At 37.6% G+C, this 72,089-nt stretch overlaps 3 protein-coding genes and 1 long non-coding RNA gene across 6 annotated transcripts; 3 read left to right on the top strand and 1 right to left on the bottom strand.

Moving 5' to 3' along the window:
- Positions 1 to 20,520: 20,520 nt before the first annotated feature.
- Positions 20,521 to 22,083, top strand: LOC110939007 (transcription factor bHLH148). The gene is made up of 2 exons (XM_022180925.2): positions 20,521 to 20,621; positions 21,349 to 22,083. Exon 2 carries the CDS (start codon positions 21,371 to 21,373, stop codon positions 21,980 to 21,982), a length of 612 nt encoding a protein of 203 aa, XP_022036617.1. The 5' UTR covers positions 20,521 to 20,621; positions 21,349 to 21,370; the 3' UTR covers positions 21,983 to 22,083.
- Positions 22,084 to 34,579: 12,496 nt separating this feature from the next.
- Positions 34,580 to 36,732, bottom strand: LOC110939006 (isoleucine N-monooxygenase 2). The gene is made up of 2 exons (XM_022180924.2): positions 35,738 to 36,732; positions 34,580 to 35,372 (listed from the first exon to the last, which is right to left on the bottom strand). The coding sequence occupies exons 1-2, from the start codon at positions 36,665 to 36,667 to the stop codon at positions 34,740 to 34,742; spliced, it is 1,563 nt and encodes a 520-aa protein (XP_022036616.1). The 5' UTR covers positions 36,668 to 36,732; the 3' UTR covers positions 34,580 to 34,739.
- A 5,562-nt stretch (positions 36,733 to 42,294) lies between these two features.
- Positions 42,295 to 44,210, top strand: LOC118492257. Its single transcript, XR_004892825.1, has 5 exons — positions 42,295 to 42,397; positions 42,516 to 42,612; positions 43,697 to 43,839; positions 43,921 to 44,038; positions 44,120 to 44,210. It is a non-coding gene; the product is annotated as an uncharacterized LOC118492257 (long non-coding RNA).
- Positions 44,211 to 44,607: 397 nt separating this feature from the next.
- LOC110940972 (beta-adaptin-like protein B) lies at positions 44,608 to 46,796 on the top strand. Of its 3 annotated transcripts, XR_004892826.1 has the most exons (7): positions 44,608 to 45,137; positions 45,243 to 45,446; positions 45,531 to 45,846; positions 45,945 to 46,029; positions 46,124 to 46,175; positions 46,352 to 46,427; positions 46,526 to 46,796. XR_004892826.1 is itself a non-coding variant. In XM_022182544.2 (6 exons), the coding sequence occupies exons 1-3, from the start codon at positions 45,009 to 45,011 to the stop codon at positions 45,777 to 45,779; spliced, it is 582 nt and encodes a 193-aa protein (XP_022038236.2). In that variant the 5' UTR covers positions 44,622 to 45,008; the 3' UTR covers positions 45,780 to 45,846; positions 45,945 to 46,029; positions 46,352 to 46,427; positions 46,526 to 46,775. The 3 variants fall into 3 exon arrangements, 2 of the variants coding, with proteins under 2 accessions (XP_022038236.2, XP_022038238.2); XM_022182544.2 differs by lacking the exon at positions 46,124 to 46,175 and having other exon boundaries at positions 44,622 to 45,137; positions 46,526 to 46,775; XM_022182546.2 differs by lacking the exon at positions 46,124 to 46,175 and having other exon boundaries at positions 44,622 to 45,137; positions 45,945 to 46,017; positions 46,526 to 46,748.
- The last annotated feature ends 25,293 nt before the right edge of the window (positions 46,797 to 72,089 follow it).

Raw genomic sequence — 72,089 nt, forward strand, 5'->3', positions numbered from 1 at the left:
CATTGCTAGAACTATCATCAGATTTCTTAACAACCCATTTCTGATTGTCAAGATTTGCTCTTCTCTTGTAAAACCGTTTTGAACATTCACCAACCTCAAATTTTGAGTTTTCGAAAACTATAAAAGGTTTGGTTGGTGGTTCATTTTCAACCATCTTTTCTTTCAGTTTAAGAGACACTTCCTGTTTTGAATGAATTGCCTTGGGACAACTCTTGGCAATATGACCAACTGTTTTGCATTGAAAACAGGTTCTCGTCTCTTTCTTCTGAACAGTTTCATTTTTCATTTCATCTTGGTTCTTTGCAAGGAATTCTCTGTTTGATTGCTTCCAGAATGAGCTTTTCTCCTCTTCTTCTGAGCTTGCTCCTAAAACAAACACTGTTTTTGCTTTATAAGTTTTCTCATTTTTTATGATTTTCTGGTGGAATAAAACCAAGACCTTTCTTTTTGAAATTACTGTTATGGTTTGGTTTCTTTCGATAACCTGAATCAGAACTGTAACCCTTTTTCTTGTTTTCTCTTTGTTGAACTCTTGAGGTGTATTTTTTAGGTTTATCAGTAAGATTTACATCTTTTATTTCAGAAATATTAATTTCTGTTAGTTTGAAAACCTTTTTTATCATTTCTGGTTTATCACCTCTTATTGGAAATTCTTCATCAGAATATAATTTGTCAGAATCATTCAAAGTATATGCCACTTTGAATGTTTTATCATTCAAATTAGATTTTGATAACAAGAATTCTTTATTGTAAACTTTTTTTCCCTGTTTGACTTTTGAACTTGACATGTCGGACTCAGACTTTGACTCTGATTTTGACTCCGACTTTGACTCCTCTGATTCATCTTTATCCAACACCTGATCGACCACTTTCTTTATTAACTCGGACTCATGATCAGTGTCAGATGATGTAAACGTGACATCAATGTTTTCTGGCAAGTTAACTGAAGGCTCAGACTCCCACTTTAAATTGGTTGCCTTTTCGACTCTTTCTGAATTTGGATTTCGTGGCGAATATCCATTTTCAAGCGAGGGTGGACACTTGTTGTAACTGACACTCTGTTTCTTACCAGAATTCTTCATTTTAGTATCCTTCTTCTTTGCAGGAATCTTTTCTTCAGATACTTTCTCTTCAGATGTTTCTTCTTCAAAAGCCTTCATGCCTTCAACGGTTGGATAAATCCTGTCAATGACATAAGAAGTACATGAGTAACTTTTTAACAATCTATTAACTCTTTCTGTTTCAATTCTTTGAGTTTCCAGTTTTTGTTCCAGAACAGCACACTTCTCAATATAGTTGTTGACGACTTTCTGCTTTGTCATGAAAGCTCCTTGAAGTGTCTTCATGGCTGTTGCTTGTTCACTACTGGATTCATTGTACTGATTCATTGCTTTATTAAGAACATCATACGATTCTTTCAATCTGTTCATGTTATGAATCAAAGTATTGTTTTGCTTTTTCACTTCTTCACAGTTCTCACGTATTACCGGAATCTTTTTTGCATCAGCGTCTGCATCAGCTTTGAAAGCTGGAACTTCTTTTATTTTTCTTTTGATCACCGGAACTTCCTCATCATCACTGCTGACTGGTGTTTTAATTTTCTTCCTTTTCTTTTTAGCTTTTTCATCATCACTGTCACTTTCTTCCATCAATCTCAAGTGTTCTTCCATTTTCCTTGCATAATAATCATCATCATTATCACTATCTTCAGCAACTCGAGCAACAAAAGCTTTGTGATCTGAAGTTTTGTTAGGATCATAGTCATCCCAACTGAAATTTTCCCAGCTAAACCCTTCTGGTAACTTTTCATCATCTTGATCTATCAGACATACTTTACCATTAGCTGAAACATATTTGTCCCAACTGAATTCTTTTGATGATTTTTTATCTTCTTGATTCACCAGACAGGCTCTCTTTGATGATTCTTCAATTTCCTTTCTGGCATGAGCAGTTTGTGGTTGTTGTTGTTGTTGAGCAACTTGACGATAAATTGTCTTTCGATAGTAGTCATTGTTGTTGAATAGATTTTGAGCTCCACTTGCTTCACGATTTGTGCACTCCCTCTTGAAATGCCCTTTTTCCCTGAGAAAACAAGTAACTTTAGATTTATCAAAACCTGAAGTAGAAACATTTGCATCACGGAAATCATCTCTTCCCGTAATTTGTTTAAACTTTTCGGCTCTCCTCAACACACTTGCCAAACACCATTTTATATCCATCAATTCCATTTCTTCAGCATCAATCTGATTGTAATCCTCTTTTGTTAACATTGGATTCCCGACCCGACTTGCCACTAAACTCCCATATGACTCCAAAACAGTTCCCAACAAAGACATGTGACTTTTTGCAACTTCTTCTGAATAATCCTGATCATTTTCAAGATTCAATACAATGTTGCATTGTAACTTCTTGCCATTCTTGGTTGCTGTCAAGTTCGGATCAAATGACGGATATGACGAAAAACTTGTTTTGCTGTTTGATCCTTTAGATGAACCTCCTGATGAACTCTTTGCATTGAATGCAGTCTCAACCTTTGGTGACATGTTGGTTTTTTCATTCAACCCTGCTTTGTAATAAAGCCCAACATCTTGTTCACCATCAAAATCTTTCATTCTTGATATCTTCCTTTGTTCCATCTCTTGAGCTTCAAGCTTTTCAATGAACTTGCTCAATGTTAACGAGTTAAACCCTTTTTTATTCCTTAACATCATAAGGTACGTGCCCCAAGTTTCATATGGCAACGCATCAGCCAATTTTTCAATCAACTCCTCATTGTCTTTTTGATGCTCAATCTTTTCATATTCATTACTAGATTGCAATATCTTTCGATGATTTGCTTAGTACTTCCAGTTCTTAAACCCCGAAATAGATCGAACTCTTTTTTCAGAAGCGATTTTTTGTTCTTAACCATCTCTTGACTTCCAACAAACTTTGATTTTAATGCTTTCCAAATTGAATATGCACTTCCATTGTGCTGCAACAAAACCAAGATATCTTCTTTAACAACTTATTGTAGTAAACTGATCATCATTTTCTCGTTTTTGTATTTCTTTTTCTCATCTACACTAAGATCTTTAATTGCAATCTCCTCTTCGTCATCATTCATCGGTCTAACATATTTCGTTTCAACGCATTCCCAAGCATCCAAGTAATTTGCTTGTACCCAATTCTCAAATCGTTCTTCCCATCCTTTATACTCCTCGATATTCATGAGCTTAGGCAGTTTTTGCATGGTGCCTGTTTCATTTTCCAACATTGTGTGTTGTGCAATGGTAATCGGAGTAGCAAAGGCGTTATAAAATTCCTCTTCCATGTTTCGGTTTTCAAAAATTTTACAAACAGTCAGTTCAAACGAAATTATCTTTCAAACGAAATCCCTTGGTGCGAAATTACCCTGTTTAAACAAAATAACAGCTTTGGAACGAAATATCCTAATTTCGTGCGAAATAACACCCTTTCAAACGAAATATGCAATTCCGTACGAAATTACCAAACAGAATTACAACTTGAAACGAAATTACTAATTTCGTGTGGACCTCTTAGACGAAATTACTATCTGGTGCGAAATTGCTAATTTCGTGCGAAATTAAACCCTAATTTCGTGCGAAATTATGATGATGTCATCATCTCGAGCTGACTTTTGTCAAATTGATCAAGTTTAAGCCAATTTTAAGTCTGAAACTTTCAAGGATTTGTTAAAACACTATTGCGCACATTATGTGTAAAATTCAAAGCATTTTATCCATGAAAACTTGTTAATTTTGAAAAAGAAGGTGTAGAAATCAGAATTTGCAGCTGAATTGGTATGAACTCTTCCTCCTGAGCTCTGATACCACTTGTAGGATCGTTTTCTGACCCAAACAAGTCAATCAGAAGAGTTTTTGCTTGATACGAAAGGCAGAAACAGACGTATCAAGTTCAATTCAGCTAGATATTCACTTTAAACTGTCTCTTGATTGATTTGACAAAGTTTTACAGCGAGTCGACACTTCGGCAGCAGTTCGGTACTTTACCCGGAAAGTTACAAATGACTTGGCACATGAGGTATATATAGGCTGGCTATTTCGCACGGAATTCCCCAAGCGAAATCAAGGTTCATGCGAAATTAGATTTCGTACGAAATTAGCCTGTGATTTCGTGCGGAATTACCAAACATGTAATTTCGTGCGAAATTACATTCCAACCCATTTTTGACAGATTTCTCGTATAACGTGCCCTGATCTATCTATATACATACAAGACTCGATACAAGACGAAGTCGACAGATGGATGCACCAACATTAGGTAAATGGCATCAACAAGACAAAAGTTGTATCTATTATGTCTCTCGTTGACCACAACGGACACGGCGGGCGGTTCCTCGTAACTCGACATTGAATAACGGTGATTGATATAGAACATTAATGTCGTTGTTTGAGCCGAGATCACCAAAGTACACATACCAAATTCGTAAAGCATTCGATGTCACCGCTTCAGGCATGACCGTCGGTTTTTTCGAGGTCCCCTCTCATAAACTGTGATCGTAAAATTGTCTGAACAAACTTCTCCAAACGATATGTCTACAGTCAACTCTACCGAGCATCCCCGGAAAGTGCTATCTAGCTTCATGTGCGGCGTACAAACATATTATGTCGTGTCTAGTCGCTAATGATGCGCAGGAGGGTTTTACAAACGTATGAGATGTTGATTCGTGCACAGGAGTCTTTCGCACTTAGTCATACGCCCGAATGTGTCTCTCATACGTTGGACCGGTGTCATACGTTGTTGGTCATTCGTACGCAAGAGTATTCATTTGTTTGAAGTAGTCATATGCTGGATTAGTCCTATGCACGAAGGAACACATCCGCTCTTGGAGTCATACACTGGTTTGCTAATACGCTGAGTGTTACTCATACGCTTGATTTGCACTCATATGCTTGATTTGGTTCAAATTTAAAAAAAATTGCTAAGTACGATGGATTTTGATTTTAATACGATGACGCATTCGCGGCCATACCAACTACTGTTGTCCAAAACATGAACTTAGACAACGAGAGTACAATAAACAAACCTCCAAAGTTGCTTTGGATGGAGGATAATTCAAATTGGGCTAGGAGATTTGAGAAGTATGTACATACTACCAATTTCGACGCTTGGATGGCGATTGAAGAAGAATATGTGATCCAAAAGAATGAAAATGGTGATAAGCTACATCTTGTTGTAATTGACGTTGTAGGTATATGTATATATATATATACATATTTGCTAGATTCACAATAATGACCATAAATATCAAACACTTCACCCTAATTCAAATTGCTCAAAAACAAGATGAAATTAAACTAACCTTTTGAACAACAGGTTGGCTTCTAACTTACCCAACCTACTGTTCATACCACATACAAAAAAAAGTTCTAGTCCAAGAATTGGGTTACAAATACCATAGCAACAACCTATAGGACATCGGCAAAGAAGAAAAGTTTGTAATTTTTTCAATGGAAAGGGCATACTGAATGTATTAGTTGATGTTAACTGGTTGACTATATGTACATGTATACCGAATTGGTATAAATTTTTACCTTGTATCTTGCAACTTCATTCGCATAAGGTTGTTGTTATCTCCAGTCTCGACACGTCGTTAATATTCTCAACTCTTCCCATGTAATATGTGAATGGTGAAATAAGGTGGTGATTTGGGGGTTTTAGATGGTGGGGGCGTAGTGCTCTAGCGGTGGTGTCGGTGTCTCAGGCGGTGCTGGTCGTCTCAGACGCACGCAGGCCCCGGTGGTGGTCTTCTCAGGGTTGTGCGATTTGGGAGGAAAGTGGGAAAAAAGGCCTAAGGGTTTTGTTGATGTTTAGGGGCGATATATCAAGATATAACACCAACCGTCGGATCGTTTTGTTGATCAAGAGCCAGAATCTCATCTAAAATGCCCAAACACGGATCAGACTTTAGCGACGACTTTTTTCATGTCGCCACTAAAGGTGTCGCCCCTAATGCTGTTATTTCTTGTAGTGCACCACCACTTCCGGCTCGACTACCACCCTGTCTATGTCAGCACTTGTATCTCATCTCACCTCATCAACCCGTCTTACCAAACATTAGTACCACCTGTCTCTCACGCCGTAGCAAACATCATTAATTTATTTTTATTATTATTATTATTATTATTATTATTATTATTATTATTATTATTATTATTATTATTATTATTATTATTATTATTATTATTATTATATTTAAAGGTAAAAAAGATTAAATATATAAATGTGTGTGTATATATATAAATGTGTATACATGTATATATAGAAACGGGATCAGGAGAAAACACCAAAAAGTGTGAGAATGGTGAGAACGTGATGTGCGTAAGTGTGATATATTTTAGATATATATTTTAAGCCCTTTTTACACTTTTTAGCCAAGTTTTAAATTTATAAAACACGATATTTACTAACACTAAACACACATATGGGCAAGTGCACCCATTGTGGACGTAGTATAGTGTTGGTAAGATACCGAGGTCGTCCAAGGACACAAGAGCTTTTAGTACCGGTTTATCCTCAACGTCTAATCAAATCAAAATGTTAAAAAAAGATTTTTAAACTAAGAAAATAAAACTAACTAAATGCTGAAAAATAAAATAAAAATAAAAACAGATAGACAAGATGAATCACTTGGATCCGACTCGTGTATTAGTATAGCCTTTGATTATTTTCGCACTTTTGCACTTGTTTAAGAGATTATCTTAGTTATTCTAGTAGGCCCCTCTTTTGAAGGCGACGTTACCCTCAACCCAGTAGTTTGAATCAGCAAGGATACAATCCTAAAGGGTCGGATTATTGAAAGATAATGAATTAAGTTATTAATGCAAATTATGGTAGGCCCCTCTTTTGGAGGTGACGTTACCCTCGACTAAGTAGTCTGAGTCAGCAGGGATACAGTCCTAAATAGCCGGGTTATATTATTAATAGTAGTTTACTTATGAGGGGGTCAAAGAGTTTGGATCCCCGCCATCCAATACCTTTGGGTATTGAAGGAGATCCTACTAAATTTGACCCAGGTCCCTTGCAGGACCTCTAAACGCTGAACAAGGGCAAGACCTTTACCAAACCGTTCCCTTAACCCCCGACCAGGTAGCCAACATACCTCCATATAGACCGTGGAGATATGAATGGTGAAAATCTTTTATTTTATATAGACAGTAAAATAATGCCAAGACACCACGGACAAACGATAAGGAAAAGTCACCTTCAACATAAGAAACTAGTTATTAAAGTCATTAATATAAAACCAAATAAAAAGTGCAAAAGATTAAAAATAAAAAGTATTATTCTAAACACTTGTCTTCACCAAGTGATGTAAGAGACTTAGGCAAACATGGCCTTGATTGTCAAGAACTCTTACGATCAATCTTGGATCCGAGATGACTCACACACTCTATGATGGACAATGGATGATGGTGGTGGATGATGGTGTTGTGATGGTGGTGGGTGGTGGATGGAGTGTGAGAGAGGTGGTGTGCCAAGGGATGAGTTGCAATGAAGCCAAGCACTCCTATTTATAGGCTGAACAGAGGCCTGGGCACGACCTCGTGTCCGCTGGGCACGGCCCCGTGCCTGTCTGACACTATCTCTCCTCATTAATTGTAATTCGCAATTACAATTAATGCGCCTGCAGTACTTTGGGCACGCCCCCGTGTTCACTGGGCACGGCCCCGTGGTGAGCAATAGAAGCTTCTACAGGTTTGTCTTTTCTGCTGCTTCTTGGGCACGGCCCCGTGCTCGCTGAGCACGGGGCGTGTTCAGTCTTCTGTCTTCTCTGTTTTGCTTGGGAGGATGCTGTTGAGGGGTCGGTCAATCCACTTTTGTTCTTTTTCTTGTATTCATGCTAGATTTAGCTGTCTTTTTGCTTCTTTTGTTAATTTGAGCTCATTTAATCCTGAAAATACAAAAGGATGACAAAAACACACTTTTTCCAACATTAGTACTTAAAAAGGGTTAGTTTTATGCCTTATTTGATGTAATTTATATGTTTTGCATTTTACACACATCAAATATCCCCACACTTGAACTTTTGCTTATCCTCAAGCAAAACTCTTTAATATGTGGCTTACACTCCCAAATGGAATGGGTAGAAGAGAAGGTTTTGGCTTGTCATAGAGTGTCAGGAATCCAAGATCTTTATTGGGTTTTATTTTTATTTATTTACAATCCTATTCGTCATGATTTATTAAAAACTTTTCATAAGGTAAATTATTTATTAAGGCATAACATACCTTTCTAAAATTCCATTTATATACAAGTTCACATACCTCACGGGAGAAATCACTCACACTCGGCCGAAGGTGTATTTTTAGTGAATCACTCGAGAGCGGCATGGAACTTATTCCTACCATAAGCTTGTCAAGCAATCAATCCTCCTCCTTTTTAACTTTATACCTTTGCAAATATCAAGAGGACTTTTTGGGTGAAAGGTTAGGCTTGGGCTAAAGGTGGGTAGTTGGGTTAGTGGTTAGTAGAAAAGGGCGAAAGTCGTAAAAAGCGTCGGTTTTTGTAAACATTTTGTTTTTGTGACTTTTTATTTTTAATGAAGTATTTCTTCAAACAAGCTTTTGTTTGATGAGCTTTGTTTGTTTATTTCTAACTTCATTGTAAATATATATATATATATATATATATATATATATATATATATATATATATATATATATAGGACAAAGATCCATTAGGAACCACCCCTTATTGCGAGAACCGCGAGAACCAGTGTGAACACAAACAGTAATTCCTAAAAAAATCTAAAAAACACCCAAAAATTTTTTTTTTATTTTTTTACTATTTTTTTTGAAAAAATCGCTATATTTTGTTAATAAAAAAAATAAAAAAAAAATTCAAAAAAAAAAAAAAAATTCGAGTAACAGTTATCCATGCACATGTGCATATGTGTCGTTTCTTTTTCAAATTCCGTAATTCATTACAAATAATAGTCAATTGCACTTTTATTTACACTACTACGTGTAATACACTATCTTTTACATTACCAATGTTAGAAATGCACATGTGCATCTATATGTATCAACAGGAAATAAGGTGTTTTGGTACACTACTTTCTCTTTCATCTATCATTCCATCCATAATACACAAGCATGCACATGTGCATTTCTGTCATTTCTTTGACAAATTCCGTAATTCATTACATATATTAGACAATTGCACTTTCATTTACACTACCATATGTAATACACTACTTTTTACATTACCAATATTAGAAATGCACATGTGCATTATATGTATCAATATGAAATAAGGTGTTTTGGTACACCACTTTGAATACACTTTCCCTTTCATCTATCATACCATCCATAATACACTACCATTACCTCCTACCATCCATAATACAATACCATTACCTCCTACCATCCATAATACAATACCATTAACAATATTTTCACTTTATTACATGTATGTAAACACCATTTATACCATCCAATCAACATATTACATAAAAAATTGACAACTATAACCAAACCATCAACCACTAGATATAACTAACCAAAAAACATGTATATGGGTCTACTTCTCCATTCAAAATCACAAACTTTTTGTACCAAAACACGTTATATCATGGTTATACCTAATTATGCACATGTGCATTTTGAATATTGGTAATGTAAAAAGTAGTGTATTACTAATGGTATTGTAAATTAAAGCAATTGTCTATTCCTGATAATGTATTACCGAATTTGTTGAAGTAATGATACATATGCACATGTGCATGGATAACTGTTACTCGAAAAAAAAAGTTTTTTTTTTTATGGAACGAAATATAGCGATTTTTTGTTAAAAAATATTAAAAAAATAAAAAAAAATTTTTGAGTGCTTTTTTGATTTTTTTTAGATTTTATTTTGTGTTCACATTGGTTCTCGCGGTTCTCGCAATAAGGGTGGTTCTCGCATGAACCTTACCCTATATATATATATATATATATATATATATATATATAGGGTAAGGTTCATGCGAGAACCACCTTTATTGCGAGAACCGCGAGAACCAATGTGAACACAAGCTAAAATAGCTAAAAAAACCTAAAAAAACCCTAAAAAAAACCTAACCCCCACCCCCCCACCCCCCAAAAACCTAAACCCCCCACCCCCCCCCCCCCAAAAAAAGACCTAACCCCCCCCCCAAAAAACCTAACCCCCCCCCCAAGCTAAATGCTAAAAACTAAAACCCTCAAAAAACCTAAAAAAAAACCTAACCCCCACCCCCCCCACCCCCCAAAACCTAAACCCCCCACCCCCCCCCCCCAAAAAAAACCTAACCCCCCCCCCCCCCCCAAAAACCTAACCCCCCCCCCCCAAGCTAAATGCTAAAAACTAAAACCCTCAAAAAACCTAAAAAAAACCTAACCCCCCCCACCCCCCCCCCACCCCCCCCCCAAAAACCTAAACCCCCCTCCCCCACCACCCAAAAACCTAAACCCCCCCCCCCACCCCCCCCCAAGCTAAAATGCTAAAAACTAAACCCCCAAAAAACCTAAAAAATCTAAAAAAATCAAAAAAAAATCTAAAAAATTTTTTTTTATTTTTTTACTATTTTTTATGTTCAAATCGCTACTTTTGTAGCCAAAAAAAAAAAAAATTTTTTTTTTTTTTAAAAAAAAAAAATTTTTTAAAAAAAAAAATTTTTTTTTTTTTTTTGGATACTAAAAGTAGCGATTTTTATATAAAAAATAGTAAAAAAATAAAAAAAAAATTTTTGGGTGTTTTTTAGATTTTTTTAGCTATTACTGTTTGTGTTCACACTGGTTCTCGCGGTTCTCGCAATAAAGGGTGGTTCCTAACGGATCTTTGTCCTATATATATATATATATATATATATATATATATATATATATATATATAGGGAGGGGCTCATGCGAGAACCACCCTTATTGTGAGAACCAATGTGAACACAACCTAAAATAGCTAAAAAAACCTAACCCCCACCCCCCCACCCCCTAAAAAACCTAACCCCCCCCCCCAAAGCTAAATGCTAAAAACTAAAACCCCCAAAAAACCTAAAAAAAACCTAAACCCCCCCCCAAAAAAAAAAAAAAAAAAAAAACTTAAACCCCCTCCCCCCAAGCTAAAATGCTAAAAACTAAACCCCCAAAAAACCTAAAAAATATTAAAAAATCAAAAAAAAATCTAAAATTTTTTTTTAAATATTTTTTATGCTCAAATCGCTACTTTTAGTGGCCAAAAAAAAAGTTTTTTTTCTTCGAAAAGTAGCGATTTTTATATCATAAATATTAAAAAAAAAATTTGTGTGATTTTTAGTTATTTTTAGGCATTTTTGGTGTGTTCACATTGGTTCTCGCGGTTCTCACAATAAGAGGTGGTTCTCGCATGATCTTCTCCCTATATATATATATATATATATATATATATATATATATATATATATATATATATATATATATATATATATATATTCAGTCACACGAAAACCGAGCTTGTTACTAAAATAAAGGGTAAAAATAAAAAGGGTTTTTGGTGGGTAAAAAGGGTTTTGGGGTTAAGAAACGAAAAGGTTTAGGCTCAAAGGGGCTAACTAGGGGGAATTTTTGGGTAGGTGAAAAGAAAAATAAAAATAATGGTTTTGAAAGAAAAAGGGTTAGTCCTAATGCCTCCATCATTTACTTACTTGGGTTTAAGTTGGTAAGGACCGGGAATGAATTGTCGTGGCAAGTTCTAGAGTCGTAAGAACCAAGCGGCTATTCACACAAGAAATGAAAAATGAGCATTTAGTTTAAAGATGTATATTTGTATGCTCAATAAAGGCTCAAAACTCACTTTTGTGGGAATGGGTTTTTATCTGATCAAGTATATATAATCAAATTTTAACTAAGCTTGACATGCCGTTTCATAATTTTCTTATGTTGGTTCTTTTTATCACGACGTTATCGGTTGTAAATTTGTAAAAATATCACCTTTTTAGAATTTTGAAATTCCCAAATTATACCAAGACAAGTGAAAAAAAATGAAAAGTTTTTGAAAAAATTTGGGGTGATTAGCGGTTCCAATAGAGTTTTGTGTAAGGCTTGTAATTAGGACTTGCAAAATTCAAGGTTTTAGCATCTCCCCCCCCCCCACACTTAAATTACACATTGTCCTCAATGTGTTCCAAAATTAAGTTTTTCGGTTGATTAAAATGTGTAAAAGTGGGTTAAAAACAAGATTTTATGTTACTGGGTAGCTGAACACGGGGTGGTGTTGGCTAAGCACGGCCCTGTGTCCAGACTGCCAGTACCAAAAGTAAACAGAAGGCTGGGCATGGGGGCGTGTTCAATGAGCACGGCCCCGTGTCCAGGTACCTGAACTGGGCATTTCTGCAGATTTTTGGGCACGGGGGCGTGTTGGGTTGAGCACGACTCCGTGCTGAACTTGCTGTAATGAAGAAAAATTGTCGAGAGGCTCTGTTTTTGTGCATGGGGTGTTGGTTCAAGCTTCCCTTAGTATCCTTCACCATCCCGAGTGTGTTTTATTCCTGCAAATTAAAACTAAACTAGAAAGCATAAAAGTTAAACTAATCTAAAACTAAGGATAGTTCCGCGGAATGCCTCCGTGGTGCGCCACGTTTATAAGGGTCCTTGGCTAGACCCTCCTTATCGAGTGGTTCTGGCTCATCTTCAATTAGGGGGTCATTATTGCCAAAAGGATATTTCATTGAGCGCTCAAGATCTATGCTCCTTTTGAATGCCCCTAATTGAAGAGGTAGATTGTTGAACTTCCGGTTTTTCAAAGCTTCATGAGTTTTTAAAAAAGGTTTTTCCAAGACTAGAGGAGCGTCATCGAGGATGACAAAGTCGGTTGGAATAACCATTTGATTTGTTTGAACCAAGACATCCTCAACTACACCGATTGATTTTATTACTTTCCGATTGGATAGAAAATTGGGTATTTGAAGTGGAGTAAAATCACTAATACTTAATTTTTCAAAAATGTAATTAGGCATTCTGTTAACACAAAGATCTTTATCAATGGTGACATTACTAATAAATGAATTTTGAAAAAAACATGGAACCGGTGTAATGTTAATTTCAAAAGGATCTTCTTTTATTAGTGAAGTTTGATCATGAGTTAACTTAACACTTACCATTTCCTCGATTTTAGTATTAGTGTTTAACTCTTTTAAAAACTTAGCATGAGTGGTTACTAAACAATGATTTTCAAAAGAAGGTGACAAGAGATTAATTTCTTCAAAATTAGAATCTTCTTGAATTTTAACGTTATCGGTCTCACCCCTTTCGTTGTTTATCTCATGAGTTGGTTTTTCCTTATTTGTTCTTCCATTTTTAACTCCTCAATTATCGTTTCTTCCTTTTTTAATTCTTCTCTTGCGCGGGACTCCTCTTCCCTTGCGCGAGATTCTTTTATGCATCTTTCGATAAATTTGAGTTTTTCTATTATCCTATCGGCTATGCCGGTGATAGAGTAAGGATCGGGATCCTCATGGCTTGAATCCGGTTGTTCGATCCTTGGTTCCTCATAGTACCCATATGAGGTAGATGGTTCACACCATTGTTCTTCATGATAAGTATATGATGGATAAGGGTCGAAATTTTGTTCTTCATAGTACTCATATGAGGTGGGTTGTTCACGCCATGGTTCCTCATAATAAGCGTATGAAGGTGGTGGCTCATATCTTGACTCTCCAAAGTATGAGTATGAAGGCTCATACCTTGGTTCATCAAAATTTGAGTATGAGGGAGGAGGTTCATACCTTGGGTCTTCATAGGATGTGTATGAAATCGATGGCTCGTACCTGGGTTCCTCATAATGGTTGTATGAAGTGGATGGTTGAAACAAGTTACAATATTGTATCGAGTGCGGGTTACCGCAATTAGTGCAATAGTTTCTCCTATAATCATCCTTCTCATAGGTGTAGTTATAGCCTCCTGAGTATTGATCCATAAGAATCACTCAACAGACCACAACTGAGTCTCGGGACCAGAAAACAAAAATAAAGATGGAAACAGAAGCTGGACACGGCCCCGTGTTCAGCGGACACGGCCCCGTGTACAGGGTCTGTATCTGGGTGTTTTAATTAAAGTTACTGGTCTCGTTGAGCACGGGGGCGTGTTCAATGAGCACGGCCCCGTGTTCAGACTCTGTATCTGGGTATCTAACTAAAGATATGCAGCACGGGGGCGTGTTCAATGGACACGGCCCCGTGTTCAGGCTACTGTAAATGTAAACTAAACTAAAATGCAGAAAAATGTGCGCGCGTTTTTTAAAAGTTTTGAAAAACTGATTAGGCCGTCGATTTTAAGCTTTCTTAAAATCCTTGTGTCCCCAGCAACGGCGCCAAAAACTTGATGTGCGTAAGTGTGATATATTTTAGATATATATTTTAAGCCCTTTTTTACACTTTTTAGCCAAGTTTTAAATTTATAAAACACGATATTTGCTAACACTAAACACACATATGGGCAAGTGCACCCATTGTGGACGTAGTATAGTGTTGGTAAGATACCAAGGTCGTCCAAGGACACAAGAGCTTTAGTACCGGTTTATCCTCAACGTCTAATCAAATCAAAATGTTAGAAAAAGATTTTTAAACTAAGAAAATATGACTAACTAAATGCTAAAAAATAAAATAAAAATAAAAACAGATAGACAAGATGAATCACTTGGATCCGACTCGTGTATTAGTATAAACTTTGATTATTTTCGCACTTTTGCACTTGTTTAAGAGATTATTTTAGTTATTGTAGTAGGCCCCTCTTTTGAAGGCGACGTTACCCTCAACCCAGTAGTTTGAATCAGCAAGGATACAATCCTAAAGGGTCGGATTATTGAAAGATAATGAATTAAGTTATTAATGCAAATTATGGTAGGCCCCTCTTTTGGAGGTGACGTTACCCTCGACTAAGTAGTCTGAGTCAGCAGGGATACAGTCCTAAATAGCCGGGTTATAGTATTAATAGTAGTTTACTTATGCGGGGGTCAAAGAGTTTGGATCCCCGCCATCCAATACCTTTGGGTATTGAAGGAGATCCTACTAAATTTGACCCAGGTCCCTTGCAGGACCTCTAAACGCTGAACAAGGGCAAGACCTTTACCAAACCGTTCCCTTAACCCCCGACCAGGTAGCCAGCATACCTCCATATAGACCGTGGAGATATGAATGGTGAAAATCTTTTATTTTATATAGACAGTAAAATAATGCCAAGACACCACGGACAAACGATAAGGAAAAGTCACCTTCAACATAAGAAACTAGCTATTAAAGTCATTAATACAAAACCAAATAAAAAGTGCAAAAGATTAAAAATAAAAAGTATTATACTAAACACTTGTCTTCACCAAGTGATGTAAGAGACTTAGGCAAACATGGCCTTGATTGTCAAGAACTCTTACGATCAATCTTGGATCCCGAGATGACTCACACACTCTATGATGGACAATGGATGATGGTGGTGGATGATGGTGTTGTGATGGTGGTGGGTGGTGGATGGAGTGTGAGAGAGGTGGTGTGCCAAGGGATGAGTTGCAATGAAGCCAAGCACTCCTATTTATAGGCTGAACAGAGGCCTGGGCACGGCCCCATGTCCGCTGGGCACGACCCCGTGCCTGTCTGACACTATCTCTCCTCATTAATTGTAATTCGCAATTACAATTAATGCGCCTGCAGTACTTTGGGCACGCCCCCCGTGTTCAGTGGGCACGGCCCCATGGTGAGCAATAGAAGCTTCTACAGGTTTGTCTTTTCTGCTGCTTCTTGGGCACGACCCCGTGCTCGTTGAGCACGGGGCGTGTTCAGTCTTCTGCCTTCTCTGTTTTGCCTGGGAGGATGCTGTTGAGGGGTAGGGCAATCCACTTTTGTTCCTTTTCTTGTATTCATGCAAGATTTAGCTGTCTTTTTGCTTCTTTTGTTAATTTGAGCTCATTTAATCCTGAAAATACAAAAGGAAGACAAGAACACACTTTTTCCAACATTAGTACTTAAAAAGGGTTAGTTTTATGCCTCATTTGATGTAATTTATATGTTGCATTTTACACACATCAGAACGCATCCTGGCCCAACACGTGGCGCGGGATATGATCAGGGGGTGAGGGGTTTTTTTTGTCTTCTCAATCTTCTTTTATTTTCCCAACGCGCTATAACATTTTCTGGCGTCTAAGATTATTTTAGCGTTAATTGTATTCATTAAACATTTTGGCGTTGATTAATTGTTTTTGTGTCATATAGATAATTTTTTGGCGTTATAGCGTTTTCTGGTCAATTTTTTGGCATTTTGTGGCGTTGTATAATAATTCACTACGAGTCATTAATATTTTCATAAGATTACAATAAGACTAAATGTTTTTATGGCGTTTAGTGAATTTTTTTGGCGTTTAATACATTTGACAAGGTGCTTTGCTAGCACCCGTTCTCACAGTTTTCATACTAGTAGCGTTTTGGTGTTTGTAGTTTTTGGCGTTTTATATAATAATGTATTTTATATGTAGAGAATTAGATAACAAAACAACAGATAATTTGATAACAAAACAATATAAAATGAAAAAGAAAAAAATTAAAAATGGTAATCTAATTTCTCTTCTGAATCTTCACTGTCATCAGCTTCTTCTTCTTGAATTTATTTTGGCGTTTTGAACCTTTGAATACCTTGGCTAGATGACAACTTTCCTACATAAACCCCGTCTATTTTTAGACGAAGCTTGTCCTGTGTTTTGGTGTGATATTCTTGTTTAGTGGCATGTCATTAAAGATCAACTCTTGCTTGAATGCTATTTATAATAATGGAGTCCAAAATAGCATTTTACACTTGTGTTGATCTCTTCATGTCATGCATATATTCATCAAGAACAAAGCTCACATGATGACATATCATTGTCATCAGTCTCTTTTTCTTGAATATTTGTCCATCTCATTCAGCAAAAGATTATAGAGATAACCCCCTCAGAGAAGAGTCGATTCAGTGAAAGCTTTGCCATCTATGGTTATTTTAACTAACCTTTTTTGGCGTTTTAAAGTGAGTGGTTTTTAAAGAACATGACGTTTGTTTTTCTGGGTGTGATCAATTCATTGTGTGTAGACCCCTCTCTTATAGGAGTTTTTTTGGTGCGTAGTTTAGGCGGGATTTTTTTATTGTGATAAATGGTAGTAATAAAGTAACCGTCTTTTCAGTTACTGTTTATATTTACTGTTTTGGTCAGCTTTTATCAGTTTCTAGGGTGATATGTAACGACCTCACAAATTTCCATTCCTAAAAGGCACATTAAAAAACCCTAATTGAAACCCAAGTGGTGCGGTGCGACCCAAAATTTTGAAAAACGGACGAAACTAGCAACCGGGCCCCCTAAAACTCATGGGGGGATTCCCTAATTGATTTTATCTCATAAAAACGGATAAAGAACATGTAATTTCAAAAGTTGACAACTCACCCAGGCTATCCCAGACACCAGGCTACCCTAGCCTAGGTGGGTCGCCGTCGCGACACGCGCCAGGGGCTAGGGTAGCTGGCGCGACACGCGGGGGAGACCCAAATCCAATATAAAACCCAGGGACTTGGCACTTGAAATGTTTGCATGTTACGACGTAAAAATCACTTCGTTACGTTGCTCAAAACTCCGTTTCTTTCAAAAATACGATCCGAGTCCCGAACCTCTCCTACGATAACAGGGTAATAACTCGATCACTCCTACGATACAATGTCCGATCGATTAAAACCGATCCGATGAATGTTTAAGTGCTGCCTGCATTGGGTTATACTTTGTCATTCGTCGTGAGGGTTTCGATCTCGTGAATTATCGTAAATGTTGAATTAAGTTACTAACCTATTTTCGTTTATTGTATATTTTACTAGGTTTACCAGCATAACCAGTAGGCAACATGTGATCGTTTAAATCTGCAATGTGAGTCATTATGTTTTTATCAAATTGTTTTGCAAAACCCAAAATGTTTTCCCGTTATACTTACAGTGATTAAGTCTTTGTTATCTTGAATTTCTGACAGTACGTGGGGTTTTGTATACATAACTTATCTAGCGTCACTTTTAGGTGAACGGACCTAAATAGTGATATGACCACAGTCACAGATCCGGTGTGGGTCAGATAATAAGATAAAAGCAATTGTAATCGCTCTTAATACTGTATGCTATAACAATGGGTCTTTTGTGTAAATTGAATGCACCCGTCAGTATTTTTCGCTGATCAAATCTTTTCAAAATATGTTTCAGGTGATTTACAGTGAGGAAAAAGGAAAAGTGCCGCGTAGCACTCCAGCTAAAATAAAGTGGCTCAGTAAATAGAAATAAACGTGTTTTCTTTAATTAGGGGATTTCCCAGTGAAATTCCTTTATTGTAAAATACGGGGTTTGTCCCCGAACTTATAATAAAATAATTCGTTGTTTTCTGTTTAAACGATCCTGTTAAAATTTCCGCTGCCAATCTAAACACCAATACCACGGGTTCTGTCCCGCGGCTTCCGAACCGGGCAAAACGGGTCGGGGGCCGTGACATGATAGACGTCCCATCTTCCCAGTTTGGCGTTTTTTTAAATGGCATTATGCAGACTAAGATGACAAAATACAATAACGTAGAAAATAAAATATTAAGCAGAAAAAATATTTTTTGTTATTTCTTGCGTTTTGTAAGTAATAACCTTTTTTAGTATTTTTTTTTGGCGTTTTGCAAATAAATATAGAAATATATCAGTTAATTATCTTAAAAAAAGAAGATTACACAGAAGAAAAAAAAATTAAAACCTTTCGTTAGAAGGTACTTTATCCGTAAAGTATCCATCACTTGCGTCATCTTCTTCCTCGGAGTCTTCATCTGGATCTTTATCCATGTCATCACCTTCACCTTCATCGGCTTCTTGTTCCTGAAGATTCTGAAGCCTCCATTTGAATATGTCTTGCATTAACGCCAATTTTGAGTCCATTTCTGTGTTAATACAAGTGGCGTTATGCAATTCTTCGATGAACCCAAGCCCCTGCTTTGTCATGATGTTTTCAATCCAGTGGTCTTCCTGCTCTCCGATGTCGTATATAACGGTCACCATGTCTGTTTCATCATCAAAACGCCATGATGTCATGACAAGGTCCGGCTTTACATCTGCTTTGATTGGTCCAAATTTGCTTGTTAATGCTTTTATAAGCATATGTGTTTCATGGCATTCGTTATCCAGAGTGATGCCAAGAGATAGGATACCCCTCTGTACCTCTTCTTCCATCTTCAAAATTGCCTTGATCGTCCTAACATACACCCTCCTTCTGTTGTCAAAATGTAGGACGAATCACCTGATTGCCAGAGTGTATCTCCACCAAACGATTGTTGCCATTTTTGGCGTTTTGGTTAAATTGGCGTTTTTGGTTAAAGATGTTTTTGCAGAAATGAATAGATTGAAGTGATTATGGAAGCGATGTTTATCGTCGTTTATATAATGTTGTTTTTGACGCGTAATGTAGGAGGGAATTTCTTATAATAAATGTTAATAACTGAAATTCAGTTACTGTGTTGTTTCCTCTTCCTGTAATATCCAACGAGTTTTATCACTTATTTTTGGCGTTTTGTTTTTAATGGCGTTTTATTTTTTTTGAATGGCGTGTTATCATTTGTTGGCGTTTTGAATTTGAGCGGTAAAAGACCCTTTTACCCTTAATGAAGCGCTTCTCACATAATAAAATTGATGTTATTTACGAAAACGCCACCGCGCAATCTAGTCCATGGATTGTTTTGATCTGACGATCCATAAGCGTTCTCACCGTTCTCACACTTTCCACCGTTTTCTCTAAATCCTGACCCTATATATATATATATATATATATATATTTTAGTTATAATTATATTTATTGTTTTCTATTTTAAGATAAAATAAAAACCTCCAGGGCAGGATTAATGAAGGTAGGGCCGGCTCAAAATTTTCTAAATTTTTCTAGGCCCAAAGCGGATAGCAAAATTGGGGCCCTTTTTGTAAACGAAAAAATTTGCTATGAATCCTATTATTCTTATATCTTCTTTGAATACGCATAATTATAGATCATAAACCTCAATGTTAACAATCGAAAAGTCAAAATTACCAACATATAATATATTTTCTTAGAATTTGAGGCCCTAAGAAAATGGAGGCCTAAAGCTCTTGCTTTATTTCACTCCCCCTTGACGCTCATTTTGACGGAAAGATAACAGAGGGTCAAAGATTGATTTAATCAGGAAAACGCGGGGTGTAAAATTGATTGATTTTAAATAAAACTTGCATAAATAATACATAATTTTTTTATAGCTCATGAGGCTGGTCAAGCTCATGAGCCTTATTACGTTCTGTCACGTGAAGCTCGAATCCAAGCTCATTTCTTAAAAGAGTTCCAATACAAACTTGATCTCAGGCTCGTACTTGTTTAAACTCATCTCGATCTAGTTTACGTGCGGTTTGACTCTTTTATCCAGACAGGTATAGACATTTAATAGACAACAACAAAGAAGCGGGCCAAGGCGTGCTACTCTGTCATATCCCCCTCCTTTATATATATCCCACCATCCCCTTCGCATATTCACAAGACAAAACCCTATAATTTCATGCTAAGATAGAAAACAGTCTTTCAGTTATAATTTTGTAGCACAAAATTAGCAACGGCATTTGTTTGTTGAAGGTAAATACTTTGATTATTATATTATATCTGTTTGATTATATTTTTGTAAAATTGTGTGAAAAAACTCCAATTTTGTTTTTTTTTTCCTATTAAAAGAGATTTAATATATCTTCGGAAAAAATTACAGAAAGTAAACGGGCAACAAGTTGCGCTGTAAGATTTGATTAACATGTTGCCTTTTTGGTAACGTTTGTTCCGGATGATGAAAACAAGATCTATAATTGTGCTTCTTACAAAAATATAAATCAAACTCGATTTGTTTAACCACTAATTTGAATATTTACTCTTGTTCTTCTCATTTTTAACTTTTTTTTATTAAAGACATGTATATTATTTAAAACAAAGACGATTACAGACTAATGGTAGGTCTGTAGGTGCAGGGCCGGCCCTGAGAATTCGTGTACCCTGTTCAAGCTCGAAAAAAATGTGCCCTTAGGCCTTAATGAAATTGGGTATTTGGCTCACTAAAGGTCTAAACTTAATACCAAAGGGGTTAATAACTAATCTAAACCATAAGAATAATTTTGTAAAGGGGCCTATATTGGTGTTTGTATGGATGTACCCGATAAAAAATATTTTACATATACATATCGGGTTTTTTTCATAAAAAAAACATGCCCCTCGAAATATCGGGCCCTGGCCGGTAGTCCTCCCCGCCCACCTCTAGGGCCGGCCATGTGTAGGTGTTGTTCGTTATTAAAGCGTAAAATTGAAACTGAATCTACAGGTATCAAACTAAGGTTTCTACGATGACGTCAACAACGGTTATATCAAATCGTGTAACGAACAACACCTACAGACCTCATAATTCACTAAAACGGATCAAAAAGCGTAACATTCAAAGGCGATCTAGTCGCGATATGAAGAGTCATAGGTCGTGGAGATCGGAAACTCAACAGAAACTATACAGATCGAAACTACTACAAGCTTTGCAACACGTACGTCTCAGCTCCATACATTCGCCTCGACTTAAAGGACTAGCTATACGTGAAGCCGCCGACCGCGTTCTAGCAATGACAGCTAAAGGACGGACTCGATGGAGCCGAGCGATCCTTACAAATCAGGTTAAGCGTAAATCTGCAAAGAGCGATATAAAATTAATGAAGCGGAGAATTGGTGTTTTGAGGTTTAAGACAAAGAGTGAAAAATTATTGAAGGTGGAACAGAAAACACGTGATCTTAGGCGGTTAGTTCCGGGTTGCTGGAACCAACCGTTGCCAGTTGTACTGGAAGAAGTTAGGGACTATATTTGTGCACTTGACATGCAAGTTAAAGTTATGGCTGCTGTTGCTGATGTTTTGTCTGATGGGTCAAGTTATGGCTCCGGGTTGGTTGCTGGTGGTGTGAATGGTGTGAAGTGAATGTAAGTCGGGGCCGTATTAGCGGGTAACTACGGGGCGTATGGGTTTATTTTTATGTTTTTAAGATAACTAATGGTTAGTTCTGAAGAAATGTTTTTAATGAAGTGATATTGTTTTTATCATCTTTTGATTTAGTTATATAGTTTGTTAAATAAGTGTAACTGGTGTTAAACTCACTCCTGTTGCGGCACGCTAAACATTCAAAGAATTAACTGTGGAAAATAATGTCGTTGAATATGTATGACGACATTGTTTTAACAAAATTTACATCGAAACATAAATAAAAATATGCAGCTCGCAAACATATATTTAGAATTATAAAGACGACGATTTTTGCAAATTAGAAAAGAAAAACAAAATAAATAAAAATAAAAAGCTAAGTAGTAGAATACGTGTCGTGGCTGATTAAAAAAAAACAAGAAAAGACATTTAGAAAAGTGTAGAATTATATGGTCAATTTTTTCTTATGCGTCGGGATTTGTAAATTTATACTTCTCTTTTTTTTTAACAACAACGAATATATATAAATATAGCGGTCAGGCAAAAGCTAAAAAATACAAAAGATTCAAACAAACAACAAAACGACAATCATACAAAAATGTCAAATTCTAACCATTTTTCTCCAATCCAAATGCCCCTAGCGGCTCTACTTTTCACCCACATAAACATCTCCTCCTTAATAAGCTCCAGGATCTTCTGCACCGGCATCATGTTTCCATTGAATTTGTAACACCCCAACCCCGCTAGGGTTGACATGTCACATTTACAGATATCAAAACCAAAACCAATCCACAACATTAAATAAAATAACCTAATTACATTTTAGTACATTATTGAAATAAAGAATCTTGGTCAGCAACTTCCTAACGCTCCTCGCTGAAATCCCAAATTATCCCAGATTACCTGTAAAACAAATAAGACAAACACAAAAAGAAAACTACGGCTGAGCCAAAAATTGCTCAGTAACGGAGAAATCAACAGTACAAGTAAAGTCATATCAGCGGAAGCAAAACACAACATAACGTAACTTAGACTTAACTGAAACGGTTACTAACACGAGTACTAAAAATAGATGAAGACAGAAGACTGAGACAAAAACTATGACACGAACCGATCTGAACTGTAACGGAAACTGATATGGAACAAAAGTCATTTAGATGCATAACCGATATCGTACCCGACACAAAACCGATGTAGAGAACTCATACATGATTGATCGTGATGATTTAAAACCTTTTTTTTTATGAACGAACTCATTTTAAAACATCCTTTAATAATGCTAATATATATTTTTTTATATGAGATGCAAAACTATGTTCTTTTATTGAAGGTTTAAATCTTATCAAAATATAATAATTTATCATACTTCATATTATCATAGTTAGACAAAATAACTATTTTTCTAATACTGAAAAGTTATATTTAAGAAATAGAATAAATCAAATAACTTGGTTTTCAAAATGTAATACGTATGATAATTTTGTAAATCGACATGGGAAACCGATACGGAGTCAAAAACAAATACACTAACCGACACATTTTCAATACGGTTTAAAAATCCTATAACGTTTAAAAGAAAAGGATCATCAAAATTATCATTTTTAAATAAATATTTGGATTTAAATTACTAGCTATTAATTTGTCATGTTTCAAACGTTATTATTTAATCAGGATAATTAAATTTATAGCTTTGGAGATTTATACTTAGTAAACAAAACAAATTAGAGAACCTGAGTTTAAAAGTGTAATAATTTAATCCTTACGGGGTTTCTTGAACCGAGCTAGACAATCGGCATGAAACAAAGACATGATTCGATGACAAATATAGAACCGACCTTGGATCAAATTCTTAACAAAGATTCTGAGGAATACAAACTAAACGTATAACACAACATCTGAATCCAAATCGAACCGATACTAAGATAGAAGTGATACAGACCGATACAGATACTGAGTCAAAACACATATAACTAATGCAGAACAGAATCAAATACTGAACATATCAGAAACATAATCCGGTACACAATCGGAACCAGAATCAGAGTACGTATAATCAAATGCACACATAACTTATCGTAACACAATCAGAAACAGAACATATTCACATACTGAAACATATACTTACACGACAGATATATCAACAAAATAAGTCGTGTAACACAGATGCACCCAGAGCCATAAACAGAACAGACTGGTACACAGCTAGCTAGTCCATGCACCTATGAGATGGTGAGTGTGGCGTTCACCCATTATTCCATCTCCAGACATACAAACTCAAACTCAGAGCTAAGATCGATCTATACGCCTCTAGTGGCCAAGGTGCTACACAAGCACGAGCTAGAGACGCCGTGAACTTTGATTACGCACTGTCACGACAAGTGCCATGCCGTTGACGCCCAAACGACAAGCCAGACATGCTTGGGTGACAGAGTACAAATACTAAGGCCTTATAAATAATTTACAGGCAACTGAAAATAATACTAACAGGAACATGCGACCATGATACAAGTCTGAGGTATGGCATGCTACAATACACTAACAAAAAAAAGTAGACAAAGATAATACTGACTCAGATAATGTATCACATATCAAACGGATATAGGTATCAAACCATGGCAACCGGACTTTAAAACAAGGACAAAGATCCGTACTGAGAGTAATGAAAATAAAATTACGCTACGATATCAAGACCTAAGGATTCGTACGCATAGAAGGAATTGGAAATTATACTATGATGTAAAAGAAACGGAATCCGTACCTTAGTTTAGCAAAGTTAAGCAATCACAAAAAAAACCAACTCGCTCTCAAAGTACGCTGCCTAAATCCCATATTTCCTGAATCAGTTTTGTGACAGGTTAACCACACCACTTCACTCATTCGTTAAAGTTTTTCCGGCGACCAAGAATATAAATCTAACCCGTTTATTTTAATAATTAACAAAAAAGTATATATTCGGTTAACAAACGAATTTATTGCCGATACTTTAAAACATGATTTGTTGCCTTTGTTTGGTATAAGATACATAGTTTTAAAAAGAATAAGATATACGATTATCTTAACTAAATTTATATTCAAAGTTATAAGTTAATAAAACCCATAGAAATGTAGCAACATAAAATAGATATTTCACACCTTTAAATTTATAAGAACCCATTAACAATATTTAGATCTAGTCGATAATATTTATTTAATGTATACTTCCACAATAATTCACACGTACACAAATCAAATACAATACACACACAATCAATTCTTTTAAACCTATGCACACATTCACACACACATTATGCAATTGCATTGACACACACATATCATGCATCACACTTACTCATCACACATACATAAACAGACAAACAAAACACACACACCCATGCACATAAGATGGCACATACACACCATACACAGATCATAGACACATGACACATATGTACATGCATAGTACCAAGTACCCACACAAAACAAAATACACATACATGACCTTCATGCAACACACATACGTTTACACACCACACATATTAATCCTCTTTTCAAACACTTACACCACCCACGCATCATACACATTCAAAACTGCAACACTCCATACTCACATACATTCAAACCAAAAGAAAATAAATAGTATGTTATACACACCCAACACTCGAGATTAACTCAAAATGTGTCACCGGAAAACTCAACAAACCCGAACCCCATCCCACAATCTAAATCGCTGATAAATTAAACGGAAGAAAAAAAATAAAGAGATCAGACGCCTACCTCTTCTGCTTAGAAAACAAAACTGCAATGGCGACGGTTCATGGTGAAAGAAGGCGGCGAACAGTGGTGGCTGCGATCTGATTCGTGGCTGCAGACGGTAGTGTAAGATTAAATATAATTATTATATTTATATTTAATTGTGTAGCCATTATAATCATTTATATTATTTGGATCAAAATATATTAAACCTATAATAAATTAGTTGGTAATTGTTGATGGGCCAGATTACCCTAATTAACTAATTGGGTTTCCCCTTGGGTGTATATAAGGAGATTACTAGAGAGGGATTAGGGTTAGACCCTCATAACATCACACTAAAATCGCCCTCCTCTCTCTCCATTACTACGAGTTCTTCAACCCTAAAGAACTCGGTACTACCATCAAGAAGATACATCCTAAAGGGGAACCAGACCAATCTGACGAACATGACGTCTACTTCCCTCTCTGGTGTGGTGACTGCTAATCAGGTACACACCTCTTATTTTATCGTTTATGATTGAATCTACATCATTAGGGTTTATGTTTTACCCATGATCTTATGATATAATCAACATGTGGTATCAGAGCGATGTTGATTATATAAATTCAATCATTTAATTCGATTACAAAGTTTGCTTTGATGGGATATACGGATTCAAATAACTTAAATAAATCTAATGGATATATTATTTTTTCTGAAATCAGTTTGCATATAATCAACATGTGAAGCCATTAGTTTAATATATTGAAAATCTTTTGACTTTTTGACTTTGCAAAAGAATTCGTAATCCCAGAATGTGTTGAGAATGAATGATAATTGTTACCTTTTAATATTTTATAATTATTCTATCATTCATATACATATAAATTTCTGACGTGATATATTCTAATATATATATATATATCTTGATTCAATTTGAGTTATCAAGATTCTAAAGTAATAATTCATCACCAGCTTTTCAGTGGGGTGATTTAATTTTTTTTTAGTGGCTTGAAGTTATACAATTAATATGTTTTTGAATACTTGCCGCATAGTGTATCGAAATTAATTTTTTGTTGATTATTATTTCATTATATATGGTCATTAATCTTTAAAGAAGAACCCTTTATTTTCGGATAACATTAGGATTTGATTATATTTTCTAAAATTATATATCTTCGTCTCCAAGTTTCGAATAAAAATATTATCTTTAAATTTATAATCGAATAATTAACTTGGATAGATACACATAAGATATTTTGAAATTATAATCAAATCCATTAAAATTAGTTGATTCAACCTTATCACAAAACAGCTGTTAACGAGGTTGCTACTCGCAACCATGAGGTTGCTACTCGCAACCATGAGGTTGCTACTCGCAACCATGAGGTTGCTACTCGAAACCATGAGGTTGCGACTCGCAACCATAACGTGATTGATCGAAACCATGAGGTTGCGACTCGCAACCATAACGTGATTACTCGAGACTAAGGTTGCGACTCGAAACCATAACAGCATAACTCGAGACTAAGGTTGCGACTCGAAACCATAACAGCATAACTCGAGACTAAGGTTGCGACTCGAAACCATAACAGCACGACTCGAGACCATGACTCGAAATCTCAAAACTTAGGCTGTTTAATGTGAACTAAGACTTAGCTAATTAATAATTGGTTTTGTAAATACTTAGTTAATTAATAAGGATCAAATAATCTTTTACAAAACCAAAATGGCTTAACTTGAATGAGCTTCTGATGTATCACTTCTGGCCAAAGCTGATTTGATGCATCTATTTATTGTTCAAGTATTATAAAAGCTATGTTAAGCATGCATTACAAACGTGAAATGTCTTAATTCTGGCCAAAGCTGATTTAATTCATTTATGTTTAGCATGCTTGACAAGTGCATAACTAAAGTGATTGTCTCATTTCTGGCCAAAGCTGATTTGTCACGATTACTTTGCACACATACTTAAATGATTACACTTCTGGCCAAAGCTGATTTGTCTTTGTTTAAGTAGGACTTTACTAAGTCTATTATTTTGATGTTAGTAATAGACATATCACAATCTCTTCATATAATGATCCTTATATCAATGATCCTTACATAATTTTATGATCTTTTCGTCTGCTTTATTTTAAGTACCCATAATTTTACTCACTATAATTTACTTCTACCTATATCTCATCCACTCTAATTCCTAAACCCAAAATGTTTGCTTTATTTAAAGTTTCTATTGGAATTAGCTCTTAAATTAAATCCTTGATTATTTCTTAAGACACGATAATCCTATTGCTCTCTTCTGATAAAGATTATAAAGAAGAAAATTAGAGCATGATGATCAGGACAAATCGAACATGATGTCTCTTATAATAATCAAGAACTCTCTAACATAATGCTATCACTAAAGTTATTCCAGATTAAGATTTCCCTAAGGCTAATCTCTTATATATGGAATAATCACTAGAACTCCTAAGATGCATGCCTTCTTTTAAAATTCTAAACTATAAAGTTAAGTGGTATATGTGAATACATAATAATGTACGATACCATGACCCATAAAGTTAAGGGCTTACGCATGGAAATAAGTACATTTTTCCAGTACATTACATACTAAGATTTTCACTTGTACAATTTGATGCCTTATAAATCAACTATAACACTCAAAAGTACCAAAGTATAATGAGTGTGTTGATAAGCAACATATGTACAAATAAATAAATGTTTAAAGCTGGAAAATAAGTTGTTACTCACCTTACAACCACTTAATTCAAAAGAGGATTGTTTTAAGGTCTATAGACAAATTACAAGTAAAAATTCCAACTTTTAGTTTCTTCAAAGGAAAATCTCACTGCATAATTATGTCATTAGACTAAACATAAGCAACGAGACTATCCATTATTCTAAAGAACAGTTGGATGAATTAATTAGGTAGTCACTTCCTATGATATCTAAGTCTGCTAATTTTAATATTCCTATTAACACATGATTAGTTGACTCTAGTTCCACACGTTTCTTTACCAGAACTCGACAAATAACTAACATGAGAGTTAGTGACAAAATTAAATGTTAAGACTATAAGAACCATAATGAGCAGTCTTCTAACAACGCTTTTCGATACCTTATATATTCTGAGTATTAATCAGAATATAGTATCATAATTAAGCAATGTTATGAAGGTTGTGAGGTTTGCATAGTCAACATAAAGTCACACTTATCTTAAACTCTCATCTTATTTGTTCTAAATACCTGGATTGAAACATTATTAAGATAAAACTAGATGATACCTTACACTTTCACAACTTTTGTCATCATGCAAATGAAAAATTTGACAGAAGGAAAATGAGACTTACAAATTTCATCCATTATAACCAAAATTCATGAGAAATCATGACATGGTTAATGAGGATGATTTCTTATCTAATCTCATTCTAAGTGTTTTTTAAATCATGACGTTATAGCCCTAAATATCACTTGGCTCAAGGAATAAGTATGGGTCCATCATAAGTCATTCATTGACATTCGTGGAACTTATTCCAAATGGAACATTAAGACATAATTCATTTATCATTTAAAGACTATCTACTTGTATCTAAATTTGTCGTATATGGCCCACAGTTTTTAAAAGAAATCTATTCATATATGTACTTAATAAGATTTCTATTAAATATGTCCCTAAAGTTTCTCATGATATCTGGACATTAAAGGAATCAAATAAAGTCTAACGTATATGTGATAGGTTCCCACGTCACGTAGCTCATTGAAACTTCTCTTGTAGCATTCTAGAGATATTAAAGATCAGTGGGAGCATTAAGTGTCTTAATAATAACTTGCAATAGTTGCAAGAGGTGGGGAGTGAAAACTTTATATTACTTCAATTTACACACCTCTTGTACAAGACACTGCTCCATCTTGACACTGTTCTATCAAAACTTATCTCCTTAAAATCTAAAGCTACCTTTACAAAAGTTTCATTGTTACTTAATTGTGGGCACACTTAGATATCTTATCTAACCTAACATAATCCTCAACAAGAGAAACTACAATGACTAACGTCATTAATATGTTCATTAATATGTTTTCTCTATTAGAATTTGTTTGGTCGTTAAATATTGACCCTAAGCATGCTGAGTTCCTAAAGTTTTCTAAGGTCAGTGGGAGCAGTCAAAGTCCTTATAATGACTTGCAAAGAATACAAGAGACGGGGGGAAGAGTGTCATTAAATTTCACTCCAAATTTAACTCCGATTACACCTCTTGTACACCATACTGCACCAACTCTTACAAACTTAGAATCCTAGAAATGATAGAAACCTAATCAAGAGCTAATCCATAAAACTGAAACTTCTAACAAACCCAACAATCAACTCAGGAGGTCATCTAGGTTTAAAAACCTACTAACTTTGATGATTACATAACCTCCCTAACTGAAGTTGAAATGGATTTTGGAAAAGTTTACTGATCCTATCTCTTCAAATTAAGCCAGTAGAGTTAATCAATCTTCTAAATAGAATAAAATCGTTTTCTAGTAAAACTGATTTTATGTGTTCATATAACGTTTGGGATTTGATTGAATTACCTAAGAGTGTTCATAACTAAACCAAATCCTTATATAAACGTTAAGACACAAAGAAGCATGATTGATTGTCAAAGGTTATACTTAGGAAGAGATAAATTATCAAAGATTTCTTTGAGGATCATCACTGTTCTAGTAGCTTATAATAGTTTAAAGCTACATTAGATGAACATTAAAAGAATTTTCCCTAACAATGGCTGACACATTTACATGTTCATTAGATAACAACCTAAAGTTTCAAACTGAAGGTTAAAGAACGCTTCATTGTAAGCCAATAATATCCATGTATGGGTTAATGCAAACATCATAATGTGATCTTAACGTAATTATTTTCATCAAGAATCAAGTGGATTAATGAACCTACCTCAAAATGAGTGGGAGCAACTAAATTAAACTTGTCTATATAGATGATATTCTTTTGACAGGTATATGTTACATAAGTCAAAGCATTGTTAACACAAACTTTGATATAATAGATCTCAGAGATATCTCTTACATAATAGATATCATAACATGTTGAGATAGACCAAATGGGACATTACTTCCGTTCCATAAGTTTAAATTAAATTGGTCCTTACATATGTAACAAACAGTACTGCTCTCCTTTAGAGAATAATAGGATAAATGAGATTATTTCCTTACGCTTCATTAATTGGAAGTCTTATGTAAGTTCAAGTCTATACTCGTTTAGATATTACTCACATTGCAACACACTAGATATGTCTAGATAAACGTGAAGCATCTAATAGAGTATTACAATATCTTTAAAGGAAACGAGAGGCTATAATTTAAAGAAGAAGTGAGAACTCAAACCGGTTGATTACTCTAACTTTGTGATATTAAAAGATGACAAAATGTAATTTCGGGTATATCTTTATGTCAGCAGACAAACCTATCTTATGGAGGAGTCATAATGAACTGATAATAACAACCTAAGTTATAACGACATAATATAGTCACTAAATGTTGTTGGAAATTTATCAGTGGACTCATAAGTTTATTAACTCCATATAATTAATATATTGAAGACTTATTGTGATAAAGTCAGCTACCATGTCTCCTTGAACAGTAACAGTTCGAGAGGTGCTGCATTAAATTTCGATACACAATTAATTATTCGTTTATGAACGAATTGAGGAAACTAAATCTTTGTATCGAATGCATTCATGATATGCTTAAGGATCCTATAACTAAAAGTCTATCACCCATAACTATTATGTAAGCGCTTATAATAATCACGGGTTTATTGATGACTATGTACAACTGCATATCGTACTGTGAATGATTAACTTTTAATATTCCTCATCAGTTTGATTTTGTATGTCTCTTACATATGTTCTGCCGGTGTAATGACATATAGACAACTATAAATACAAATCAAACGTTAAAGGGCTTACTTATTTTGATCATAACTGTTAGGTTTTAAATTAAGGCTATAGTATGACTAATGGGGGTCCTGAGTCGCATAATGATTCAACGGCTGTATTTCTCTGCTATAGTACTTGTTTAAGGCTAAAATGAGTATTAACTTCTGATCAGACTAATCTAATACTCATGATAAATGATTACTCGGCTAAGTGGGAGAATGTAAGATTAAATATAATTATTATATTTATATTTAATTGTGTAGCCATTATAATCATTTATATTATTTGGATCAAAATATATTAAACCTATAATAAATTAGTTGGTAATTGTTGATGGGCCAGATTACCCTAATTAACTAATTGGGTTTCCCCTTGGGTGTATATAAGGAGATTACTAGAGAGGGATTAGGGTTAGACCCTCATAACATCACACTAAAATCGCCCTCCTCTCTCTCCATTACTACGAGTTCTTCAACCCTAAAGAACTCGGTACTACCATCAAGAAGATACATCCTAAAGGGGAACCAGACCAATCTGACGAACATGACGTCTACTTCCCTCTCTGGTGTGGTGACTGCTAATCAGGTACACACCTCTTATTTTATCGTTTATGATTGAATCTACATCATTAGGGTTTATGTTTTACCCATGATCTTATGATATAATCAACAGGTAGCGTTGCGGTTGTTGAGCGGAAATAGAGGCGAGAGGTACCACCGTACCGTCACGATTCTGGCGGTAAGAGACGAAGCCCCAGCCACGGCGTAGAACAAAACGAAGCGGTGTGTCGTGTGTGAAACTTGCGAGATCGAGCAAATCGGTAGCATTGATTCATTCCATCCATTTGTTAATGGTCATTGGTTATAGAATAGGAAGGTTTCGAAGTACACGGAGTTGACAAAGTTGTTCAAGAAAGTCTTAATGACTTTAATTCAATCTTTCGATATTACCCCTAGGATACTACATAATTTACAAACTAACCTTTTTGTTTATGCTTAGTTTAAATTTTAAATTTTAGTCGACTATATTCTATTATAATTCAATAAAAATGTTCTTATTAGTTTTTAGTATTTACTTATTCGTTTATTTAATAATAATAATGTTAAGTAATATTTACTCAATAAAATGTTCGGTTAGAAATTGTAATCGTTTACTCGATCTTTAATTGTATCGAACTCACTTAAAAACCGACATAAATAATATATATTTATTATATTAGGGTTTCCGAATTTTCGTATATTACAGAATTCCTTTTCATTTCGAGCAAGCCAGAGTCTCCATAAGTATCCGAACATCACCATTTGAGACATTTTTTTCCATCTTTTTGAACCCACTTGAGCATTCACATGTTCCAGCAAACTGTTAACTGAAGTGTCATCATATATTGTCGTGATTTTCAGCCACCTAAAAACATTCCACCAAACGCTTCTTGCCCAAAGGCAATTGATGAAAATATGGTCAGTTGATTCTTCAGCGAGACCACATCTACTACATAGAAAATTCGGTATCGGCATGCCCCTAGCGACCAGAGCCAACTTCGAAGGAAGCTTTCCCAAATCTGCTCTCCAAACCAAATAGTTCACTTTTTTCGGCGCCCAAGAGTTCCAGCGAAACGGACCACAATCACTCGGTACCACTACTTTTTGCGCCATCTCCTATCGAATGCCTTTGTAGAAAATTTTTGCCCATCATCATTTACCCACTGCCATTTATCTTTGCCGCCCTTCAAATTAATGTTTTGGAGAATCCGCATCAGGTTCCCAACTTCGACCCATTCTGCATCTGAGTTGGGATTTTTCAGCCAACTCCAACTCCATAAAGAGGTACTTCCTGCTTTCGATACACAAGAATAAACCAGTTCGTTTTTATTTGCTGAAATCCTGTACGCATGCGGAAATACATTTTTGAGACTTCCGTGACCCGTCCAATTGTCATGCCAAAAAAGGATTCCTTTCCCATCCCCAGTCTCCACTTTTAATTTTTCGTTCACACAAATCCCCATTTTTTTAAGGCCAGTGTCAACGTTTGCTATGTCTTTCCACCACCCCGATATCGACTGTTTGATCGGGATAAGTTTGAGCCCTTTGTTCGGGCCATGAATGGCTGCCACGACCCGCGGCCATAACTGATCTGGCTCATCTTTTATACGCCACCACCACTTAGCAAGGAGTGCTAAGTTGAATCCTTCCAAATCACCAATCCCAATTCCGCCTTGGCTTTTTGGTTTGGTAATTTTTCCCCATCGCACCCAAGCCCTTTTATGTCTTTGACCTACTCTGCCCCAAACAAAAGATCTCCTCATTCCTTCCAGTATTTTTATAACCCCCTTGGGAGCCTTAAAAACTCCTAAAAAGTATGAAGGCAAGCTGCCCAAAACGGCCTTTGCGAGGGTGACCCGTCTCGCAAATGAGAGGGTTTTGGCTTTCCACGCATTTAGCTTACGTTGGAATTTCTTTATACTTCTCATGAAACTTACCTCAAAACAAGGTTTGCCACGCATTTAGCTTACGTTGGAATTTCTTTATACTTATCATCAAACTTACCTCAAAACAAGGTTTGCAAATTATATTTTAGTATGAAGATTAAGGGAAAACTCTATAGAGTTATGAGAACTTACAGAAATTGATTTTTTCGTACAAGTTTTGTTCTCATTTTTTCACATCATTGGATTAAAATGTTAGAAAAGACTGTCGTAAAAAAATTAAAAAAAAAAAATTCAAAGTGGTGTTTTTCGGCTTGTGTCAAGTTATGTCGTGTTAGCAGATCATGTTGTCAATTGTAAGTTGTACTTGCTAATACTTTTGTTTTTATAATAGTGCCAATTTGAATATTTATAAAAGAATATAAATATGCATATAAGAAAACTATAGGTTATAAATTATAAAGAGGAAAGTACAGTAAGATGAAATTCATTTACTTCATATAGTTACATAGGTTTAAAGAAATACTTGCATTAGTTTAAAGAAATACTTGTATGAGAATGAGATGATGATGATCTTCCTTATGAAATGACATTTATTCATAATTTGAAAAATAAAAGTAAACAATATTTAAAATATAATACACACGTCTGCACCCGGCTCAAAATCAATACTTCTTCTGGTCAATATGTAGGATACATGTCGCGAGGCAGCCGTCGCTTAGCATTTGCGACAAGTGGCTTAGCCAAGCAGAGGTCATTAGGATTTTCTACAAGCTCAATGGACCGCTCATTACCAGGCGCCTCCCAGGTGAACCCCTGGACCATCCTTGCTAACATCATTGTAGTCATTGTTGTGCCCAATGTTATTCCTGGACAACCACGGTTTCCTGTGCTAAAGGAGATCAACCTCAGGTCACTATCCGACAGAACCACTTGTTTTCCTTCACCTAAAAGATGTCGATCTGGGTCGAACCGCAATGGATCCGCCCACACATTTGGATTCCTTCCAAGCCCAAAACGACTTAAGATAACGTGGCTACCCATAGGGATGAAGTAACCAGCAACAGTGGTATTCATTGTTGAAACATGAGGCGGAACAAAATGTATAAATGGGTGCAACCTGAAAGTTTCCTTGATGCATGCTTTTAAGTAATTGAGTTGGGGTAGGTCGTGCTCTTCCACTAGCTTTTGACGACCCACTACATGATCCAATTCCTCAACTGCTCGTTTTAGAATCGTAGGTTTATTGATCATCTCAGCGATCGCCCATTCTATTGCGTTAGAAGTATTATCAATTGAAGCAATCATTATTTCCTAAAAGTTGATAAGACACAAAGATGAGAATTGAAAAGCAAAATCATACAAACAAAATATGATTATTAGTCTTTAATGTTTAATGTGCAATTTTTTTTTATTTCTATGTGGTTTAGAGATTTCATTAGCATTTCTATATGTTTTTAAAACATGTTTGACAAATAGTGAGTACATGCAAGTCCCTAAGATAAGAAAAGATGCTTTAAGTTCACTAGGAGAAAACTCTATCCTTCCTTTCATGCAGAGTCACAAGAGTTGCTCGGTTGAGTTAAACTTTCTATTTGCCAAACATGATTAAAAAAACTTCTAGAAACGCTAGCATGTGCATTTAAAAATATTAAATAGTAATATAGCGATACACTTACAATAATTTGAGCTTTAATCTCCTCTGGTGTAAGCTTAGGATCTTCATTTGTAATAAGAACATCAAGGAGATCACATTTATCCTTTCTTGTTCCATTGTTCCACATTTGAATTCGTTCATCAATCAATGGATCTTGATACTTTTGAACAATTCCAATTGCCGTCCTCATCATCTTTTCATGGCCATCAAAGTCAGTCTTCCCTCTTAACCATGGGAAATAATCGGTGATGCAAAATGCATAAAGATACTTTAGGATGGTAAAAAGTGCAGCCATAACTTCAGTTTCTTCTTTACCCGGCCCCCCATCTTCCATTCCTTGCCCAAAGAATCGTTTCCCAAAAAACATATTCCTCAATATGTTCCCAAAGAAATGTTGGCTCATGGTTCGAACGTTTATCATGCCGCCATCAACTATAGCATCTTGTTTCTCTATTTGGTTACATATGTAACAAAGCAATAAATCAGCTTCTTTGTCACGTTTAGGTTGGAGCCATTTGTGCGTTCGTGGGGAAAGCATCTCGTGATGTATCATTCTTTTCATCTTCCTCCATTGTTCTCCAAATGGACTCAAGATTGTGGCGAGATATCCACCACTTACAAGATAGGATGACAAGAAATCTGGCCTTGAACTGAATACTTCATCTTGTTTCTTGAGGAACTCGCATGCGAGGTCAGGGGACGAAACTGTGATGACGTGGGTTGAAGGTCCAAGCCGGATGCAAAGGATCGGGGTGTCATACTGGTCCATGAGCTTATGGATCCACACGGGGAAAGTCCACTTGTTTAGAAGCATCTGGATGGTGCATCCGATCAATGGCAAAGGTGTTGGACCGGGTGGTAATGGATATTGGTTGCTTGAAGATTTCTTGGTTAAAAATCTTCTAACAAATATGAAAGTGATGAGAAAGAAGATGATGGATAAAGACATCATTAGTAATTATGATGATACAAGATGTTAAATGTGATATCGAATGAATGTTGGGTACGTTTAAATAGTAAAAAAATGGTATGTGGGTTGTTACGGTTTTATTTATTTAAATGTTAGGGTTTCAAAGCCCAGATATATATAATATAATTAAGCTACTGGATAATATGTGAACATGATAATTGGGTTTGTTAGAGTTTTCTTTATTTTAATCTCTGATTAATCAAGGTACAAATTGCATATGCAGAAGTGCCGAAATGAAATGGGAACATGCTAATTGAGTTGTTACTATTTTGCTTAATAAAATTTGAAGGTCTTCCAAGGTTCAAATAATCATTCAATTAAATACCTAATTAGCATTATTTAGCGTCATTCACAACTCCGAAAGGGCAAAATCTATGGAAATTTAGCCTTTAGGAACACCCTTGTTTGGAGATATTACGTTTAAGTCCCATAGATAACAGGATTAAAGAAATTCTCCTTAAAAATAGCAAAATTATCAGCGAAATTGCTGTCACAGATTTCATGAAGGTTTTAGGGTTGTAATGTATATCAATAACTAGGTTAGTTCCCCGTGTGTTACACGGGTTGAACAATTTAAATTATATAATAAATATTCTTGTAAACGTAAATCAAAGACGGAGACATTTATATATTTTTGATAAATAATGAAACTAATAATAATAGTAAAAAAATCTCATACATGTGTACAGAGGTGTTTCTGAGAATTCATATACCCTGTTTGAGCTCGAAAAAATATCTTCTTCCTTAATGTTTTATTATTATTAATTAATTTTAAAATCAAATGGGTATTTGGCTCACTAAAGCTAATGCCAATGGGCTAACTTCCAAAGAAAAAAAATTCGAAAAAAATATGTTCTTCCGTAATGTTTTATTATTATTATTATTATTATTATTATTATTATTTAATTTTAAAATCAAATGATTATTGGGCTCACTAAAGCTAATGTCAATGGGCTAACTTCCAAACAATAAAAATTGTTTTGTAAATGAGTCTATCTTTGAGTTGGTATAGGTATACTATTTAAAAAAAATAACATATATATCAGATTATTTTTATAAAAAACACGTGCCCCTCGATATCACGGACCCTGTGCGGTGGTTAGGGGCGATGCTTTGAAGGGGCCGGGAGGGGCGCCCAACCCCCCGAACTTTTCGGCCAGTAATGTTATATATGTAGTTTTCGTATAGAAATTTTCACTGGCGGTGGTCCTCTCCGCACACCCTTATCACCGCCCATGCATGTGTATACTCATTTACGTAATCGATATACATTCAATGATATCCTGTATTTTTTTTTTGTATTCAATTAACATTTAGAGTACGGATGTTACTGAATTTTTGAAGAATAATTTTTAATTTTGACACATATATTCAAGCTTATAATTATATAATGTAGTCATGAATTTTAATAAAATCCAAAAAAGCGTAAAACCCTTTTTAAATTTTATAATTATCAGATAAACATTGTTCCAAATTAGAAGATAAATTATTAGAAAATAAATATGAAAGAAAGGCGGGAAAACCCAAAAATAGGTGCCTTCAATTAATGACATGTGTCACACATTGGTTTACTTTATTATATGTATAGATTTGACTCCTAAAAAGTAATTAAAATACTAGTTTCTAGACTTTTGTATTCCATGGCTAATTACATTATGACTAATTCCTTTGCAAAAAGATAAAATTAATAAGCAAATTTAGAAAATGTTTTTTTTACTTAATATTAGAAAATGTTTTTTTACTTATTTATGATATAAGGAGCATAGTCATCTAATTCGCGGTTCGCTCTGGTTTGTATACGCGGTTCGGGTTCGCAGTTCGTTAGATGGGACGAATTCGGTACGGAGAGGGGTAGGTTCATTTCGGTACGATCCGTCTACATCCTTGGGTTCTCTGATGCGGATTGGGCTAGGTGTCTTGAAATACGGAGATCCACCTATGGTTATTCCATCTTCTTTGGAGGCAACCTGGTGTCTTGGAGTGCAAAGAAACAGCCAATTGTGTCCCGCTCCAGTTGCGAATCTGAGTATCAGGCAATGGCTAATACGGCGGCAGAAATTATTGGTATAACTCATCTATTAAGTGAACTTGGGGTCATACCTACTAAGTGCTCAACTCTCCTATGTGATAACCAGAGTGCACTTTTTTCTAGCTCAAAATCCAGTTGCTCACAAGCGAGTCAAACACTTGGAACCTGACTATCACTTCATTCGTGAGCTCGTTACTTCGGGCAAATTACTCACCAAGTTCATACCATCCAAGCTTCAGGTGGCAGACATTTTTACAAAAAGCTTGCCTAAACCGTAATTCGAAAGTTTCAGCTCATTGCTTCGGGTCAGTCTACCACCTTCTCGCTTGAGGGGGGATAACAATCTATCATCTTCTACAACATCTCAAGAGTCTTCATAACTCTACATAATTATTTCATTTACTATTATTCATATGTGTTATTAATTCTTCATTATTTCATTGTCTTTATATATCTACATATTGTAATTTATTGTTTCATAGTGAGAGTTATCATTTCCTATAGAACATGATGAAAAGGAGGATGATGGTTACAGACATTGTGAGTGATGATGAAGATGTATGATGTTGAATTTGAGTTCTAAAAGATGTTGAAGGTGGGTTTAAGTAACACAAATAAGTACCTGGATAGGGCTGTAAATGAACCGAACGAACACGAACAAGGCCATGTTCTTGTTCGTTCGTTAAGGAAATTAACATGTTCGAGAACTTTTCACGAACGCATACCAAACATAAGTTTATGTTCATGTTCGTTCGTTAAGGAAATTCAGTTGTTCACGAACAGTTCGTGAACACTGGTCACGAACACAAACGAACGCAAGCGAATAAAAAAGAACGCAAACGAACATTTAACTTGAAAATAAAAATATTGTTAGTCTTAAACATTGGATATAAGTAGTTAAATACAACACCAAATGATAAATCAAAACACAAGAAGTCTAATACGCCACCAAACGATGAATCAACTTTAACTAACTTAGACATAAGCATCCCCAAAAATGTCTTAGCATGTCCAAATTTTAGCTAACTTAGAAAAAAATAGGGTTTCAAGTTTTCAATATGTTTAGATAAAAGGTTTATTATTTTTTTATTTTTTAATATAATCAAACGAACATGAACGTAAGAACATATTACTGAACGTTCACGAACGCAGTCGAACAAACGAGACCTATGTTCGTGTCCGTTCGCTAAGCTAACCGAACGAAATTTTTGGTTCGTGTTCGTTCACTAAGCTAATCGAACGAACATAAACGAACTTCCCGCCGAACGGTTCACGAATTGTTCGTTGAACGTTCGGTTCGTTTACAGCCCTATACCTGGATATAACGTAAACATGGCAAGTGGGTTGTTATTTATTTATGTAAATTTGAAGGTTTCAAGGTCCAATATTTATGTATATATAAAGAGTTGTTTGAAATAATTCGGAACAACTTGTAACTTTCTTTATGTAAATTTGATACAATATATATAAAGAATTGCCATAATAAAATATCAACATGCATGATAATTGGGATGTTACCATTTTTTATTATTTATGTAAATTTGAAGGTTTCAAGTCCAATATATATATATATATATATATATATATATATATATATATAAAGAGTTGTTTGAAATAATTCGGAACAACTTGTAACTTTCTTTATGTAAATTTTCAATACATACAATCATAAGTTTTGATGATGTCATTCAATAGTGAAATAAAATGGTTGGCTAAGATGGCGGCAACTTTATGTTTTTTTTTCTCTTTTGCATAAAATATTTATTTAGAGGTCCTGTTAAATTACGATTTTATCTCATGTTTAAATTTCTGATCTTGCCCCCAATTAGAAATTAAATTTATGCTTTGCTCCAAGTTTAAATTTATGATTTTGACAGCTAAAAATTACGGTTTCGCCTTTAGTAAAAATATTACGACTTTGCCCCTGATTCAAAATAAAAAACTGGTTTTGCACTCAGTTCAAAATATTATTTTACCTCCATTTTAAAATTACGATTTTACCCGGACTAAAAATTGCAATGTTGCCATAGGTTTTTTTTTATTATTTTTTTTTTGCAAAACTATGGTAGTGTTTTATTTTAGTTGGTTTACTCAATTTAGTTTTTTATTAGTGCCAAACACTTGCCTAGCACTCGCTAACTGATCCTGACAAATTATTGTTTTGGCCTCAACTCTAAATTACACGCTTGCCATCGTTTTAGTTATTTTTTTTATCATAACTATGATAGTGTTTTTCTTTATTTGGTTAACTCGATACATCTTTTTTTGTATCGTGTTATAAGTAGTATGTATAACTAACCAAAATAAATGTGTACATGTCATTAAACTAAAAAAATTTTTGTTTAGCGCCACGCAACGCGGGCGGCGCATTACTCTAGACGGCAATAGTTCTGCCACCCGATTGGTGGAAAATGGGTGACTAACCTATTATTTTTTTTAATGTTAGTATAACATAATATAATTATAATTGCCCCCTTTTAAAAATTACGATTTCGCCTACAATGCAAAATTACGTTTTTGCCCTCAGTTTAAAATAAATTGATGATTTTGTCCGTAGCTAAAAAATACGATTTTGCCCTTAGTTCAAAACTACGATTTTGCCCCATTTCAAAACACAATTCCGGTTTTGCCCCTGCTAAAAATTACGAATTTGCCCTTAGTTTAAAATTATGAGTTTGCCCTCTTTTAAAAACTTATGATTTTGCCCCCAGTTAAAATTTGTATTCTTGCCATCGTTTTAGTTTTTTCTTTTCAAAACTATAGTAGTTTTTATTTTACTTGATTGACTCAATTTAACTTTTTTGTCAAGCAGGTGTCTGACACTCGCTCATTGTTTTTGACAATTTACTATTTTGCCCCCAACTCAGGCTTGCCATATTTTTTTTAGCAAAATTATGGCAGTCTTTTGGTTTAATTGCTTGAGTCGATGTAATTTTTTTGAGATCGTCTCATGAGTAGTACGCACAGGTAACTAAAATACATACTTATATGTTATTAAACTAAGAAATATTCGGCTTAGCGCCCCGCAAAGCGGGCGGGGCATCCAACTAGTTTGATATAAGAACAAAATATATATAAAGAATTGTCGTAATAAAATATCCACTACTAGAAAACTAGGCAATTGCGACCAAATTTTGCGACTAACATAAGATGGTAGCAAAATTAGCGACCGATTTCTGACTAAAACCAAAACAATCGCAAAATTAAAGACCAATCTAGATTCGATCGCAATACGGTCGCAAATTTTGTGACCGTATTTTTGTGGTCGGAAAACAGTCGGAAATACGAGAAAAATAAAAAATAGCAAAATTTACGACCGTTTAAAGCAATCGCAAACAAAAAAAAAACAAAAGTTGCGACCGTATAAAACGGTCACAAATACGAGAAATATATAAAAAACAACAAAAGTTGCGACCATTTAAAGCGGTCGCAGATAAAAGAAATAATAGAAAACGCAAAAAAAATTTCATTAGTGTTTAGGGTTAAAACTGCAAATAGTTATAAGTTCTGGGTTAAAACTGTCAGTGGTCATAAGTTTAGAAGCTTCAATCAGACGATCATCCTCGTTCATCAAAACAGACCGCAGATCTGTTAATCTTTCATCATCCTCATCTGCGACTCACGGTACAACTGTCACTCCGGCTATCATCCTCGTCATTCATCGATCTGATACCGTACATCTGGTATGTGTTACTCTTCATTTCCTTTAATAATCCAATTCAATGTTAGCAATCTGACGACTGATTCAAGTTTGAAACCATGTGTTAAATCCGACGACTGATTCCGAATACGTGATTGAAGAAATCATCTCACCAATCTAATTTTGAGGAGATCTGCCACTCGAAGAAATCCTTTCACCGATCTGATTTTGGCGACACCGATCTTCATTTCCTTTAAGGTTAGGTTTCGTCTATAAGGTTATATCATTATTAACGGTTCAGATTCATGATACTATATCGAATTGCTAGGGTTAGTCAACTATTAGATTGAGTTTTAAATTAGGCTTTAAAGAATTTAAAACTATTGGCTCTGTTTTTCTTTTTGTGTGTTCGTATTCAGTTATGATTAGTAAAGTGAAAGTAGGATAAGTCAATCATTCGATGCACTGATCTAAATCGGTAGTCGGATAAACAGTTTATTCGAAAATCACATTGAATTCAGATCTGAAAAGTTTGAATAGACCTAAAGCGAAAGCTGAAGGTTTTTTGAATTTTTCAAAACACACTTCTTCAATTCAAAACAGTTTCGAACTGTTTCGGTTGATTTTCGATAAGTTTCGTATCATTTCGGTGTGTTAATTGAAGTTTTCAGACAGTTTTAATCGATTTCAGGTTGATTTCGGTTATAGGATCTTGAACTAAAACTGATAAACGAACTGAGCTGCAGATCTGAATCAGAACAGATGTGTTGTTAAAAACGAGTTGAATGTCTGATTGGTGTTCAGGTTATTATTCTTCAGATCTGAATAACATCTCGATATCATAGATTGTTGTTGATTAGCGGCTGATGTTTCTAGTGGCTGAAAGAAATCTGAATCTTAGTTCGACGTAACTGAGTTGCAGGGTGATAGATAATCGAAAAAGATTGTTTGTGTGTTGCTAAAAAAGATTGTGTGGCTGGAAGTTAAAGCGACGAGTTTGAGTGTTGATGGCAGCGTGAAAGTGCAGTTTTTTTTGATGTTTTGAGTGAACTGTCTTTATATTTAGTTGTAGATTGTTTGCTGTGATAGTTGTGTTAGGATTGAGAGTTGCTATTGAAGTTTATTCGAAAAATTAAAGAAAAGTATTGAGTTCCAGATTGTGATTATTAGTGACTTATCTTATCGGCTTAATTTTGACGATGAAGATTTAGAGTGACTTATCTTATCGGCTTAATTTTTGTTGCTTTACTTTTTGATGTTTCTGTAAATTCTGTTTGTGCTTGAATGTTTCTTGCAACCTTTGATTACTTGGTGAAACTGATTGAATTGACTAAAAGAATAGGAGTCTGAGTGGAATGCAGCTCAAAGTATCGAAATAAGTGAAGATCTTGTGGCTGCTGCTAAGCTTCAGCTGAATTTTCTTGCTGCTGTAGACAGAAACTGTTGGCTTTATGAAGACCAAACCTTGCAACGGGCCATCTACAGGTAAATCATAAATCGATAATCACTACTCAACTTCTTTGTTTCTCCTTTTGCGTGTGTATGTAATTGGTTGATTGCTTTCAGGTACAATTCTTGCTGGCTTTCTTTGCTTGCTAAACACTCTGACTCTCGGATCACAAACGGGCCTTTGGTTGTTCCTCTTGACTGTGAATGGGTTTGGCATTGTCACAGGCTCAATCCGGTAGGTCCTGAAACTGAAATTCTGTAACAAAACTCGTGTTTTGATTAATAATTTAATATTGTTCTTGCATTTCGGTCTCAGTAAGATACAAATCTGACGGCGAAGAATTCTATGAAGAATTCTTGTCAACTGTAATGTTTCTTCCTCTGTTGAAAATATCTCAAGAAAAGAAACCGAAGAAATATGGAACACCATGTATCCCGACGAGCCGTATGATATCAACTCGACACGTTCGAATAAAGTTCCGAAAAACGTCAACGGGTCTGAAAACTATACCAAATACAATCTGGTTTTAGCTATTAAAAGACAAATCCCATTCTACTACCAGGTGTCCAGACCCCATATGAATACCAATCAGTTTCTTGAAGCAGCTGTAGCCAGATACAAAGGCTTCAGCCCTAGGTGAGGGTTTTCCCCGGTTCGGAGGCGAGTGTATCCCGATGTGGTGAATCTCGCCTGTAGCCCATTTGGAGGATTCGTTGGCCTTTCAAAAAAAAATATACATTATACTAGTATTTATTAAGTATTTTATCAGTGGTAAGTGTGAAGTATTTGAATAACATATCAAGATTAAAAACCCTAATGAACTATTGAACACAAACGGACATAAACGAACATATCACTGAACGTTCACGAACATAAATGACAAACGTGGCCTTTGTTCATGTTCGTTCATTAACTAAATGAACAAAAGTTCTTGTTCGTGTTCGTTCCTTTATTAAATGAATGAACACAAACGGACTTCCCGCCCAACAGTTCACGAACTTTTCGCTGAACGTTCGGTTCAGTTGCAGCCCTACTTGAAAGTACATTAAAAGAATGTATTTTATACTATTCTCATAGTTTTGAGGTTTACCACCCGTAGACAATTCTTGTTTGTTATATAGTTTACTGGCATTTCGGTTGCAGGCCTCCATTGCCTGTTCTACTACCAGCTGCAAGCGGTCAAGGTTTGGAAATCAGTGCTCAAATGGTGCGGAGAGATGGTCAGATATTTTACAGCTTAATGTTCGAGAACAAAACGCAAATTCCACTGGACGGGTTCATGATTCAGCTCAATAAGAACACGTTTGGTCTTGCTGCTGGTGGACCCCTCCAGGTAACTATTATCGGACTTCGATATCATTCATTCTTATAATGTTAATATACATAAACAACCAAACTATAGTTTTTAAATTACTAAATTTTTAAATTTGGTAACCAGGTCCCACAAGTGCAACCGGGAACATCAGAAAGAACACTTCTTCCTATGGTGTTGTTTCAGAATATTGCACCGGGCCCACCAAACTCGGTTCTGCAGGTTGCTGTGAAGAACAACCAACAACCTGTGTGGTACTTTAATGATAAAATCTCACTGCTCGTGTTGTTTACCGAGGAAGGAAGAATGGAACGTACCGCCTTTCTCGAGGTAATCTCGTTTCGGGTTTCAAAATTCTAAGTGATTAGTTTTTCAGCAATTTAGTATCTGATCGTTTTGTGACGGTGATGGCAGACATGGAAGTCATTGCCAGATTCCAACGAGGTCTCAAAAGACATTCCGTCTATTGTGATAAACGATATTGATGCAACCATAGAGCGGTTATCTTCTTCAAACATGTTCTTTATTGCCAAACGTAAGAACGGCAACCAGGATGTCTTATACTTATCAGCCAAAATCCCACGCGGTATCCCTTTCTTGATTGAACTGACAACAGTTGTCGGTGTTCCCGGGCTTAAATGTAACAGTAACTACAATGAATAAGGTGTTTTTTTAATTAAAATATCACGTCGAAGTTGTTCTCGTTTTCACATCGTTTCACGGATCAGAGGTATTTGAAGGTTATTATTGTTAATTTGATTCTGATTTTGAAGTGTACTATGACTTGATGTCGCTGATGCAAAGCATAATTAGATTTTTTTTTTGTAGTATCATGGCACGCGTAGTACAGCAGATGCCGGCAGAGGTCGTGGTTTTATGGCAGGAGGCGGCAGGGGGCAAGGTGTGGTCGCAGGTATCCTTATTGTTTATTTCAATTATTTCAGATTTGATGTGATAATTGTTTATTTCAATTATTTCAGATTTGATGTGATAATTGTTTATTTCAGATTTGATGTGATAATTCATTAGGGTCGGGTTATGGGTCAGAACGGGTTTCAGGTCAGGTCGGGTCATTTTTTTTAACAATATAACTTTGGTGATCATACTTGACACGTTAACTATTATTAAAAAAATAAAACTTCTGAACAAAAAGTGATCATGCAAGTTCTTAATTTTTTATTTGTTTTCTGTTAGTCATCATGCAAATTCTTAATTTTTTATTTGTTTTCTGTTAGATCCAGCATGCTTTTGAAGAACATGGACATGTTGAGGTTTCTTTAGTCAAAAATAAGAGAACAGGGCAGCAACAAGGTATGTTGACACATGTCAAAGTCTTTTTAGGTTAGTGCAGGAATCTAAAACTATAGTTGATCCATCTATGTAGATATCATCCTTGCTTTTTATTGTAGATATCATGGGACATGCTATGGCAAATATCATGGGTCGTGGCCCAGGCGTTGATCGAAGTAGTGGCGAGCAAGGTCGTAGTCAAGGAAGTGTTCTAGGTAGTAGTGATACCGTTGGACTAAAGTCAGATCAGTAGCGATGCTAAAAGCTAGGTTTCAAAACGCATAATCATTGACTTAAGTTTCAAAACGTGTAAACGCTTTGTTTTGAATATGTATTTTGTTATGATAACTTTGGTATTTGATGTTTTAAGTGGAATGTTTTATATGATAATATGTAAATTTTAAAATTGATATTATATGCAGGTTAAAATAGAAAATGGCTATAATTAATAAAAATTGCGACCGCAAAAACGGTCACAATTTTTCTAAAGGCAAGCAATTGCAAAACGGTCGCAATTTGTAAAAGGCATGCGGTCGGAAAACGATCGCAGTTTGTAAAAGGCATGCGGTCGGAAAACGATCGCAGTTTGTAAAAGGCATGCGGTCGGAATACGGTCGCATCAAGACCGTCGCAACCAAAGTCTCACAAAACCAAGAGCAGTCGCAATATTTGTGACCATTATTAAAGTCGCAAAACCCGGGTCGCAAAAGATAGCAACAGTCGCAAGTTAGTCGGAGTAGAGCAATTGCGACGGGTGTTTTTCCGATCGTAGTTCTAGTCGGAAAACGGTCGCAACAGGGCAATTGCGACTGGTTTGCGACCAAAATTGCGGTCGGAAAAACCTAGTTTTCTAGTAGTGATCAACATGCATGATAATTGGGATGTTACCATTTTTTATGTTTAAATTTGAAGTTTTCAAGATCCAACTGTTATAACTCGCTACTGGGAAAAAAAATACCGGTAACATGCGTCACAAAATTAGCAACAAAAAATATGACGAAAAAATATTAATTGCAAAAGTTTTTCGTCGCAATTATATCAGTGGCTGGTTCCTCATAAAAACAATAAAAATCTGTGAATCGTATTGTTAACATGAGGTAGTGGCCCGGAAGTTCCTAAAAACACAATTAAAATCTGTTGCTCGTTTTTTTGGAAATAGTTTTGTTTCGAAAAAGTCGGTATCGTCTCATGACGGGCGATTATGGAAAGGCTTCCCACACGAGCAGCCTGTTAACATGAGGTAGTGAACCGTCCCAAATTATATGTTTTTTTTGGAATAGTTTTGTTCGAAAAAGGTCGGTATCGTCTTATGGCGGGCGATTATGGAAAGGCTTCCCACACGAGCAGCCCTAGCAGCAAGGAACATTGTTATAGGGGACACGAGATGCCCTTTTTGCAGCGAGTACAAAGAGACTAGTGATCATGTTTTTGTTTCATGTCAATTTACTCAAGTGATTTGGATCGTGATCGCTCAATGGTGTAAGATTCCTCCCATGGTTGCATTTAGCCTTAAAGATATATATCTTGGATACACATGCTTCTGTGAATGGATCCAAAAAGAAAAAGGTCTTAAGCGCTATTATCCAGGTCGTCATTTGGAGTATTTGGAGGATGCGAAACGAGGTAATTTTTGGTAACGAATATCCAAACATTTCAAAGGTTGTGGGAGAATCAAAATCGATGAGCTTTCATTGGATAAAGAATCGGACGAGATCACTTGGTTGGGCATGGAGTGATTGGCGAAGTTTTAGCATTGTAATGTAGTGTCCGGTGGCTTTGGCCGTTATTTTGGTCTTATGGTGTAACCGTGTTGTATATTTGATGTCTAGCTTCTTGCTAGTTGATTGAATAAAATTTTTGTTGGCCGTTAAAAAAATCTGTTGCTCGTATTGATAACATGAGGTAGGGATTTTTTTGAAAAGGATAATTTAAATATGACAATGATTGTCTTGGATCTGCTTCTTTGTATCTTGTACCATCATTTAATCATAAATTAATTATATACTACCTATAGTTTGCCTATTTTGTAAATTTCATACCTATTTATTGAAAATTGTATAATTGGTATCAATTTTTACAAAATTATTTCACCTTAAATACATTAAAGGTATTAACCATGTAATAAATTCTACAATCACAAATTATGATTAATGGTGTATGGGAGACGGATCCACCGGTTATTAAGGATTCGATATGTTCCTTCTTTGCTCAGAAATTTCAAGAGCCGGTAGCGGTGAGACCGGGGCTGGCGTGTCCATTCCTTGCTCAGGTGACCGACGCTGACGGGGAGATTTTGGCTGCCCCCTTTACGTTATCAGAGATAAAAGGCGCTGTTTGGGATTGTGGTGGGGATAAGGCACCAGGACCGGATGGTATCAACTTCAGGTTTATCAAGAAATATTGGGGGTCGTTGCAGGTAGACTTCGAAAAATTGTTTGAGCAGTTTTCAATGAATGCTTCTATATCCCCTGGATGTACATCTTCGGTCATTGCGCTTATCCCTAAGTGCAACGATCCGAATGGTATGGGGGACTATAGACCTATTAGTCTCATTGGACGCATAAATAAGGTGATCTCGAAGGTGTTAGCAAACAGAATGAAATCAGTTATTAACAAACTAATTTCGGAGGAACAAACTGCCTTTTTAGCCAACAGAAGTATCTTGGATGGACCGTTGATTCTAAACGAGTTAATACCTTGGTGGAGATCTAATAAGAATGAGGGGTTTATCTTCAAAGCAGATATTGAAAAGGTATATGACTCACTGAACTGGGGTTTTTTAGAAAACATTTTGAAACAAATGAATTTTCCTATGATCTATATTAAATGGGTTATGGCCACGGTGGTTAATGCTCGAGCATCCGTTCTGGTCAATGGGTCACCTACACAGGAGTTCGCGTGTTAGAGGGGCTTGAGACAAGGTGACCCTTTTATCCCCGTTTCTGTTTATCATTGCTATGGAAGCACTAATAGGGGTAAAGAAGAAGGCATGCTCTATTGGTCTTTATGAAGGGGTTAGGTTCGTAAATCAAGGTTCGACGCTTTCTCACTTCTTATATGCCGATGATGTCATATTTGTTGGGAGATGGGATGTGAACAGTGTGAAAAATCTAAAGAGAATATTACGATGTTTCTACTTAGCATCGGGGCTTCGTGTAAATCTCCGTAAGAGTTGGGTGTTTGGGGTAAATGTGGGAGAGGATAGTATAAACAATATGGCAAACACGTTGGGGTGTAGAGTAGGGTCCTTTCCGTTTAAACACTTGGGACTCCATGTAGGGGCGAATATGAACTTGGTTAGAAATTGGCAGCCGGTAGTAGAGGTGTTCAAAAAAAGATTGGCAATCTGGAAAGCAAAAACTCTATCTTTCGGTGGCAGGTTGACACTAATAAAATCAGTGCTTAATGCACTCCCCACGTATTTTTTCTCTTTGTATAGGGCCCCCGCACAGGTTATTGATCATCTTGAAAGGATACAGCGGGAATTTCTTTGGGGTATTACAACGGAAAAAGGAAAATTGAGTATGGTAGCTTGGGATAACGTTATGACTCCGAAAGAACTAGGTGGGGTCGGGGTTGGGTCTTTAAAAGATGCAAATCTAGCTATGCTAGCCAAGTGTTGGTGGAGATTCAAGACGGATCCGGAAATCTATGGCGAAAGGTGATTTGGAGTATACATCATAGTGAAAGGAAGTGGAATCCGATTCCGGGCAGAATGACAATTGCAGGCCCATGGAAGAATGTTTTTAAAGTTTCAAAAGATATGGAAAAATATGGGCTGAATCTGGCGGATTGTTTTCGGGCAGTTCCGGGTGTTGGAGAATCGATATCATTTTGGAAAGAAAGGTGGATCGAAGGTGGAACATTGCAGAATAGATATCCGGCCTTGTTCGAGCTAGAAAAGTGTAAAAACGCAGCTGTTTCAGACCGGGTAAAGGTTACTAATGAAGTGACAACGATATGCTTCTCATGGGTACGGGTGCCGTCAACTCCGGTGGAAGTGGCAGAGGTGCAAAAATTGACCGATGACCTGTGTGCGGTACTTTGGGGCGACGGTGAGGATCGTTGGATTTGGGATTTGGATGAATCAGATACTTTCTCGGTAAAAAGCTTGAAGTATACACTACAAAAAGGAAGGTTTTCGGATTTAGGGAATGATTTTGTTTGGAATAATTGGAACCCAATAAAAGTAAACTTTTTAGCTTGGCGAATCTCCTTGAATCAGCTGCCAACTCTAGCTGCATTAGCACAAAGGAATGCGATTTCAGACCAGCTTTGGTGTAGAATGTGCGATCTACATGAAGAAGATGGGGACCATTTGTTCGTGAGCTGTGAAAAGGCACAACATGTATGGAGCTTTGTTTCACAATGGTGCAGAATATCAAGCATTTATGCTTTCAGGTCAAAAGACCTGTTGGATTGGCATAAAAATGTCCGAGGTACGGAAAAATGGAGAAAGTTAGTATACGCAATTATACAAGTGTCGATGTGGGTAATATGGAGAAGCAGAAATGATTTGATATGGGGAAAGCAGGTGTATTTGGAACGTATGACGACGGAAATCAAACATTTAAGTTTCTTATGGGTTGGGAATCGTTCATCAATAAAGGAATTAACATGGGAAGAGTGGTGTAATTTCGATATAGCGAGGAGGTGTTTGTAATTTATATTTTGATGTTTGGCGTATGTACTGGTGTGGGCTAACATGTTGTTATCCCTGTGATTAATAAAATAATTTTTGTTGGCCGTTAAAAAAAAAAAAACAAATACTACGGATGAAACAATTTGTAAAAATTGTTACTAATTGTGTAATTTCTAAAAAAAAAAAAAAATAGGAATCAAAATGGCAAAGAATTGTGTAATTTCTAAAAAATAGGAATCAAAATGGTAAAGTAAACCACATATACACATATACTACCATGTAATTAATTCTTTAATGCAATATGGTATAGCCTAGTTGGTCAGGGGGTTTTCCACTAAGTGGTTTCCTCCTAGGGAGGTCTCAGATTTAATTCCTACTAAGTGCAAAATTATGTAAATATGAGAGAACACATCTGGGAGGGATTCGAACTTGGGGTAAGGGGTTTAAACAACATATGTTGACCCTTTGGAGTAAGCTGGAAATCCAGTTGATCCATCGTTAAAAAAAATTAATTCTTTAATCATTTATATACTACCATGTAATTAATCATTTATGTATGGTAATCACCAATGTAATAGACCTCAAGTGGACATACAGGTGGTAAAGTGGTGTGCTACTCAATCAATTGGTTGTGAGGTTAAATCTTGTATGTTTGCCGGTAGAAAAAAGTATGCAACACAAATTGTGGTGATTTACTTAGTTATTTAACAAAATGAGACACTTCGGTTTACAAATTACTAACTTCCTCCTGATGAAAAACCAATGACTTGGAAGAACTGAAGACTCAAGCGTGAATCGGTATCCAAACGCATATAAATCGGAATTAACTTTGCTAAACCCAAATCTTATTATTCAAGAATCATCTCAAAACTTGAATTAAAATCCATAATACCATGATATATATAACCTAACTTATCACGTTAGAGACTAGAGTTAAACTACGATTGCTAATTAAGTAACTAGTAATAAACTAGGACATGATGATTATAGCTAATAACTAAATCATATTTAATTACTTATAATTATCAATTCCATGATTGCCTCCCTTGCCTTGCACCCCAAGTCGGCTTCTTAATACCGAAATTCCCAACTGTCGAATACCCAACCACCGGGTGGCGTTAGTTGGATCTTCGGTGACGTTGAGAGCTTCTGTCCTTGCTTGCTACAAAAGAAATAAACCGTTAGCCTCGCCACGGGGGACCCTGGGAGGGGGATCCGTGACCAAGCTCCGGCGTGAGGATAAGTAAACTTGCCGGATGAGGTAAAGAGTGTTTTCCGATGAAGGTATTCACCGGAAAGTTCCTATCTTGGTGTGAATCTAATTAATGTGCTATGTGTGTAGTAAATGCGAGGAATATTGGTCGGAGTTAATGAGGAGAATAAATGAGAGTAGTAAATGAGGAGTTGGCCGGAGATTATACCTGTCTTTGCCTTATCTCTAAGAGGAATATCTCCCACACTATCTAACGGTAACTGCGATGCCTTGGGAAGGTCAGACACGTGTCTGACCCCCAACGGTGCGATACCCTTCTTCATAAATGCATAGCCGGATAAGTACGATGATGGTGACCGGATGCTTCTCTTATCAGGCATTAAATGAGCCTGCTGCTCCTTAGCTGTTTTCCCGCTCAAAACAGGGAAAAGTCTTTGGTGAGCAAGGGTGGTTTATTTAATGGACATTTTAGTAATTGGGCTCTCAAAGAGAAAGGCCCAAAGCGGGCAAAGTGGGCTCCCCCACTGGCCCGTCGTCAAGTCATCTTTAGTCCCTGGTTCTGAGACCCGAGGCTCATGATCCGGGGCTGAATCACAACCGCTTAAGAGAGACGGTTTCTCTTTGGGTGGGCCCACTTCTGATCAGTTGCTATTTGCAGTTTTTATGAATCATTGTATCGCCGAATCAACTGTAGCGGGAATTAACTCCCTAGTTGCACGTGCCCGTTTTTAAATTTTTGAGAGGACTGCTGATGTGACAGTTACTTGTACGTCAGCAGTTATCTCTTTAAATACCTCCTTTAATCTCCTCCGGTTTCTCATTCAAACCTCTCAATCTTCTTTCTTTCTCTGCAACTATTCTCCCCATTCACCATTTCTCTTAACCATGAGCCGTGGAGGTCGGTTATCAATAAGGTCTGTTTTAACGATGAAAGATCTGAAAACCTTTGTCGAGGCATATAACATTCCAGATCAGTTTTCCCCTTCTTTACCCGGCCCCAACGAATCGGCGGAATGCACGCCGGATAGGATACCCATCTATACTCTTGCCTTTTCTTCCTGTGGGGTCCGATACCCCCTTTCTGCCTTCAAGATTTCCTTGCTCCGTCATTTTGGCGTGCATTTCTCACAGATTCACCCTTTGGGGTTCATGAGGGTAGTTCATTTTGAACTGTCCTGTGCCGCAATCTCGGGGGAACCCTCTGTTCCTCTGTTCTGCATGTTTTACCGGCTGATTTCTGATGGTGATTGGTTTACATTTGCTAAGCGTCAAAACAATGTTTCGAGACCTTGTTACAGCTTTATGCCGACTTCGACCTACCCAAAGGACTGGAAGTGTAGGTTCATATTCGTTTCTGCGGCTATGCTACCGGAGTCCCCTGCTCCCAAGGATCTCGACGCTGCTATTGAGGATGTTGTCCCTACCCTTTCTGTGAGTGAGACTGTCCAGTGGAAAAGAATGTGTGATAATCCAACAAGGGCTTTTACCTTTTCGGAGGGGATGCTTGCTATGGGTGGTTTGAGTCCTTCCTACCCAGTTCGTCCAAGAGTCTTCTTTGGCAAGAAAGGTACTTTGTGTTCTGGGTTTGTTTCTTACAGTCATTTTCTTTTTTCTTTCATGCTTTTGGGGATCCGTAGTCATCTTTGGTGTCTTGTGTAGAGATAACTTTGTGGCGGCTTCTTCAAGGCGATTCCAAAGATGTGAAATATGTGGTTGATGATGAGATCGATCCCCGGCTGAATGCAGAGGCACAGGCTGCTGGGGGATCCGTCCAGGCAGGGGGCTCTGTTGCTACGGGTGGGTCCGAGGAGGATCCTTCTGGTGGGGAGGAAAGTTCTCCTGACCTTCCTCCCGTTCATCCTTCCGGCCCAAGCGACGATGAAGAAGTGGAGATACAGCTGGTTCGTAAAAGGAAGTCTGTCAGTCCTCATCCGGCTCCTGCACCTCGCAATATTCGCCAGAGGCTTCGGAGTGCTAGTGGTCAAAAACCTCCTTCTTCCAAGGCTGTTTCTGACCTTCCTCCTGCCGGGGTCAAAGGTTCCTTGTCCAAGCATTTAAAGTCCTCAAGCTTAGTGAGTGCCCCATTTACTGGTGAGTTATCTCTTTTCCTCTTCTTTCTTTTTGTGTCTTTTCGGATTGTCCCTTCTTCTTGTTTCTTAGGGGAGTTCCCGGGAGCCTATAGAAATTCCAACTGGTCCTTCTCCTTCCCGCATCCGGGACAAGGCCTCTGAGGTGGGGGTAGCTCGCTTTTCCTCGGCTTATGAACTTTCTTCGTTACATGCTACTGGGACTAGCAATCCTATTTTTCAGGAAGGCCTTGCTTGTCGATCCCCTCTTGCCCCTCTGTTTGCTGATGCCATCCCTACCACTTATGTTCCCAAGTGGAAGGTAACTAGTTCTTCCGTGATAGGGACTCCTGAAGCTACCAGGGATTTTCTGAGTCATGCTGTCCCCCCCCCTCACATAAATTTGTAAATTCTGCCCTGAGGGATGATCTCTTTGAAGATCAATACAGCATGTCTTTGTGTGAAAGCTTCTTTAGGGGTGCTGGGATGCTGCAAAGGATTGACGATTTGAGGAAAGCAAACGAGGGACTCAAGGCTGAGCTTAAGGCTTCCCAGTCGGTTGTTGCTGGGCTTAGAGGCCAAGTAGTTGATGCTGAGAGGAGGCTACAGGAGGAGAAGGTGCATAATCTTCTCCCCCCCCCTTTTTTATATATATACATACGTATTCACTGATCCTTTGTTTAGGGGGCTGGTGCTATGCTTGAGAGGAAGGAGCGAGCCTGGGAGCAGGAGATGGCATCGTTGATTGCGGAGAAGGAGGAGCTTGCTGCTGAGCTGAAGCATGTGAAGGAAGTTGGCTCCGTTTCCCAGGAGCAGCTTAACACTATGTATGCAGATTACGGGATAACTTCAGATGATAACCAACGGTTGGCTGGGGAGAAGCACTGGTTGATTACTGAAGGTTTTGGGGCTTTCCTGACTGCTGTAGCCCAATCAGAAGACTTTAAAAGCGGTTTGGAGGAGGTTTATAGGGCCTATAGGGATGTTGGCTATCAGGCGGGATTGAAGGACGGCTATGCTTATTCTGCCCAAGGCCTGGGCAGAAAAGAGACTGAAAAGAAACTAAAGAGCTTATTAAGATTGTAGTTCTGGTCATTTTTATATTTGTCATTCATTGTGTTTGTATACAACTGGGGATCTTTTATTTTTAGTTTGTTATTTGTTAGACATACATCAAGGTGATGTTGTACTAGTGTCACTCGGGTTCTCTCTATGTGTATATATAGATTATGAACGTCTTCATGATCTGTATAAGTTGTTCTACTAAATTGTGAGATCGGAATAGAGTATCAATAGTTGTAGGGGGGCATGATTTAGTAATATCATTTTTAATGATTATGTGTTTGCTGATGTGACAGATGACTAGACGTGTATATGGGTGTATTTAGCATCTTAAACTAGTGATGATCTTATTGGATAAGCTCTTATGGTTTCTATGAAAAGCAAAGAATAGTGGAATTTTCAACAACATCAAGGGAATTCGGACAAAAATGTAGAGGAGATTAAGGTGAATTCGTTTGTTTGAATAAAAGAATAGGGCACAATTTAGTACTTGTAATTTGTCATTTAATGATTTAACTCTTTCTCCTAGTATCTTGCTAGGACTGCTTGTATTTCTAGTAACATGTCTTTCTCCATTCAAAAAGAAATAGGACATATATGGGTAGTTGAAGAGTAACTGACGTTGAAAGGGTGAGATGATGTTATGTAGAAATGGACTTTTAAGGTTTGTAGGTTATTTGTTTGAGTATAGCTCGATCAGTGATTAATATTCAATTTCGTTCTCTAACTAACATTGAAATTCTTTACTGAAAGAAAATGCATCGTTCCCTTTACATTGGAAGGTTTCAAATGTGGTTAGTAAAACTAATAAAAAACTTGCACAATATTTAAACCAAAAGAAAAACATTTTTAGTTAATAATATTCACTATCACGCGTTTTATAATTAGAAAGTTAGAGAAAAACATTTATTAAACTACTCAAAAGTCAAACCTATTGGAAGGGAGCGAAGAATCTTATAGGTGACAACGACCGACTGAATTCAGTGATCAATGGTTAACACAGAGACTGAAGACGTATGGTCGCAAACTGTGCGCGAGCACGTATTAACGGGATCATACCACTCCAAAGATACGATCTTATCTTACAAGGCGATCTAGAAGGTTCTAGAAGAGCACACTTAGTGGCAGAAGAATGCTCATAGCAGACAAGGAAGGACGACAGGTGGCACCAATCATAAGACGCCAACACCTGTCACAAGATCCTCACAGGGCAGCAAAGGACAAGCCAACAGCAGGAACAAAAGGACGCTGAGCTGGAACGAATGTCCATACGCCACGTCGTCTCTGGTACAAGGCCAGGCCTGGTTACGTCATAGGGGACATAATGGATATTCCTCCTGATCGGACAGCTGGCAAACACTCAGCTGGCGTCCCTTCTCCTTTACAAATCTCCGGCTATAATAGAAGGCTCAACCTCCAGGTTTAAGGATCCGATTTCTTACTCTCTCAGTCAATACACACACTTATATCCTCAAAGCGATTACTTATTCTCATGCCGGAGGGTAGTTACAAGGAGAACCCCCAACATCTCATCCTTGTAACGAGTTCACCGGTGTTGTTCATTTTGTAGGATCGATAGGAAGAATCCAGCCATCGTCGAGTGAAGAAGAGAGGTTGAACCGTTATACACGAGACGATATGGCTGAGTAGCTTAGTGTTACTTAGTATTTCTTCATTGACGCCCACCACATTTTTAACAACTTTTTTCATCTCTTTTCTTTTCAAAAAGCTATTCAATGGTTGATCCAAACTCTTCCTTTCCAATCGTCGGTGGACACTCTCCGTTTGGTATGGTGGCGGACAACACTCACATCCAGAACCACCAGAGACGAGCAAACCGACATAGAGTTCACAGAGGCAGGAGTCACCAATTTCTTTGGTAGTGCCACTCGCACGAACCAACAGACGACCCCTTGCATCCAGACTACAGGTAAAACCAACATGGTTTTCCTTTCCCTTCCCTGCCTGAAGGAGAAACACCAGCATCGTGGTATGTAAAGTCTCAAGCCGTCCTGAATATGGCTTACGTATAGATGTGCACACAAGCTCAGTTTCCAGCACAAACACCAGTCCAACAAACATATGTGCAACACCTTTCACCGCACTCAGCACAACGCGTTCAATCAACTCACCAGAAGTTCAGTTATAATATTGAGTCACATCAGCAAATGCCCTTGCGTGCGACAACAAGGTCCATTAGGGAACAACATGTCGCACCCTGGCTTTGCGGAAGCGTGGTTAATTTTGGTGTGACTTCTTAATACCATAGCTTAGTCATAACAAAGCTATATGATTTAAAAACATGCAAGATCATCCATTAAGTTTTGAAAACCAAATACAATACAATTGTTTTAACGGGGATACACCCTAACAACCATAATCTTGTTCAACAAATAAACAAAACATAAACACAGTTTAAGGACTGTGACTTGTCCAGGAAAGAGTCACATTCCCTAAACCCCGGATGACCTCGGAAACTAGTGCAGCGGGAAAACGTGCCATACCGTGCCAGTTCCTTTAATTCCCTGAAATACATGTAAGTTGAAAAATCAACAATAATGTTGAGCGAGTTCATGTGTTTAGTATGTGCGCGCGAATAAACCCTTATAACCATTGTAAGTGTGAATATTTTGTAAACTCTGGTATGAAAGCAAATAAGGAAACATATCAGTTAATGTGTAACCACATGGTCCAACCTGCGGGCGCATGGGAGGGGATAGGACAAGGTCACCACATGGTCCAACCTGCGGGCGCATGGGTGGTGTTACGACAAGGTCACCACATGGTCCAACCTGCGGGCGCATGGGTGGTGTTACGACAAGGTCACCACATGGTCCAACCTGCGGGCGCATGGGTGGTGTTAAGACAAAGTCACCACATGGTCCAACCTTAGGGCGCATGGGTGGGGTTTGTTATGCTCAAATAGGCCTGTCACTTGTATCCCTCGATCGTACTACGAGGACTAATGTTCTTAAGGTTTCACCTACCCAAATCACATAATCTAACAGTTCCTTCCTTAGCTGACCATACCATGTAAGAAATATTCGTAATCATAGTAACATGTATTTCACCCCCGCAGTTAGAAAACTGAAAACAGTTAAGAGAAAAGGGGGACATGAACTCACCTCGGTGCGTCTCTACCAAGTACTCCAAATCAGGCAGCTGTGCAACGACCTACATGTGCTAATTCTATCAGACGGACGGTCGTGCCTTAGCTTTATGGTTTAAGTTTTTGGGAAATAGTTAGACAACTATTTCGGGTTTACTTTTCGTATATACTTGGTAGTTAATCTCCTTCCCAAGGATGGGGGATTTAATACATGTGCGTTCGAATTACACCATTAAGTCTCACTTAATATATTTATTTCCAATTCCAAAATATAAGTATTTTTCTCAAAAATATTATATTTTCACTTCACATAACACTCCCAAAAATAATACGTTGATAGAATACGTGTTCGTAATTATTTCCGCATAATGCGTAAGTTACGTTTTTATCGTTCGAGTGGTAATAATAATTACCGTTGTAACTTATATGTTTATCGTGAAAGCGTTCGTATTATTTTGGATTCGTCAATGTTCGCAAATATTACTCTTACTCTAAAAATAATATTTGTGTATTTTTCACAAAATAATCATAAACAGTGTTGTGAAAATAAACATATATTTTTCACGTTCAGTTTTGTGAAAATCCCACCTCCGAATATTTGTAAATAAAGTCGTGGCGAAATATATTTTGAAAACATGTTGAAAAGATATTTCTAACACTTATAAATAATTCTAAGTGTTAGGTTTTAGAAAAATTTCGCCAGAGTTTCCCCTGTAACTGGAGGTGGCCACGCTTTCAAGCGTATCATTTTCTTTTACAAAATCATTTCAACAACTTCTTTATTCAATCAACAATTTCCGACACATCAACTAATCGACAAGTATGTAAATCGCATAAATCACATGAACTTGTAGTTTTTCCGAAACTATAGTGTAAATCCCATTATATTTTGTGGATTTTTATATAAAGTAGCTTAATCTCGTAAAAACCTCGTTTTTAGAGTAAACCCATCTTTACAACTTCCCGTCATCTTTCACAAAGATTGTTATTTTGTCGAAACTTTTCATTTCACAAGTGTTTTATACACTTGTGGTTTATAAAAATCATACTTGTTAGTGTGATATCCGTCTTTTAGAAAACATGATTTTCTTGACGCTTGGTTCTATGAAAATACCATTTGTACATACGTAGATCCGCCCGTTTTAAACACTATTTTACAAGTAAAAATACTTTTACACAAGTTCATGTTTCTCGTGTGGTAGAGTTTCACCTTTTAACCCTTGTACCATTCAAAACAAGCTTATGTCAAGATCCATGATCTTAACCAAACCGGGTTAAATGGTGATCCGAGCTACCACAACATAGATCGGGCCTAGATAATCACAACTTTCAAGTACTACAACTTTTACACAACTTATGTGTTATTAACCAACAATATTCATGTTTTTAGTAGACTTTTGTGCTTCAAAATGTAAGTTTCCGCATTTTAACCGTTACATATCGTATTAACCACCTTAGATTAGTTCGAGTATGAGTTTTAAGTGTTATACCTCTAGCTCGGGGCTAGGGAAGATTCTATGCGAAAAAGAGGTGGATAAAAGCAAAGTAGAGAGGTCCTTCGCCTTCCGTTTGCTCCAAGACTCCTAATGCGTGATCCTTGAAGCTTGTAGATGATTGGAATGTGAAGAACAAAATCGAAAAATGGATGTAGAGGGGGAAGGGGGTTCGGCCGTGAGCTATGGGGAGCAAGGGAGAGAGTTTTGTGTTGGGAAACTTGGAGTGAATGATCTTGTGTGTTAAGTTGATTACTTATAGACTTAAGCAAGTTCTTGATCCAATGGTTTTAATGTTCCCTAGATATTAAACATAATAGAATAAAATAATCAAAGGTTGTACAAGTCTTGTCCTCTTGGTTTGGGCCGATTTCCAATGGGGGGGGGAGGGTACTAGTTCGATTTCAACTAGTTAGTTAAGTACTAGTTAGGTTAAACCAAGTTAGTTTAGAGATTAACTCGGTTAGTGGTGTGATGTGTTCTAATGCGGGTGTTAGGGTATTCAGAGACCCTAACTGGCTCAGAAAAATATAAATAATGTATTTGACAATATTTTCATGTTCCGGGTAAAGTCCGGTTGTTCGGTTGGATAGTAATCCGTTAAAGCGCTTAATGAAGCTTTTAAGTGTCGTAAATAACATTTTTAGTGACACAACTTATTCCCCGAAGTGTCAGGAATATTTTCCTCTTGTTTGGCACTTTACTAGTTAGCCAGAAGCTGAAATATTAATTAAAGTGCTGTGTTTTGTGCTCAGTGTACGTTTTAGGCACATCCAGTCACTGTAACTTATTCCTAGAGACGCAGTTCTACAACCCTTGTATCCCTACACTCACTATGGGTGTAGTAAAATATTTCTGGCTCATACAGGCCTTAGAGGCAGTGTCTGCCTGATGCTGGCTTTATCAGCATGTTCAATAGGTTATCCGTTCACGGTGCTACTGTGCTTTTGTGCATCATGTTTGTCACTAGAGTACAGCATGTAAATAATGTAGTGACGGAAATCAAAGTATGATGCAGATATGTACAAGTATCAACAGTCAAGTAGCAGTTCATCAGTAATTTCAGTTAAGCACAGTAATCAAGCAGCAATTTATTATTAATTAAATAGTACGGATACCTGGTTTAGTGAGGGTTGTCACATTCTCCCCCCGTTAAAGAAATTCCGTCCCTAAATTTTAAGTTCTGCTTGTAGAAGCAGGGTTCTTAGGAAATAGGTGGGGGTATTTCTCTTTCATTCGGTCCTCACGCTCCCAGGTGAATTCAGGACCATGTCTAGCATTCCAACGAACTTTGACGAGCTTGACACTGCTCCGGCGGGTCTTGTTTACTTTCCAATCCGTGACCTCAACAGGTTCTTCAACGAAATGGAGCGTGTCGTCAACATGAATTTCGTCGGTGGGAATGGCAACGGTAACTTGAGTTGGACTCTTCTTCAGATTGGATACATGGAATGTATCGTGAACTAAATGGAGTTCAGCAGGTAAATCCAACTTGTATGCTACTAACCCGATTCTTTCCAAGATCTTGAAAGGTCCAATATACCTCGGATTCAACTTTCCACGCTTCCCAAAGCGTGCCACACCCTTCCAGGGTGATACCTTCAACAAAACCATATCACCAATCTCAAACTCTAGAGGTTTCCTGCTTCGATCCGCGTAGGCTTTTTGTCGGTCACGAGCCGCACTGATGCGATCTCGGATCTGTGCAATCTTATCGGTGGTTTCCTGAACTATGTCAGGACCAACCAACTGTCTATCACCAGCATCAGACCAACAGAGCGGTGATCTGCATTTGCGCCCATATAAAGCTTCGAAAGGCGCGGCACCAATACTGGTGTGGTAGCTGTTGTTGTATGAAAACTCAACCAGAGGCAAATGTTTATCCCAGCTACCGCCCAAATCCATCACACATGTTCTCAGCATGTCTTCTAGCGTCTGTATCGTCCGCTCGCTTTGACCGTCGGTCTGCGGGTGAAAAGCAGTGCTCAGATTCAACTTTGAGCCAAAAACTTCCTGGAAGGATTGCCATATCCTCGATACGAACCTTCCGTCTCTATCGGAGATGATTGAGAGAGGTACTCCATGGCGCGTAACTATCTTTCTCATGTAAATATCGGCCAATTTGCTCGTATTATCCTTCTCGCGGATAGGTAAGAAGTGTGCTGACTTCGTTAAGCGATCCACTATTACCCAAATAGTGTCATGGCCTCTTGGCGTTCTTGGCAACTTCGTAATAAAATCCATAGAGATTTGTTCCCACTTCCACTTGGGAATCTCTGGTTGCTGCAGAAGTCCCGAAGGCTTCTGGTATTCCGCCTTAACCTTGGCGCAAGTTAAACAGTTGCTCACATAAATAGCAATATCGCCTTTCATCCTAGGCCACCAATAATAATCTCTAAGATCCTGGTACATCTTATCCGCTCCAGGGTGGATAGAGTACCGCGACTTGTGAGCTTCATCGAAAATATCCTTCCTTAAACCTCCAAACAAAGGAACCCAAATCTTTTTCTCAAAACACAACGTTCCTTCCTTGTTTGGTACCAATAGCTTCTCCATCCCACGGAGATACTCTTCTTCAAGGTTTCTTTCCTTGAGAGCTTCTTGCTGCGCTGTACGAATGCGTAAGGAAAGATCGGTCTGAATAATCATCTCCAAAGCCCTAACCCTTATGGGCTTGATTCTCTCTTTTCGACTTAGGGCATCGGCGACCACATTCGCCTTCCCTGGATGATACTTTATCTCGCAGTCGTAGTCATTCAACAGCTCTACCCATCGTCTTTGCCTCATATTCAACTCCTTCTGGTTGAATATGTGCTGGAGGCTCTTGTGATCTGTGAAGATTGTGCACTTCGTACCATAAAGGTAGTGTCTCCAGATCTTTACAGCAAAAACCACTGCGCCAAGTTCCAAATCGTGTGTGGTATAGTTCTTTTCATGTACCTTCAGCTGGCGTGACGCGTAGGCAATAACCTTTTGGCGTTGCATCAACACACAACCCAATCCTTGACGCGAAGCGTCGCAGTATACCACAAAATCATCTGTACCCTCTGGTAAGGCTAAGATTGGCGCGTTGCAAAGCTTATCTTTCAATATCTGAAACGCTTCTTCCTGTTTGATTCCCCAATCAAACTTCTTGTCTTTCTGTGTGAGGAGCGTCAATGGTTGAGCGATCTTTGAAAAATTCTCAATGAATCTCGGTTGGCGTCTTTGGCGTCTCCTAATCCTTGATCGCCTCGATCTTGGTTGGATCCACGTGGATTCCATCTCCATTTACCACGTGCCCAAGGAATTGCACTTCTCTTAGCCAAAACTCGCACTTAGAGAATTTGACGTATAGCTGTTGCTTCTTCAACAGCTCCAAAATGGCTCTTAAATGCTGTTCGTGCTCGGCCTTCGTCTTTGAATAGATCAAGACATCATTGATGAACACGATCACGAACTTATCCAAGTACGGCTTACAAACTTGATTCATCAAATCTATGAACACTGCAGGTGCGTTTGTCAAACCAAATGGCATAACCAAAAACTCGTAGTGCCCATAACGAGTTCTGAAGGCTGTCTTTGGAATACTCTCCTCCAGTATCCTTAACTGGTGATAACCAGATCGCAAATCGATCTTCGAATAGAAGCTTGAACCTTGCAGTTGATCAAACAGATCATCAATTCTTGGCAGAGGGTATCTATTCTTGATCGTCAGCTTGTTCAGCTCCCGGTAGATGATGTTTATTTGAAAATCATCATCCTTCTTTTTGACGAGTAGTAACGGGGTTACCCCAAAAGGGAATTTTGGTCTGTTATCTTCCTTCTCTATCCATTGCTAAAACTTCTCTGTCATTCCTTGCATCTCCGAAAATGTAAGTCGCTACGATGCATTGACTACGGGTGCAGTGCCTGGAATTAATCGTGGAGGAGACGATTCCGGCAAGTCTTCGAGGAAGACTTCGGGGTATTCTCCAATCACAGGGATGTCTTCGGGTATTGGTTCTTCGGCTTCTTTTTCCACGACATGAGCCAAGAATGCAACACATCCTTTGTGCGAAAAATTTTTGTGTCTTCTTTGCCTGATGATCCGTAGGAGCGTATCCTGCTCCATGAATCACCATCATTTCTCCGTTCGTCGTCGGGGTGCGGATGACAATCTCCGCTGGGTTGTTCGACAACCAGTCCATCCCAATTATCACATCGAAGCTTCCTTCAGGCTTGTTCTATCGAGAACTGGGTATCTAGGTTACTTACTACTAAAACAACTATATTTTCTGAGGCTAAAATTTGACAATACTGTCAAATAGAGCGTAACATTGACTATTATGAGACGTACAGATATCCACGCTTGGATTCTATCCCCGTTGTTGAGCTTTCATCCACGTGCCTGAGTGTTCCTAGGGCAATACTTCCTGAAATGCCCCACATCACCGCAATTAAAACATGCTTGGCCACAGCCTTGATCGTTACCATCCCTGCCTTGATAGTTGTTGTCGTTGTTATTTCCTCCGCGATTTCCGTTACCATCTTGACCTCTATTTCCAGGTTCAGTACCTTGCCGACATGTTTCCTTGACATGTCCCACCTTGCCACAGTTACCACATTTTCCATATCTACACCGCCCGTTATGGTGACGTCGACAGTTGTCGCACTTTGGTAGGATACCCGTGTACTCTTTTCTCTTTTTGGCCTTGTCGTCGCTACTCGACTGGGTACCCTGTTTGAAATTCGCCAACTTCCTCTTGTTGTCCCCAGATGACTCTACATGAGTCTCCTTTTTCTCCTCAGAGGCTGAAAATTTGTTCATCCTGATTGCCTCTTCCGTCAGGGCTACACTTAGATTGATGGCCTCAGAGATTGTGGCAGGCTTTGATGCCGTTACCATGCTCATGATTTGGGGTGCCAATCCCCAAATGAAACGCTCAATCCTTTTAAACTCCGGATCTACCATGTAAGGAACGATACGCGATAGAACTTGGAACTTCTCCACATACTCAGCTATTTTTGGACCTTCCATCTTCAAGTTCCAGAACTCAGTTTCTACCTTCTGGCTTTCTGTTCTCGAACAGTACTTTTTATGCATTAGCTCTTTCAGCTCGTCCCATGATAGAGCATACGCAGCAGCCTCGCCCATTGTCTGAACCTGAAGTTTCCACCATGACAGAGCCCCATCTCGGAACAGCCCGGAAATGTACGTGACCTGATCTCTTGGGGCGCATTTGCTCGCACGCAAAACAGTGTCCGTCTTCTCAATCCAGCGTACGAAGGCTACGGCACTCCCAGTGCCGTCGAAATGTAGGGGCTGGCAGCCTAAGAACTGCTTGTAGGTGCAGCCGTTGGGTAGGTTATTTCCTGAGGTACCTCCGTTGCGCTCGGAGTGATGGGCCTCGTATTGTGCGATGACTGCAGCAATGATTCCCTGAAGTTCCGCCTCATTGGTGGGTATGCGTACATCCCGTCTTGGAGGCATCTTCCTATGATGATCGTACGGGTCAGGTCATAGTAAGTAAAATGTGCGTAAGTATACAACAATATCAACACATAACATCTCATGTTATCAATAAATCAATCACATAACATCTCATGTTATAGAACATAAACAATAGATCACTTCGATTTCATTGCCACAAATCGAGACCAGAATGTAAGGTTTACAGGTACCCAACTGTATCATACAACATCAATGACTTAGTAGGTGACGACCCTAGGCAAGTCGTGCGATCGCTGGACATGTTCAGGAATCTCTGATTCGTCCATTTTCAAATTCCAGGACTCCATCTCAAGCTTCTGTTATTCCAGTCTTAGAACCATATTTCTCCTTAATCATTTCCTTGAGCTCGTCCCAGCTCAGTGCATAGGCAGCATCTGTACCAAGGGTCTGAATCTGAAGATCCTATCATGAGAGTGTGCCATCTAGAAATGACCCCGAGGTAAAGGTAACACTCCGTTGGGGTGAACAGTTAGTCATTCTTAGACTGGAGTCAATCTTTTCGGACCAACGAACAATTGCAATGGTGCTTACTGTTTCGTCGAAGTTCAAAGGCTTGCAGTTCAAGAACTGCTTATAAGTGTGGTCAGTTGGGGAGTTAGTTCCAGTAGTGCCATTGCTGTGCTAAAAGCGGAGAGCTTCATGTCGTGCAATTGCCTGTGAGTTGCGTTTTTGCAGCTCGGCTTCTATCCTTGGCAACGTAGTGGTGTTTGTGTCATGCCTGGGTGGCATTCTCTTTTGCCGAAGTGGCATGAAGCGGGTTAGACATCATCTCAATTGTCTAGGAGATACATAGCACCATAAGCCATCATGTAACCACCCAATTTCACACGAAAATATATTCAATGTATGAGTGAGGAAATAAATTCTGAGCCTTCACATAGGTTTGCCAATTTGGCTCGTTGCTTGTAATAGAATGAACTCGAGGCTACATCGCCTTGCCTTGGTCATTCGTGTTTTAGATATTTCCTGCCACATTGGTTTTCATTAGCTTGACCCGCAGAGTCCACCAGGATTTCTGTGCACTACAAGTCGTTATTACGTGGGCCCCCGTAATAATAAGTTGTCTTGCACAGTTACCCCAAATTTTCTCTCGTCCAAGCAGATGATCAATCAAGGAGCAACAGCAGGTGCATCGGTATGAACAAGGTCATGCTCCAATGCGGTGTTAAGAGCAACGCCTGGCTCAAGGGCCGCGGCTGGCTCCGGATCAATAAACTTCATCTCAAAATCAGCTGGATCAACCATCACAAGGGGTTACAGGATCCTCCAAGGGCTGGCCTAAGCGTATAAACTCAAGGTCATGGTCTGGATCAAAACCAGATGGAAGAACAGGATCACCCTCAATACTGTGATCAAACTCAAAGCGGTGTGCGGGAACCGGTGTAGCCGATGATGCCATATCAGGGTCGGCGTTGTGTGAATGGTGCTGCACTCCCTGTATATGCGAAAATGCGGATGTCGGAAACTCAAATGAGTCTGGGATAGGGGAATGGGCATGAGTTTCCCCTGCAGGAGCGTCCGCAAGCAGTAGGCTAATACCAGCAGCAATAGGGCCTCGCCCTCGAATGGGTCCTCCTCTAGTAGATCGTTATCGCCGTCAGAGGCCACGTCGGGGGGGGGGGGGCATATCAACAACAGGATAAGCGGCAAGGGGCACAGGAGCAGGGATCACCGCGAGTGGCAAAATTCCCAACAAGATGGCCATCAGTAGGCTCTGCTACGACTTTAGGCAGCGCAAAAGGCTGAATGTCGTCATTGTCTGTGCCGGAAGTATCGGAAATGTGCACCTCGTGCTTCGATGTACTATGTCGTCTGATGCTATGGCCATGGGATTCGTAGTGTCCATCTTTCTTATACATGATGAAAGCATGACGTTTGCAACAAAAACACATATGCGTATAACAATCAATCGCATCAACATATAAACATGTTAGTCAGCAATAAGTAATCAAATAATTCTCCTAGTCCCACTAGCCTCCCAGCCTCTCAGACTGCTCTTCCTAGTCCCACTAGCCAATTCTCCTAGTCCCACTAGCCTCCCAGCCTCTCAGACTGCTCTTCCTAGTCCCACTAGCCAATTCTCCTAGTCCTACTAGCCGATTCTCCTAGTCCCACTAGCCAATTCTCCTAGTCCCACTAGCCGATTCTCCTAGTCCCACTAGCCAACTACCTCGATCTCCCAGACCGAGCCTCAGCCTCCAAGACCGAGCCTCAGCCTCCAAGACTGAGTCTAAAATAATAAAATGTGCTCAACATGTGTTTGTAAAAACGTTTTGGATCTGGACTTAAGTGGTATGCAGTATAAATGTTTTCGTGAGAGCCCTAGTGATCATAGTCTAGACTCGAGAAAGAATCCTAGTTCGCTATGATCAGAGCTCTGATACCAAGCTGTCACACCCTGGCTTTGCGGAAGCGTGGTTAATTTTGGTGTGACTTCTTAATACCATAGCTTAGTCATAACAAAGCTATATGATTTAAAAACATGCAAGATCATCCATTAAGTTTTGAAAACCAAATACAATACCATTGTTTTAACGGGGATACACCCTAACAACCATAATCTTGTTCAACAAATAAACAAAACATAAACACAGTTTAAGGACTGTGACTTGTTCAGGAAAGAGTCACATTCCCTAAACCCCGGATGACCTCGGAAACTAGTGCAGCGGGAAAACGTGCCATACCGTGCCAGATCCTTTAATTCCCTGAAATACATGTAAGTTGAAAAATCAACAATAATGTTGAGCGAGTTCATGTGTTTAGTATGTGCGCGCGAATAAACCTTTATAACCATTGTAAGTGTGAATATTTTGTAAACTCTGGTATGAAAGCAAATAAGGAAACATATCAGTTAATGTGTAACCACATGGTCCAACCTGCGGGCGCATGGGAGGGGATAGGACAAGGTCACCACATGGTCCAACCTGCGGGCGCATGGGTGGTGTTACGACAAGGTCACCACATGGTCCAACCTGCGGGCGCATGGGTGGTGTTACGACAAGGTCACCACATGGTCCAACCTGCGGGCGCATGGGTGGTGTTAAGACAAAGTCACCACATGGTCCAACCTTAGGGCGCATGGGTGGGGTTTGTTATGCTCAAATAGGCCTGTCACTTGTATCCCTCGATCGTACTACGAGGACTAATGTTCTTAAGGTTTCACCTACCCAAATCACATAATCTAACAGTTCCTTCCTTAGCTGACCATACCATGTAAGAAATATTCGTAATCATAGTAACATGTATTTCACCCCCGCAATTTAGAAAACTGAAAACAGTTAAGAGAAAAGGGGGACATGAACTCACCGTCGGTGCGTCTCTACCAAGTACTCCAAATCAGGCAGCTGTGCAACGACCTACATGTGCTAATTCTATCAGACGGACGGTCGTGCCTTAGCTTTATGGTTTAAGTTTTTGGGAAATAGTTAGACAACTATTTCGGGTTTACTTTTCGTTTATACTTGGTAGTTAATCTCCTTCCCAAGGATGGGGGATTTAATACATGTGCGTTCGAATTACACCATTAAGTCTCACTTAATATATTTATTTCCAATTCCAAAATATAAGTATTTTTCTCAAAAATATTATATTTTCACTTCACATAACACTCCCAAAAATAATACGTTGATAGAATACGTGTTCGTAATTATTTCCGCATAATGCGTAAGTTACGTTTTTATCGTTCGAGTGGTAATAATAATTACCGTTGTAACTTATATGTTTATCGTGAAAGCGTTCGTATTATTTTGGATTCGTCAATGTTCGCAAATATTACTCTTACTCTAAAAATAATATTTGTGTATTTTTCACAAAATAATCATAAACAGTGTTGTGAAAATAAACATATATTTTTCACGTTCAGTTTTGTGAAAATCCCACCTCCGAATATTTGTAAATAAAGTCGTGGCGAAATATATTTTGAAAACATGTCGAAAAGATATTTCTAACACTTATAAATAATTCTAAGTGTTAGGTTTTAGAAAAATTTCGCCAGAGTTTCCCCTGTAACTGGAGGTGGCCACGCTTTCAAGCGTATCATTTTCTTTTACAAAATCATTTCAACAACTTCTTTATTCAATCAACAATTTCCGACACATCAACTAATCGACAAGTATGTAAATCGCATAAATCACATGAACTTGTAGTTTTTCCGAAACTATAGTGTAAATCCCATTATATTTTGTGGATTTTTATATAAAGTAGCTTAATCTCGTAAAAACCTCGTTTTTAGACTAAACCCATCTTTACAACTTCCCGTCATCTTTCACAAAGATTGTTATTTTGTCGAAACTTTTCATTTCACAAGTGTTTTATACACTTGTGGTTTATAAAAATCATACTTGTTAGTGTGATATCCGTCTTTTAGAAAACATGATTTTCTTGACGCTTGGTTCTATGAAAATACCATTTGTACATACGTAGATCCGCCCATTTTAAACACTATTTTACAAGTAAAAATACTTTTACACAAGTTCATGTTTCTCGTGTGGTAGAGTTTCACCTTTTAACCCTTGTACCATTCAAAACAAGCTTATGTCAAGATCCATGATCTTAACCAAACCGGGTTAAATGGTGATCCGAGCTACCACAACATAGATCGGGCCTAGATAATCACAACTTTCAAGTACTACAACTTTTACACAACTTATGTGTTATTAACCAACAATATTCATGTTTTTAGTAGACTTTTGTGCTTCAAAATGTAAGTTTCCGCATTTTAACCGTTACATATCGTATTAACCACCTTAGATTAGTTCGAGTATGAGTTTTAAGTGTTATACCTCTAGCTCGGGGCTAGGGAAGATTCTATGCGAAAAAGAGGTGGATAAAAGCAAAGTAGAGAGGTCCTTCGCCTTCCGTTTGCTCCAAGACTCCTAATGCGTGATCCTTGAAGCTTGTAGATGATTGGAATGTGAAGAACAAAATCGAAAAATGGATGTAGAGGGGGAAGGGGGTTCAGCCGTGAGCTATGGGGAGCAAGGGAGAGAGTTTTGTGTTGGGAAACTTGGAGTGAATGATCTTGTGTGTTAAGTTGATTACTTATAGACTTAAGCAAGTTCTTGTTCCAATGGTTTTAATGTTCCCTAGATATTAAACATAATAGAATAAAATAATCAAAGGTTATACAAGTCTTGTCCTCTTGGTTTGGGCCGATTTCCAATGGGGGGGGGGGTACTAGTTCGATTTCAACTAGTTAGTTAAGTACTAGTTAGGTTAAACCAAGTTAGTTTAGAGATTAACTCGGTTAGTGGTGTGATGTGTTCTAATGCGGGTGTTAGGGTATTCAGAGACCCTAACTGGCTCAGAAAAATATAAATAATGTATTTGACAATATTTTCATGTTCCGGGTAAAGTCCGGTTGTTCGGTTGGATAGTAATCCGTTAAAGCGCTTAATGAAGCTTTTAAGTGTCGTAAATAACATTTTTAGTGACACAACTTATTCCCCGAAGTGTCAGGAATATTTTCCTCATGTTTGGCACTTTACTAGTTAGCCAGAAGCTGAAATATTAATTAAAGTGCTGTGTTTTGAGCTCAGTGTACGTTTTAGGCACATCCAGTCACTGTAACTTATTCCTAGAGATGCAGTTCTACAACCCTTGTATCCCTACACTCACTATGGGTGTAGTAAAATACTTCTGGCTCATACAGGCCTTAGAGGCAGTGTCTGCCTGATGCTGGCTTTATCAGCATGTTCAATAGGTTATCCGTTCACGGTGCTACTGTGCTTTTGTGCATCATGTTTGTCACTAGAGTACAGCATGTAAATAATGTAGTGACGGAAATCAAAGTATGATGCAGATATGTACAAGTATCAACAGTCAAGTAGCAGTTCATCAGTAATTTCAGTTAAGCACAGTAATCAAGCAGCAATTTATTATTAATTAAATAGTACGGATACCTGGTTTAGTGAGGGTTGTCACACAACAACACTATCACAGAGATAGTCGCCTAAACATAAGCAGCACACATAACACGTACACCAACATTGGAAATCCCAATGATACCCATCACACTCGACCCAGAGGGCGCACACCAATGCGCGACCGTCTAGGTCCGCGCAGGATGACAGATGAGTTCGAAGGAATGTCGGATGAGTATGATCCATCGTACCAAGACGGAGATACTACAAGTGTATTCAGTAGACTACCAACAGGTCATGAGGCATACAACCTCACGCGCTGGGTATAATCCAGCAGCTGAGCATGATTTTAGCTTAAGCTAGAGACCAGCAGGTGTGGCTGAAAAATCAAAATTTGTTAAAGAGATCGCAATGGCTCCACTAGAGAAAACCAAGCTACCACACAACGTCCGGAAATACAACGAGCTTACTCACCCAGATGATCATATACAGATATTCACAAGTTCAGGAGTCGTGGGAGGATGGTCACTCCTAGTTTGGTGTCATTTATTTGTTTAGACTCTGGTAAGCGTAGCGCGTGCATGGTTTGACAGTTTACTAGCAGGAAAGATCAAGTCATGGGTAGATTTTGAAGAAAAATTCCTAGCGCATTTTAGTCAACAGTGTAGATACACCAAAGATCCAGCAGATGTTCTAAACATTTGGCGTAAAGATAATGAGGGCATAGAAGACTTCATAACAAGGTATAACAAAGAATGTTTAGA

This window comes from Helianthus annuus, chromosome 5, assembly GCF_002127325.2.
Source record: "Helianthus annuus cultivar XRQ/B chromosome 5, HanXRQr2.0-SUNRISE, whole genome shotgun sequence".
In the NCBI taxonomy this organism is placed as follows: Eukaryota; Viridiplantae; Streptophyta; class Magnoliopsida; order Asterales; family Asteraceae; genus Helianthus; species Helianthus annuus.

What these genes read in the sequence shown, in the direction of transcription:
- LOC110939006 (XM_022180924.2), bottom strand. Translation starts at nt 36,667, where the DNA reads ATGATGTCTTTATCCATCATCTTCTTTCTCATCACTTTCATATTTGTT. An exon ending in AGATTAAAGCTCAAATTATT is followed by an intron (nt 35,373 to 35,737) that starts GTAAGTGTATCG and finishes ATCAACTTTTAG; the next exon opens with GAAATAATGATTGCTTCAAT.
- LOC110940972 (XM_022182544.2), top strand. Translation starts at nt 45,009, where the DNA reads ATGGTGCGGAGAGATGGTCAGATATTTTACAGCTTAATGTTCGAGAAC. An exon ending in CTGCTGGTGGACCCCTCCAG is followed by an intron (nt 45,138 to 45,242) that starts GTAACTATTATC and finishes TTTGGTAACCAG; the next exon opens with GTCCCACAAGTGCAACCGGG. An exon ending in AACGTACCGCCTTTCTCGAG is followed by an intron (nt 45,447 to 45,530) that starts GTAATCTCGTTT and finishes CGGTGATGGCAG; the next exon opens with ACATGGAAGTCATTGCCAGA.
- LOC110939007 (XM_022180925.2), top strand. Translation starts at nt 21,371, where the DNA reads ATGACGTCAACAACGGTTATATCAAATCGTGTAACGAACAACACCTAC.